This window comes from Miscanthus floridulus, chromosome 4 (genome assembly GCF_019320115.1).
Source record: "Miscanthus floridulus cultivar M001 chromosome 4, ASM1932011v1, whole genome shotgun sequence".
Lineage (NCBI taxonomy): Eukaryota > Viridiplantae > Streptophyta > Magnoliopsida > Poales > Poaceae > Miscanthus > Miscanthus floridulus.
This window is the reverse complement of record NC_089583.1, coordinates 14,369,547-14,441,635: the sequence shown is the minus strand read 5'-3', so window position 1 is coordinate 14,441,635 and position 72,089 is coordinate 14,369,547. Positions and strand designations below refer to the sequence as shown.

General features: G+C 45.7%; 2 protein-coding genes, 1 long non-coding RNA gene and 2 pseudogenes across 5 annotated transcripts; 3 read left to right on the top strand and 2 right to left on the bottom strand.

Moving 5' to 3' along the window:
• The first annotated feature begins 23,276 nt into the window (after positions 1–23,276).
• Positions 23,277–25,631, top strand: LOC136550994 (uncharacterized). 3 transcript variants are annotated; one of them, XR_010782418.1, is made up of 6 exons: positions 23,277–23,612; positions 23,829–23,935; positions 24,205–24,334; positions 24,420–24,510; positions 24,992–25,125; positions 25,394–25,631. It is a non-coding gene; the product is annotated as an uncharacterized lncRNA (long non-coding RNA). The 3 variants fall into 3 exon arrangements; XR_010782417.1 differs by having other exon boundaries at positions 23,277–23,723; XR_010782416.1 differs by having other exon boundaries at positions 23,277–23,728.
• Positions 25,632–31,892: 6,261 nt separating this feature from the next.
• LOC136550993 (WAT1-related protein At5g64700-like) lies at positions 31,893–36,756 on the top strand. Its single transcript, XM_066542589.1, has 7 exons — positions 31,893–32,065; positions 32,145–32,207; positions 34,992–35,108; positions 35,252–35,504; positions 35,588–35,746; positions 36,317–36,465; positions 36,574–36,756. Exons 1-7 carry the CDS (start codon positions 31,893–31,895, stop codon positions 36,692–36,694), a joined length of 1,035 nt encoding a protein of 344 aa, XP_066398686.1. The 3' UTR covers positions 36,695–36,756.
• A 7,912-nt stretch (positions 36,757–44,668) lies between these two features.
• Positions 44,669–45,160, bottom strand: LOC136548087 (uncharacterized). Its single transcript, XM_066539730.1, has one exon. The coding sequence runs from the start codon at positions 45,158–45,160 to the stop codon at positions 44,669–44,671; it is 492 nt and encodes a 163-aa protein (XP_066395827.1).
• A 472-nt stretch (positions 45,161–45,632) lies between these two features.
• Positions 45,633–54,543, top strand: LOC136548086 (uncharacterized; annotated as a pseudogene).
• Positions 54,544–63,611: 9,068 nt separating this feature from the next.
• LOC136548085 (uncharacterized) lies at positions 63,612–64,731 on the bottom strand (annotated as a pseudogene).
• Positions 64,732–72,089: the final 7,358 nt, after the last annotated feature.

Here is a 72,089-nt window from a genome sequence, read left to right as displayed (position 1 = left end):
TTGGTACGGTAGAAGCTGGCGCCCACAACACTGTCGATGCCCAGAGACATGTGGGGGGGAGGGGGGCTCACTGTATGGGAGTTAATGGCGCCCACAATACTGTTGGGAGAAATGTCGGCGCCTACAACACTGTTTTAGGCTCTATCATGCCAGGGAGGTTGCAGAGTACTGTTTCCGCAGGTGCTCAGGGTACGGACCCTGGTATTGCGGTTTGACTTTGTGCCCTGCCTTGCTTTCTCCGTTCGTTCCCTGGTCCTTACCGAGCGGGCGTCCCTGGTCGGTGGGTTCCAGTCGGCTCTGAACATGCCAGTCGGAGAAGAGCAGTGAGTAGGGGTTCGGCGCACCCCCGGTGGGAGACGTGGGTTGGAGTCGGAAGTGGTGTTTGGCCAAGCCTTCCGGTCGGAGAGGCCGTCCGGAGGCGGGCTGGAGATCGAAGCGAGTGCTCCGGTCGGAGAGGCTGGTCAGAGTCGGAAGCGGGCGCAGTTCCTCCTCGGCTAGGCCTTCCGGTCGGTGACTGGATCGTCCTTCTAGCCTGTTGTTCAGGTACTTGGGTCGGCTCGTGAGTTTGCGCGGTGTCTGCTTGGGCCAAGCCTCTGTTGGGAAGCCGGTCCGCGAGGGACCCCGGGTTTATGAACCCGACAGTACTCTAAGTTAGAAATGAGGTCATCAAGTTTGGTGTCAATACAACCATGTTTGAAGCTACAATCACCGGCTTAAAGATGACCGGTTCAGAGCAACTAAATCTGGACATATTTGCTTCTCCTTCTCCTTCCTCTCTTCTCTCATATTATGGTGTTCTTGTGTTCTACTCTCTTCATCTCACTCTCAGCACCAGCAGCTAAAGCAATGTAGGCTAGGGTTTGTGATTTTTATTCCTTCCAAGGGTCAATCTCCACCGTTGATTCCAACCGAAATCAATAACTCACAAGAACTAAGGAGCTATATTTGGGCTGAATTTGCTAGGCTCAAAATCATCCTCCATGTGGAGGGACAGCCCAATATATTGTGTGTTACAGAGTAATCTAGACTTTAAGAGCAATTATGTGCTAAAGGCTAGACTTTTCCAAACATAGCTTAACAAAATCTCTCCCTGTTGCCTCCCAAACCTAAAGGTGTACATAGTATAAGAAATTTTCTTGCCAATGGCAAAACACAACATGATCTTTCAAAAACAATGCACCATGGCACCAGATCTTGGAATCCTTTTGTTTTCTTTAACTGCCTATCCATTTCTTCACCTTCCATACGTTTATATATCATCTCGTGAATCCGAGGATAAGAACCAACATGTTTTAAGGCTGTACTAACTCGTACACATTAATAGGTGAAGTGTAACTCAAGTTAAGACCTCTACGGTGCCGTTCGGCTGACCTTAAAAGTCAGCTTGTTCGACTTCTTTTTTCAGTCGGAACAGTGTTTTTCTATCACAACAATTTAGCCGGAACAGTGTTTTTCAGCCAAATTCAGCCAAGCGAACTCTTTTCTTTAGGTTAAAAGCAGGAAGTCAGATGGGTTGCATTGAAGATCTGGCAATCACATTTTGCATAGTACTAGTACTTTCGATGTTTGTGCAATTTCTGCAACTTGAGGATGCCATTAGCAGAGATATGATTGATCCTAGGTTCACAATCATTAGGAGCAGCCGTGATGGTAAAAGAGCTATGCGAATTTGTTTGAAATGTTTGCCTCATTCGCTGCATTTGACAAATTGTCTGACTGTTCTTTTTTTCTTTTGAGGTAAAATTGTCTGACTGTTCGACAAACCTGGTTAATCTTCCTTTTTGTTTTTTTTTTCCAGTTTCTACCAGCCCTTCTGCCTGTTGGTTTAGGCTTGCTCTTCCTGGAGATATGGAGGACCTGGAGGCTGGAGCCCACTGGATTGCTGTGTAAAAACCAATTGCTAGCTTCCTCTTGACTGCAGTGTAAAAACCGTGTCTAGTTAACCTGGTTTTTCTGTAAAATAGAAATGACTGAACATGTTTTTCTGCAGAACTATTTACAATCCATAGCTTTTAATGAATTGAACATTCACTTGTTTCCTTTTTCTTCCAAGCTGCTAGTACAAAATATGTAACTGATTAACTATTTTGATTGCGACTGTAGTCGCTGACCAATTAGTTCCATGATGTTTGTAAGAAGCTGTCAGGTGCAGATGCAGTAGGAGCATAACCAAGGACAAGTTTGTAGCATATTGTTGGGATGAAGACATGCAGATCCATTTGAAATTAGTGTGATGAGAACAGAAGGGTGGTAGAGTGTGATGTGCTCCAAGGATTAATACTTGTACTGAGCCGAAGAAACTATTTTTTTCCTTGTACTTTTGTCTTAGTGCTTTGCCTGGAGCTACTTGAAATGCTCCACTTTATTGTCCTCTTTTTAACTGAGATATTGACCTGAATAAAGAATATTTCAAGGTCATATCAAATGATAATGTCAATCTACAGCATTTAGATGTATTTGAGTGCAAGTTGAGGTGATGGCATATTTATTTGGGTGTTTTTTTTGTCATGCTCTTTTTTGAGGTGATGACATATTTATTTGACCTGTGGAATCAAGAGAAGCATTTCATCTATATTGAGTGCATGGATAATCATTTGATTTCATAAGTAACTCATTGAAACAAGAAAATGCAGTGGTGATAATCATTTGATTTTTCTTTGTTTGCTCTCTAATAAATTTACTTAGCAATTCTATTGCTGAGTTTTTGAAAAATAAAATATATAGGGTTCTTGCCTTGTTCTAATTAGTTCGTTCTTGAGCAGCCATGCAATATATGATGTCTTTTATTGAAGTGCATGAAGGGAATTCTTAAGACAGGATGACATTAGTATATACCAAGAATATTTAAGCAAGAAGATAACAACAAGAAGGAACAATGTTTAGCCAAATAGTGAACTTTAAATGTCTGTCCATTGGGCAGGATCAGAGAAGTCGAACACTAGAGATACATGCAAATGTGCTGTGTACTGTGTACTTGTGAGTATGCAGTGGGATTGTAGCACTCTTTATCTGTCCCATGATATCCTCAGCAACTAATTCATGACCGTCCCAGGGTCTCAACTTCAAACTGTACCGAATGGTCTGGATGATTTTCTCCTGTTGCCTCCCAAACCTAGCTAGATGTTGACACAAGCAATGCACTGCGGCACTGCGAGCAACACTTGTGGTCTTCTATCAATCTTTTTTTGTAAAAAAAAAGCCCTCTACATTTTCTATCACCCATCCAAGACGTTATATATGATCTTCATCAGCCTTGTGGTCTTATGGAGGATATAAGAACACAAATATTATTCTTACAGAAGAGTGAGAGTGTGACTCACTGACTCCTGAGCTTCAACTCATCAGAAGGATGAGTTATATTTTATTGAAGCTGACAGCAGGAAAAGAAACCAACAGTACTCTTTATGTACTTCCTATCAGAAAAGAGTTCTTATATATTAGTCCTAAAATTGTTGGGCTGTTCCAATGTTCCAATTGTTGGCCATCTGGAGCTGATGATCGACGTCGCCACCATCGAATGCTTGATCTGTTCAGTGAACACGAGCCATGCATGCATGGAGCCAGCAAGCCAGTTAGGGAACGAGGAGTGGCACAGCCCTTCTAAAATAATGCTTACATCCAAGAGGGAAATAATACAGAACACATGCTTCTTGTGATGATTGCTATTTTTTGCGAATATATATTTTTGTCATGTTTTCTCTAGGATTGGTACCAATACCAATAGCTATACTGTTATCTTGTATAAACACGTGCTGGAATAATGTTGCATACTTGCATCTGCTAAAGTTTTGGACATTTCTTTGTCAAGGATTCAACGAGAGGAATCGGAAGTCCACCACGTAATAATCTGAATAAGCTTTGTTACAGCAGCAGCAATCGGTAGATCTTGTCCAAACTAAACTAGCCAAGACTGAAATGAAGAGCAGCAGCACTGTGTGTAACAGCATACTCTTGAAATCAAGAGCAACTACCTGCTAAAGGCTAGTATTTTCCACGACATGGCTTAACGAAATCTCTCCCTGTTGCCTCCCAAACCTAAACCTGTATATAGTACAAGAACTTTTCTTGCGAATGTCAAAACACAACATAATAATCTTTCAAAAACAATGCACCATAGCACCACACCTTGGAATCCTTTTGTTTTCTTGTAATGTAACTTCCTATCCATTTCTTCACCTTACAAAACATTTATATATATCATCTCTTGGACCGGAAGATAAGAACCAACATGTTTTAAGGCAGTACTAACTCGTACACATTAATAGGTGAAGTGTATAACTCGAGTTAAGACCTCTACAAAATGCCTTCTTTAAGTAAATGCAGGAAACAATACTATGCAATTGATTTCTAGAGGTAGGTGAAAATCATTTCCAGATGCATTTTTTTTCACCTATCTGGAATGGAGTAGTTTCAGAGGTGGGTGGGCTATCTAAGTCGATCACCTCTAGAAAGCTTTTTATAGAAACTAAAAACAACGCAAAATAACATTTTTTTAAAAAAAAATCCTAGGGCAAGCCTACTAGCAAATCACCAGTCGCTTGTCGCATACGACAACTCATGTGTTTTTTTAACGTGGAATAGGTGTTTGAAGTCAAGACCTCCACCTTCCCACGGGTTTTCCTTGCCATCCCACTATATTCGTATTTGCTGTTGCAATAGGAGATCATTCCCTTTAGTAACTTCGATGGAAAAAAAAAAATCAGAGGTGGTTCTCTCAACAATCAAGAAGTTATTTTTGAAATAATTTTAAAGATGGACCTCTTTCTGCCTTTGGTAATAAAAAATCAAAATTCATTTTTAAATAGATGTGAGAGCTTGTAGCAAATATTTGGGCCTGCCTAAACGACCTCAAAAATAAACATTGTCAACTATAATAAAGTTGTTGATCTTGTCATGCTCTATAATTTTGATATTAGGTTTGTCTTCATCTAATTCCATATGAAAACATTATGGATTTATTTGTGCGTCAACTATTTTCAAAGGCAAAGGTCCACATCTAGAAATGATTTTCAGAGTTAATCTCTTGGGAGGTCTTCCTCTAAAAATTGATTTTCTAGAACAAAGTTCTTAAATTTGTATGTAGATTCTAAATCACATTGTTGGTAAGATCTTAGACACAATGTAACACCCCGTGTGTCCAAATCCAAAATATGCTTACGGCCTAGTTCCTCATGTGGAACGAAGCCAATGCGCATAACATCTCAGGCCCACATACGCGTAGCATCTGTCTTACACTTTTTTCCTCGCTCCGTGTAAAAGGGTTTACAAGGAGGTGCTACATTTGAAGCGACAAGGATTATAAGCTGGCTCTCACCTCCTAAATTTTGAGGTGGTACTACCATCAACCACGCAACCACGCATGGATCACGTAGGCCAACTTCACTATTATTTTAGGCTTCTAATGAGTTGGGGTGTTACACATAAAAATCATTGAAACGTAGAATTTATTGATCGGAATCGTAGAATTGAGAACCTTAATTAGTTGGATTCTAAAGATGTAAAATTGTATGGCAAAATTGTAGATTTTATCATGTCAGAGGTAGTTGTTTTTTTTGAACCGCCTTTAAAACAAAAATATTATGTGTCTGAAAATCGTTTCTTAGTAGTGAAAAGTAATCAACATAACTCTATGTAAGGAATCTTCTATCAGATTATTAGTACTATGAGAAAAGACTTTTTATCAGGCTCATATTGTTGGGCAATATAATTCCAGTTTTGCCGACGCAAAAGCAGGCAAAGGTGGCAATCTGCAATGCAGCTGACCGATGTCAGCTTTGGATGTTTGTTCTGTTCAGTGAACCGGGGGTGGCACATCCCTTCAGGTTGGATTTTTTTCCTCTCTAAAAGATGGTGCTTATATCCAAGAGGGACATTACAGGATTTCCACTGCCTTAGGAAGTGAGCTCAACTAGAACTTGAGACGGACACTTGTGGTGGGCCTCTGAAACAAAATTCTTTGGCGTATGTTGGCACGCACAACGGACACAGGGCCAAGAGGCACACGAGAACGAAAACTGTGGGTGCCAATGGACAAATGGGCGCTGAATTATATTATTTTCATGAGGGGGGTTATAGCAGCTTTCCAATGTTATATTTTCTAGTAGTAAAGGCTGCACCTTAACAAGTTATCCGATCCTTTCCAATGTTATATTTTCTAGTAGTAAAGGCTGCACCTTAACAAGTTATCCGATCCTTTTGGATATGATAAATAAGCCAACAAGAGGGATCAAACTAATCTATAAATTCGCTTCATCACTTGGATGGCCAGCAATATCATGTCATGTATTTGAACTTCAGATAAGTGTCAACCTATCCCAATTCCCAAGTGTGGCACATTCAGTACAGGAAGTGCCATGCCAATTTGTCTAAGCCTGCCTGTATGTTGTTCAGAAGCGCATGACTGTTCCCAAGGATAAGTATTCATCCGTGGTTGCATATGATTTTCTCATGTTACCTCCCAAGCCTAGACCGATGTGTTAGAGTGCACGGTTAGTTTTAGACCCAAACGGATCTATTAACCGATGAAAGCGGAAGCATAACCACCATAGAAGAAAATACACAAACGAGAACGACACCGAGGCACGATGTTTTTTTAACGAGGTTCGACGACGTGCCTAATCATCGGGGCAATGACTATGGACTCTCCTCCCCATATAACAGCAGCTACTCCGGCATCCAGGCGATCTCGCGGCCTTGTCGCCACACAAACCAGCCGCCAAGTCATCTCATGGTTACAACAGGAGTTGCCTCATATTTATGACCCCCTGGGACACAGAGTTCGACTCCAACTTTATCCTACCCCTAATACAACTCAAGTCCAATGTAATCAAAACTGTACACATATTCGACACATATCTAACAAACTCTACCTTGGCGAATATGCACGCCATCTTGAAGCCGTCCATGCGTGAACCTCCGTGTACCCGAACTGAGTTGTTGCCTTCGCAGCTCCACACGAGCTGCCCGACGAGTCTGATCGCAGACCCATCGCAAACAAGAAACTCCGCTATCCCTGCAACTCCATACTCCATGACTCCACCTGCAGCTGTGCACCCTTCTCTTTTATCACCACAATCTCATTGAGTAAAATTAGATTGGTCTCCAGCCCGAACATGTCTGACTCCATGAAGCACGTCTACTCCCTATTAGGCACCACACGAGCTAACTGAATCCAATGCCATACTCGACCTGCATGCATACGTGACACCGAGAACTTCACAGCCACTATCAAAAGTCACATATGGAAATTGCCATCCTGACCAACTAGATTACTCCAGTTGCAAGTATAGACATGCACCGTCTATATACTTCCTTCCAACTCAGCCCTACACCCTTCGATCCCGCATGCAACTAGTATCGATCCACGCACCTTGCTGTCCTCGAAGCACGCAAACTCGTCCAATGCAAAACCTGCATCCTGAGTTCACGCTACGTGTTGCCACGCCACAGCTAGAGAACGAAGAATTCCATCAGCTGCCACGCTCCTATGTCGTCATTGCTGATCCCGTCGTCGTTTCTGCCCCACGGTATGACTAGCATATCACCGCTAGCCTCTCCGCCACAGCTGCGCCGCTAGCAAGCACCATCGACTGTCCTGCCGCTTGCACAAGTGCACAGTGAAATCCGGCCCAACTCGCTATACCCATGAGCGAGCGCCCCTCGGGCCTAGGTCCACTGGAGCCCATAACATACTCAGGCATTGGGCCTAACTCAAACCAAAAGACTAATCTAATAGGTGAGGACTGCCCCTGCCTTATACGTTGTGCCCCCCACCATCAATTACTGACGTGAGACTAAACCTAACAATCTCCCCCGTCACACATTGGACCCAACTCTTCACATCACACAACCCCGTGTGATCTCCGGAAGGCGTTTTTCAAGCCCCGAGTCCAATGCTCCATATCACACACAACCCGTGTGACCTTCGAGACATTAACGGGCTCCCCCGTCACCATGTGACCCTTGAGATTTTCTAAGTTTTTTCGATCATGGGCTTTGATACCACTTGTTAGAGTGCACGGTTAGTTCCAGACCCAAATGGATCTATTAACCGATGAAAGCGGAAGCATAACCACCATAGAAGAAAATACGCAAACGAGAACGACACCGAGACATGATGTTTTTTTAACAAGGTTCGACGACGTGGCTAATTCTCGAGGCAATGACTATGGGTGTTCCTCCTCATAAAACAGTAGCTACACCAGCATCCGAGCGGTCCCGCGGCCTTGCCGCCACCCAAACCAGCCGCCAAGTCGTCTCATGATTACAACTGGGGTGGTATCATATTTATAACCCCCTAGGACACAGAGTTCGACTCCAACTCTATCATACCCCCTAATACAAATCAAGTCCAACGTAACCAAAATTATACACATATTCGACACATATCTAACACGATGTACAGTTACCACAATGTGGTTTCAAGCTAAGGCTCACGCAACATTGTACCCTTTTGTTTGTTCTTTTTGCTGTACAGATTATTCACCTTCCAATATATTTATATAGCCACCTGAGAATAGAAGAAAAAACGAGTCAATAACTCATACACATTCAATAACTCATTATTTGTCAAAGACGGTCTAGACATAGCGGGGACACACACACACAATATATATATATATATATATATATATATATATATATATATATATATATATGCGCGCTATTCTACACCCTAGGTGTAGAATACTATTCTACACCAAGCTATTATACTGAACAAAATTCGTACTGTTTAGTAGTCGCGTTTCAGTATTTTAAGATACTGGGTGTAGTACTGACTGATACTGAACGTGGTTGAGTACTACTCAGTATTATTCTACACCATAAGTCAAAACTGACCTGAAAAAATACTGAGTAGTACTGAACCGCGTTTAACAAATGTGAGCAGCATGCTAAGTCAAGGACTTGAACAAGAACCTAACCAACTAAGCGCTACAATCAGTTCACATAGAGTTAGTAACTCCAAAAGGAGTCTTTCATTAATGTTTATTAATTGTAGATATTAAAATTATTGAGACAAATAAAATGATGAGACAACACTAATATTTTCAAATACTAGGTACACATGTTTACTAGTTTGTCAGGACTTTGGTTTCCAACATTACTGCCCCTATGATCCTCATGACCATATTCCTAGATGATGTTCATGATACTAATGGAAGAAAGAGTAAATTATCCGAGATGGATAAATGAATGACTTGTGGTTTTGAAGATATTGTAGAATGAAACCCTCTTTTAAAGGGGCCAGTCGATGGGCTCTCAATTTGAGAATAGCTCCATGAACAGATCTCTGCATATAGTCGTGTCACTGTACAAATCTTTCTTGCCTTGCACTGAACAAAAGGTTTCCTCTAATTACGTTCACTCCTTTTCCTTCCTATCCAAACTAACTTCAAACTTTTGAATGAAGTATACCAAATCCTCATTCAATTAGGTGAAGTGTAACTCAAGTTAACGCCTCTACAAATGTCTTCTTTAAGTATGTAGGTAAAATCAGGAAGTCTGGGTTGCAATGTGAAACCTGGAAACGTAACTATGCAATTGATTTCTAGAGGTAGGTGAAAATCATTTCCAGATGCATTTTTCAACTATATGGAATGGAGTATTTTGCAGAGGTGGGCTTGTAGAAAGGCATTTCTCTGAAACTAAAAAACAATGCAAAACAACAATTTCTTTTTTTTTAAAAAAACTCTAGGACAAGCCAACTATCAAAGCGCTATAGTCGATTGTCATATATTACAAGTAATGTGTTTTTTAATGCGGAATAAGCGTGCGAACTCGAGACTCTAGTACCACCGCACGAGTTTTCCTTGCCATCCCATCATATGCTTATTGCTATTGCAATAGTAGATCTTCCCATTAGTAACTTTGATAAAAAAATTTCAGAGGAGGATCTCTTAATGAAAAATTTGTTTTTGTAAGGTTTGTTACGGTGCTTGGGAGGAACCCGTGGTTCCTTTCCGTGTAATTAAATGTAATTAAGGGTAATTTGGTCATTTTAGAGTTTGGCCGGCTTCTTCTTTATTCTCGATAAAGATATAGCTCAGGCATTCGACCCGTGACTGGAGTCCGGACGTGGCTTATGCTCATCCAGTTGCTCGCGTGACTTCCCGTCCAGACCATCCTCATCCACTCTCCCACGCAGGTCGCTCGCGCCGCTCTGTGCTATGTGCCCCGCTCGAGGTCGCAACGAGCCGCTCGCCGGCGTCGCCCTACCCGGGGCCGCTCGCCGACGCCCCCTCCCAAGCCGCTCACCGGCGCCACCCCCGAGCTGTGCGCCCCCTCTCGCGGTTTGCAACAAGCCGCTCGCCAGCGCCGCTCCTACCTGGGTCGCTCACCAGCGCCCCCTCCCGAGCCGCTCGCCGGCGATGCCCCCGCCCGAGCCACGCGCCCCCGCCCGGACTAGCACCTCCCGTCGCGGCTGTGCTCCATCCACCTGCCTTGTCACTGCCGAGGTCCGTGTCGCCGACGAGCTCCGCACCGGCGACCTCCGCGCCCTCCGTGGTATCGAGCTCCGCGCTAGTGTTGAGCTCCACAATGACGAGCTCCATTTGTCCAAGCAGCAATGCGATATTGCGCTTGCGCTAAAAGCACATGTTGCAAGAGTATGTTTCAATTATTTCAGATGTTTAAGAGGAATGTTACAAGTGTTTATACGGATGTTGCAAAAATATATCGGAATGTTGCATATGTTGTAATTGTTGTACACGTATGTTGCAAGCTCATGTTCTCAATGATTCATCTGTTTTTTCTGACGTATGTTGCAACTGTGTTTATCTGGATGTTGCATATGTTTTCACATGTACGATGCAAGTATTTTTATCTGGATGTTGTGTATGTTTACAATGGTTTCAAGTGTTTTTCAGATATTTTTACAAGTGTTTCAGATGCATATTTCAAATGTTTCATTTGGTTTTAGACGTATGTTGCAATTGTTACATCCGGATATTTCAAAACTAGATCAGGTGTTTCATCTTCCTCCTCGTCTTTCTGTTGTCTCGCCTCGATGTCAGGTGTGGGTGGAGGCAATCAGTGTCAGGCGCGGGTGGAGGCGGTCTCCACTGGTATGGGCAGGCCCCACATGCTTGCAGGCGGGCGCAGCAGGCCTGACAGGGCAGGTAGGTGCGGCCGTGCGGGACGGGTGGCAGCCCCACGGGCGTCCGGACGGACCTGGCGCTAGGCAGACCGCTTTCTTTTCCCTCTATCGGATGAACTATATGCTGCATGGATTTGGCGAGGGCCTCGCCGCCGCCTCAAGACTATAGGGGCTCACTGGTGCCGGCTGCCTGTCCGGAGATCACCGCTGGAATCTGCAGGACCTCTCCCCCACCACAAGGGATCACCGCCGGCCACATACACGAGGTCTGCACCAACCATCTGTTGCGGGCCTGCAGGTCGCCCGCTGGGAAGCCCTCCTCCTCCCATCGCCGATTTGCGGCTGACTCTGACCCATCGCCACTTCTTCGGCCTTCATGATTCATACATCTGCGGCAAGGTAGAGAACACAGCCTGTGTGTGGCGCCCATTTGATGTGCCGCATGTCCCTCAGAGGCACAAGTTCAGGTCGAGGCCGTCAAAGATGTCGCCTCCAACTGCATTGAAGATCTAGCAATCACATTTTGCATAGTACTAGTACCTTTGATGTTTGTGCAATTTCTGCAACTTGAGGAGGGCATTAGCAAATATGATTGATCCTAGTTTCACAATCGTTAGGAGCAGCCTTGGATGCTCGTCGGGGTGGCCAGTGCTCAGGAGCTGGACGACGCTTGGGGCGTCGGTGGTTGGCTCGATCATTAGCCTAGGCTGGGGCCGAGCTGGGGTCAGGCTCAGGCTCCCGTCAGTCGGGAGCTCGGGCTCCACCCAAGCTTGACCGGAGGGTACGCGCGAGCGTACTTGAGGGATCGGTCCGGGGGTCTGTCGGTTAGGAGTCTTTCTTCGGGAGACTTAACATACCTCTATGTGAGACCAAGACGACAAGAGCCAAATACGTACATTCTTAGTGTTCTAACATGTATACCTTTTTGAAAATCAGTTGATGAGTGTTTCTTAGATTTGATTCCAACAGTTGAGTAGATAAAACTAGTTCAACACCTTAGTCTAATTACAAAATAGATGCAACTGATAACCATTACATGGTACCTGCAATTTAATTTCATGGACAAAAAAAAAAACCACCAGCTTGGCAGTACAAGCACTACCAATCTACCACAATTCCAACACCATCACAGAAGACAAAAGTAATTCTAGACCAACATGGCAACAGCATATTATAGGGTGAAAATGTTCAGTATACTAAACTGAAAAAAAACTATGCTTCCATACTTCACAACTTCAGCAAATCAGCGGTCAGTCAGAACATATGGCAGCATTTGAACTACCTCATGTGCTGCTATTTGCTCTGTCAGATGGAAGAGCATTCTCATGTGCTTCTATTTGCTCATCAAATCGGCTAATCTGATTACTCAAACCAACAGCATCAGTACCTTCACCAATCAAGGTTGTCAAAAATCCCTGTCCATGCATATTCCTGATCAATTATTACAGTGTCAATTCACATATTTGTACCCTGTACGTACAATTTTTATCATTTGCAGCCTCTGAACCAAAGTGAAAATAAAATAACATAAAAGAGAAGAACAGCTAAATTAGTAATACTGCTCAAGGTCTGACAATGTGAACAAAGGCAGAAATAACAGTTAAATTCCATAGAACAGTAGCTAGTAGCTAGTTGTTCATGGTCTGAAAGAAAAAAAAAGACGCTGCAAGTTTGCTGAACATGTGGCCAGGAAACATTTTTTTTGTGATGTTTCTCTAAATTCCAACAAATAATAACTGTAGCTAAAGCTTTCAGAGGAGAATGAACATAGGCCATCCCAAAAAGACGCTGCAAGTTTGCTGAACATGTGGCCAGGAAACATTTTTTTGTGATGTTTCTCTAAATTCCAACAAATAATAACTGTAGCTAAAAGTTTCAGAGGAGAATGAACATAGGCCATCCCAATAACTCCCAATCCTTCCCAAACTATGGACGAGTAACTATGATCAATGGAACAGCTACATATGGACTGAAAAAAAAAATGATATGACCCGCAAGAGAAACTAACCATCTGATCAGCTAGCATAAGACTAACAGATCTTGAAAATGGCTAAACTCATTCTATCTCAAAAGGTAATAGTATATGTTCAAGCTAGAAGACCATTACATATAAAATAATATGTGAAATTTTACGGTGCTTGGAAAAAACTAGAGCCATCCATTTAGGTAGATCAGATGGCTATAAAATAAGAAGAACCAATGTAGAAGAACTTAAGTTGTGGGCCAGAACCTAAAATATGTCAGTCCAGAATAAAAAATATATGGGTCAGAAATTATTTTCAAAAAAAAAAAGGGTAAAATAGTACTTTCTGCCCTATCGTCCTGTGCGAGCTCTATCTCCTTCATGCGAGCTCTATCTCCTTCATATCTCCGCAACTCCCTCTCTCTCTCTCTCTCTCTCTCTCTCTCTCTCTCTCTCTCTCTCTCTCTCTCTCCAGCCCGGTGGGATGGCCCGCAACTCACTCCCTCTCCTAGTACACGGTAGCACGGCAACAACGCTTGCACTAGGGATTCTTGGTGCGGCGGCAGAGACAAGCAAATTTGAGTGGCGGTGGCAGCTGCTCCTGGCCTCCAGCTTGGGCGGCGGCGTGTGCGCATCCGAGGTGAGCGGTTAAGAGGTGGCGGCGAGCCCCTTCCCCAGATTCGTATCCTCTCTCGCAACTCCCTCTCTCTCGATGCGCGGGCGGCTTCTCTGGGTCATTCACTCCACCTTCTTTATCGTAATATCTGTAGACACGATTTAATGGAAAAATAATCAGTTTCGCTATAACAACAATCGGATGCAAAAATTAGTATCACAAGTAATAGATGATTATGCTTTTTGTTCTTTTCTCACATAGTCATAGATGATTACGATGATTACGCCGCCAAGTCTCAGATTAATGCTTGCTATGAGTTGATCGCTGCATTAGTACAAAAAAATAATGGTGTCAACGTAAACCAAATTGCATGAAAAATGATACTGGTGTTAGTGGGCCAACATAAACCAAATAACATAACTTCCTGATATATAGTGCGACTTCTGACCTTGCTTCTTTGTGTGCAACCTTCCTAATTTTTTCTCTTGCCTTGCCCTTGGCACCCTTCAATGCAGGATGATCATCTTGCCATGTTAGAGGTCCAGTGTGACTTGCCTCATTAATGACACCAGGGTCAAGGTATGTGCTCCTCACATCCAACTTGGTCGCATCCATGCACTCTTTGCTACACGAAAGTACGACACATGTGTGGTTAAAAGGACAGGACATGCACATATAACCAAATTTGAGGATGAGTTCTAGAAAACACTACTTACATGCACCACAGGGTAATCCGACTCACTTCAAGTCTCTTGTGGCGGAATAAGAATTGTGTGTCCTCAAAAGATATGGTTAATTTCAAAAATTTGAGACTGATGTTGAATATGTTGTGAGCTGGGTAACACACCGGCACTACTTGTAAGCTGAGTTGGGCCACACGCAAGTACCACTTTTGAAAGGCCCTCATGTGTGACAATCTTTTGTTGCCTTCTAGGGCAAAATCAGGTAGGAATTCCTTGCCTAATACGAAATCATAGGGGCAATCGGGATAGTCTTGACTCATCAGATCTTTAACAAAGTCAACGTTCACCACGGCTTTGCTCATTAGATCTTTTGTTGCAAATGCTTCCTTGGCCTTTGAAGCAGATGCGTCCCCCTTGCCCTTGATTGCACTTTTTTCCAAGTGATCAAAACATCATAGATACATCAGCATTGGGCAGGTTGGTACCCTTCTCAAATGCTCTCGCCATCTTAGGAACCATTTGTAGCTGCGATGGTGGTAGCGGTGGTGATGGAGCCATTTGTAGCTACGGTGGCGGTGAAGGTAGCGGTAGTGTAGCCATTTGTGGCGTGACAGTTTGTACCTATGGTAGCGGTGGCGGTGGTGGCAGAGCGTTGCCCCCTAACACTTTGTTGTGTTCCTGCCTGAGTCTGATCCTGATGTGCCTCTTCATTGCCACATGTGAGACTTGTAGTGCCTGGTGCCTCGAACCCATTAGGTACTTTCACCCTTCGGATGATCGCTAACATCTCTTCTTTAAAGGTGTCTAAGGACCCGGCGTCCTTCTAGGCTACTAGCTCCTCCATGAACGATGGCATCTGTTGATCATATGTCGGTGAATGCACACATGCTTTGCCCGTGGGTCCTATTTCTCCTTGTTCCTCTGCTTGAGTCAATTGTAGCTGAGAAGTAGAAGGTGGTCGACGGGTTGGTTAACACTACAATGTCTTGTAGTTGCCAAGCAATGGAATACCCTGCAAGCTTGCCCAAGACCATCTCACCATTACGAGCAGGGATGTAAACATCATAATCAGAATGCTTAGGAGAAATCGAGAGAACTTCAACCCTCACGTACTTGTCCAGAAGTATATCAGAGTGCATAGTGCATCCTGGATAAGCAGTTCCACTGGCTACCTGTATCGTCTTCCCCTTCCTATTGTAAGGAGTATGCAGAGCTGTAACACCCTGAATTTTGACCTAGTTTAGAAATCACTAAAAATTTGAACTTTTTAAAACTTTACATAAAACCAATATATATAATTCACCTAGGAATTTATTTAGCACAAATAGGTCCACTTAGAAATAAAATTATATGTGTGAAATTGTGTGAATGCTTGCTTGATTGATTATTGAACATATGTTGGTACTCTCTGCATTTTTACATATCAAATTTGAATTCAAAACCATTTCAAACAATGCATAACAAATATAGGAAATAGAAAAGGAGATGGAAAATGTCAAAAGCCTCATGGGCTCCTTCTCTCCCTCCCTCTCCCCCTTCGGCCCACCGCAGCAGCCTTCCTCCCTCCCTTCCCTTCCTTCTGCATTGGGCTAGCCCAGCCAACTACGTGCCACACCCACTCCCTCTCTCCCACTCGCTAGCATAAGGGGCCCACCTGCCATCATCGTCGTTGACCTCATGACGACACGAATACCGCGTCATGGCGTCGCCTTGGCCACGCTACTGGCACCGTGCCCCGCTCCACCCTAGCACCGAGAGGATAAAATCGATGGCACTCTCGCAAAGCTTCCTAGCCCCATAGACGCTCCTCCCCTCCTCTCTCCCTCTCACTATGGCACCTTCAACATGCGGTGTCATGGCTGCTCTTAGCTATACCGCCATGAGTAGACGTCAAGCTTTCTCGGCCGTGAATGAATAAGGTCGCACTGTGGCGAACCGCCTTAGGGATTCAAATGAACGCGCGTGAATGGATAAGCTCGTGGCGTGGAGAAATATCTCACCTCCAGAACCTCCATTGCAAGCCTATAAATAGGCTTCCAAACGGTGATGCTCTGGCCTCGTCCTCACCACCGATAGCTTCACTAAGGGCAGGAACACCCCATCTCCCCCTCCACTTCTCCTCTCCCCTTCTCCTCCCCGCCCTATTCCAGTTCTCCCCAAGTTGTGATCCACTGGTGCCAGTGAAGCCGCCATGCTATTTCCCCTTCTCTGCTACGCCATTGACTGATTGGAGTGGCAGGTGAGTTTCAGAGCCCCTCCTTTCCCTCCTCCGCTATTTAGTTTCTCCCCTAAGCCCATGTGCTGCCCTGCCACCATGCACCGCACTCCGTCGAGCTGCCATGGCCGACAACCACCGCCGGCTAGGCTCGGCTAAGCACCACACCACCCCCACTGCACTCACCACTCACCGGCACTCACGTTCACGTAGCTGGTTGAGTAGAATAAGGCCTCTTGAGCTAGTTCCACTGCACGGCGCAACCACATCCACTCTGGCGAGCCGCCACCATCACTACGGGCACCCATTGCCACCGGCGAACCTACCACCGGTTGTAGTGAGACCTTCTGCACATCGTCCACCACTCCATCATCACCACCGAGGGTCAACACCGCCGGTGAACCTCACTTCGGTGAGCCCGACGCCCTTTCCCCTGTCTCTGTCACCACACTGGTGACCCCATCCGTCGTTGTTCCCTCCCCTCCCTCTCTTCTCTCGCTGACATGCAGGACCTAGCAGTAACAATGTACCCATTACCGACGTCCCTGTCATCACTCCCTCACCCCCTCTCTCTGTTGCGTGGGCCCAACCACTGATGCTATTGCCTCCGCATGGACGTTAGGACTAGGTGCAGCCCACCCATCAGTGACAACCGCCGCTAACCCCTGGTCCCCACGCGTCATACACATGCACCCCACACACACAGCACTGGGTACGCATTAGAAAACACTAGGTGTCGACGCAAAAAGTGACCAACAAGTATATATTTGTAGTTTTACTGTGTGTTATGATCGGATGTGGCCTAGCACTCAATGACACATGATTTATACTGGTTCAGGCAACGTGCCCTATGTCCAGTTTTAGTCGGTCGATGACTTTATTCCTGAGCCCAGGTGCTCGAAGTTTGCTGTGGAGTTACAAACGAGTAGGAATAAGAAGGGGGTGTTAAAGGCCTGGTCAGACTCTGAACCGAAGGGCCGAGAGTGACGGGGGCTCTAACGTACGCTAAGTATTGAAGCGTATGCTCTGTGTAGCTATTGAGTTCTAGAGCTATGGAGTTGTTCGAATGCTCAGGTTGTCTAGAGCCAGATCAAGAGTGTCTCTATCCCTATTGGGAGAGAGCGCATCCCCTTTTATAGGTGAAGGGGATGGCCTTACAAGTCAGAGAGAAAGAGAGAGAGAGAGAGAGAGAGAGAGAGAGAGAGAGTGCGTACGTGTGCTACCTAGTCTTGTTGCTCACGCCATCGGGTATGAGACGGTTGTCGGTGCCCATAATACTATTTATTCCCAGACGCGTCTGGCAGGCTCTACTATGTTCGCTAGGCATGCCCCGATGGCACCGTCCTACAGGTGCGCAGGGCATGGCAGGGTATGGCAAACGACGATGCCCATAACACTGCTTAGGTTCTAACACACCTAGAGGTTACATAGCGCCTATCTGGTATGGCCTGGTGGCACCGTCCTACAGGTGCACAGGGGACGGTCCTCGATATTGCGGTTTGACTTGAGCGCCTTACCTTATCTGCTCCGCCTAATCCCCAGGCCCTTACCGAGCGGGTGTCCCCAGTCGGTTGTTCTTAGTCGGCCCCGATGGTGTCGGTTGGGGAAGAGCTGCAAGCAGAGGTTTGGCGTATCTCTGGTCGGAAAAGGAGGTCGGTGTCAGACTATGTCTCCTCCTTGGCCAGGTCCTCCGGTCACAGACCAAATCATTCTCCTGGCTTGTCATTAAGTATCTGGGCCGGCCCGAGAGGCACTCGTTGTCTCTACGCCATCTCCTAGGCTGAGTTTTTGCTAGAAAGCGGGTCCATTGGGGACCCCGGGTTTATGAACCCGACACTAGGTGCACCCGACCAGTGTACACAGAGGGTTATAAGTCTATTTTCCTTAACTAGAAAATTCCTAGAAAATTTGTAAATAAACTAGATGCACTTAGGAATTTATCCATGTAGTTTGCACATATTTTCATACACCAAAAAATACATATAAAATTCCATCTAATTTTCCAACTATAGATTAAACTTTTAAAATGCATATCTCCCTCATCCTAACTCCGTTTCACATGAAATCACTTCTAAATTTCATCTAAAATCTAGCTCTACTTATTTTACCTAGTACCACCATATTGTTCTATGTTTGCTTTTGCTCTTTTATTTTATTTTTGGTGGTAGTCTTATATGATAGCTACACCGACAAACGATGGTGACTACCAGGAGAACGAGGACACGGACTACGTGTATTTGGATCTCGGCATACTATACGGTTCCGACAGTCAAAATAGGGACAATATATATTCTTTGTCTGCTTAATCAAAGCATGCCTTTTAGCTGCTTCAATAAAACCATTCACATCTTGTATGTAGGAAGCTTCATGCATTCGTTTCGTGTACATTCATGACTTATCCATATGTGCCCTTGAAAAATAAAAGGTATATTTGCATGAAGGTATTATTCGCAAATAAATATTGAAGCAATTGATGTCTATTTTTCTATACAAATATTATATTATTCTAGACTTGAAGCTTATAAAATGATAAAGTAAATATAGAAATTAACTAGAGTTCATGTGAGCCAAAGTAATTTGGGTAAAAATTAGTCTAAATTGCTTGGAAAAATAAAAAAAATCTAACATCGTGCATGTCTCTCTCTAGATCTCTAAGTGAAAGAAATGTACATGTGAAGTTTGAAAAGAGTTTAGGGATGCGACTATCTCACCTCTCAAACCCAACTCCTTCAAAGCTTCAAAGGGCAAAACCTCCCCCATCTATTTTTGCTTTTTCTCACCCTCCAAGTGAGCTAATGGTGCTCAGCATGCATGTTGTCCCGTGCAGGAAGAAGGGGTATTTAGGGGAGGGCATTGATGAGGACATCGCCACGCTAGACACACTGACGCTATGGTCTTCCCCCAAGTTGCAATTCGTTCCCAACTCAGCTGCCACGTCGCCCTCGGATTCAGCAGACACATCGTCACTGTTTCGGTCATAACTTTCTCATACGACATCGAAACGGGCCATTCTTGGATGCGTTGGAAAGGGGACGACGACGCCATCATTTTGGATCTGGTCCCAGCTCCAGAAGGTCTGTGAATCATTCTGTGTGACCACAGCAAGGTGCTGTGTTACCTATTTGGGCCAACTTGGCCATGTATCGTGTCGGGCCTTAAGCCCAAGTTGTGGGCGCCCAACCCCTGGCTGTCCCCAACCCTAGGTCGAGTCTTAGACTATAAACACAGCCGCCGCCGCTGCTACACAATTGGGTTTTTGTTTAGAGTTTAGTTTTCCATCAAGAAACTGAATCGTTTATTGTAACTGTGGTGACAAATCCTTTTACAGTGATCTAGGGCCCCCATTCTTGATCTCCTCCACTGTGTCGATTAGTCCTTTGGAACCGAGTTCTTGAATCCTCTATTGATATTCGCGTCATTCATATTTGCAATTTCAGATTGCGTGTTTTACCTTCTTGCTTGTGCTTGGAGGAAAAGCCTTCTTGGCGAGGTTAATCAAGTTGTGCTTGGTTGGTAACCAACGGAGCAGTGGTGTAACGGTTGCAGGGTTCGAATCGCGTCTGATTTGAAGCCGGATCGCCAACGTCGAGATCTCCACAAATCGAACTTACCGGCTACCTCTCGGAAGATCGGGCCTGTACTCATCAGGCATTTTTAGGGGTTGTTGACTAAAGAGAACCGCCTCTATTAATTCATCTGTAGGAGCGGTTCTCTTAAGGAACTGTCTTTGAAAATAGGTCACTTTTAGAGACGGTTTTATAAAGAGGACCACATCTGAAGATCCATTTTTAGGAGAGGTTCTCTTAAAGCAACTATCCCTAAAAATGGACGTCTATCAGAGGTGGTTTTCTTAATAGAACCGCCCCTGAACGTGGATCTTCAGAGGCAGTCACAGAGCTACAGTGCTCACTGGCGTGGTTATAGGCGGTGTGCTAGTTGAACCGCCTCTGATAGAAAAGGGTGGTGTCACTAAAAATATTTTTTGTACTAGTGAGGTCCACAAGGCTTGCCATGTCATCTTCAAATAGTACATGGGATAATTCTTCTTCATGGAGTCTCTGAGCTAGAAGTATGCGCCGCCGTGTGTTGTCATAGTTCCACCTTGGATATTGGGATAGAGCTGAGCCGGAAGGAGACAACAATGATGGCAAGTACTATCTCCCCCACCCTTCTACCACCTTGCTTTACTTACTACTAAAATACATGAACTTGGTTATTGCATTATTATCCTAGAATATGAGCTCGATGGTTATAATGCGATTAATGATGAATTGCGATAAATGGTTATTTTGCTATGCAATGAGCTCCTTGATATAAACGAACTTATGGATAATAATTGTGAGACTTAAAATTGATAAACCTGAATACTCCTTCAGGGGACGAGTGGAGGTAATTTATGTGGGATAGATTACCTTGGCAAGATCGCGTAGTGAGGGTTCCTGTGGGAGATACTCGCCTCAGTCATATAAGGATCGGTTCGTAGTCCCTCTCGCCTAGTGAGATATTACGTACAACCACATGTCTAATATGGGTAGACTTGATCTCACACCCCGTTAGATAGAAGTATAATTTCTACTAGGAGGCCGGTGTTAGCAGCAGAATATCAGGAGAAGACAAGGATGCTATGTGATCTTTCATGGTCCAGTTGGCGTGGATGCTATGTGATCCTCCACGTTAAGCCCCTTGAGTTTTTGGCGGCGTTCGAGCCCATATTCACTACAAGAAATCTTTCTTTCTATGACAAAAATCCCCATGATGGGGTAAATTTTTGTCATATAATGTATCATAATATGACGCAAAAGTCTGTAGCGTCATAAAATCAGGACAACCGGAATTATTTATGATGACACTATTTTTTTGTCACATATAGGTTCCAAGTGTCGTCACAAAATGTAAGTCGCCAGGAAAAGGTTGACGGTGGCATTTTTATGATGATATGTGCTGTTTTTATGTGATGGTTGTAGAGCGTCACTGTTTGTTATTTCAAACATGATGGTGCCCAACGTCAATATACCCAGTAAGAGCTGGAACCCTTGACCCACGTCTGTTGGGCTCGGAGTTGGGCATCGGCCCAGGTGAAAAGGAAGAGGGGGTGCAGGTGGAGGGAGACGTTTTTTTCTTTTTTCTTTCTTTTTTATTTTTAATTTGTAAATCCATTTTGAGTTCAAATTCAAGAGCTTTAAATTGTTCAAACAAATTCGGATGAAGAAATGACTAAGACCAAAGTTGTAGATCTCAATGAGTTGTACAACTTTTTTGTTCCTCACCTTTTCATTTGCATTTTACTATGTCAAAATTCTATTCGAATTTATCAAATTTTGAAACTCAAATTTAAAATTACCGAAACGAATTCGGACGAAGAAATGACCAAAATAAAAGTTGTAGATCTTGATGACTTATATGACTTTTACATTCATGACTTTTTCTGCTGAAATCATTTCGGGTCTCAAAATCTAGTTTGAAGTGGTAATTTTTTGAAATTCAAAATTTAAAAATTTTGTCACATAGAAAGATGAACAAAATAAAATAATAGATTATGATTTTAGAAAATTTTGGAAAAAAAGCATCACATTTAGAGTTAGTATTTGACAAAAAGACTAGTTACAAGTTTTAGCCAAAGATTAAAAAGAGAAATCACTCTATCATGAACAAGAGTAATTTCTCTTTTTAATCTTTGGTTAAAACTTGTAACTAGTATTTCTCCCGCATACTGACTCCAAATATGATGTTTTTTTCTAATTTTTTCTAAAATCATGATATATCAAGTTATTGTGTTCTTACAGCTATTATTTTTTGTCATTTTTTCACGTGACTTTGTTCTATCAATTCAAAATTTGGATTTCAAAAAATGACAACTTCAAACAATATTTTGAAGTAGTAAATGATTTCAGCTGAAAAAGTTATGAACATAAAAGTTGTAGAACTAATCAAGATCTATAACTTTTATTTTGATCATTTGTTCATCCGACGAAGTGATAGTAACATTATCCACATATTTTACATATGTCTTATAGTTTATGAAATTGTAAGAGAGATATATAAAATCTGTGGACAATGTTACTATCACTTTGTCGGATGAATAAATGACCAAAATAAAAGTTGTAGATCTCGATGAGTTCTACAACTTTGTTGTTGACAACTTTTTCATTTGAAATTACTTAGTACCCTAAAATTCTATTTGAAGTTCTTATATTTTGAAATTCAAAATTTGAACTGTCCAAACAAAGTCATATGGAAAAATGACCAAAACAAAAGTGGTAGATCTCAATGCGTTATAGAACTTTGTTGTTGAGATTTTTTTCCATTTGAAATCATTTATTACCCCAAAAATCTATTTGAATTCCTTATATTTTGAAATTTAAATTTTAAATAGTTCAATCAAACTCGGATGGGGAATTGACCAAAACAAAAGTTGTAGATCTTAGTGAGTTATATAACTTTGTTGTTGATAACTTTTCTATTTGAAAGACCATGTGTGTCATGCTAAATTCTGTTCATTTTAAAAAAATATACTTAAATGTTAAAATAAAAAAACTTAACGCAGTATATTAGACCTAAACCCTAATTGAATTCGGCCCACCACAGCCCAAATCAAAGGCATGTCTCGTCCTAGACGGTAGATCGAAAAATGGACGGTAAAGATGCTCGCCTCACTGCTTCCGTTGAACCCTAACTTCGTTCTTTAGCTTTCCTCCCTTCTCCCATTCCACAAGCAGCGGCGCGCGGAGGACTCCCTCGTGCACCTGCTGCTGCAGCTCGGGAGTGGGATGGGCGACGCCGACTAGAGCCAGCGGGGGCGGCGGTGGGAGGCGGCGGTGGGAGGCGCAAGGGCTCTAGGGCTCTAGGACCCCCGGGCGTCGCGTGGTGGAGGTCCTGCGTGGGTACCTAGAGGACGTGGGCCACCTCACGTGCCTCGACCTGCGCGATGCCTGGCTGCCCGTCACCGAGAGCCGCGGCGGCTACGCTGCCTTTCACTCCCTCAACGCCGGCCTCAGCTTCTAGGTGCTCCTCCTCCCGCTCGCCTTCCCGGGCCTCAGATGGTGAGCAAGCGGTCACTGCTCCTGCCCACCTCCATTCTTCACCAATGTGTTGCCAACCATCCGTTGCTTCCACTTGCGCCTCCCATGGATTGATGCGTGGAGATTACTCTGGTTAGGTGACGAATTGAAGAAAGCAACAATACTCTGCATGTCAGTGTTTGATGCAAACAAATTTTGGTTTTCCAATATGGCTGATCTTGTTTCGTTCTGATGCAGACAATGTTTCCTTTTTGCTATTTGGTGCCCCTGGTGGATATATGGTGGCGGCAGCAGCGGGCGGTTCCATGGGCTACCTGCTCGATCCCCACGAACTGAATGCCAAGGTGAGCTCTCTGTTCCTTCAAGACGTCCGTCTCCATATTTGAACGCACAGCAGCACGAAAGCCATGAGCAAGCCTGCAGGTCTCCAATCTTGGGGTGCCATTAGTATGTTAGTTGATTGCTGAGTTCATTTGCTTCTAAAAGATTTTGTGTCCAGACTATGAAATCAAGTAGGAAATCCAACAACATTGCTTTCCCCAATGCTCTTATGTGCTGAAATAATATTCATCCACTAGATTTTCATTTAATTTGTTACATGCTCTGGCGCTAGATGTTTTTTCTTCCAGATTGAGGAAATTGACAAAGCAAGGGGCAAAAACTCAATGCTAAAGGAGATTTCATCATCTCAATTCTGGTACTAAATTAAAGAACATCACGGAATAAATGGTGCCTCTGATCATGTGAGTGTCCTTCATGGTCTACTAAATTAAAGTAACGTTACATCCAAGCTATTTATGGTGGTTTCCCATGCCAATAATTTTGCAGGAGCAAATTCAGTTGAGGTGAAGCAGGAATTTCTCTACCAAGGAAATTTTTTGTGCTTCAATTGCCGCTCTGGATTGTCAAACAACTTCAGGTCAGGCTCAATAGGTCCAGTCTTTTGATTGAAAAGTTTTGTGACTGCTTAACCCTCTCCTTCCTATATTTATATTCATGAGGATGCTCTGTTTGCTAGTATGTGTGAAGGTGTCAGGAGAGACAATTAGAAGTTTTCAAATCACAGTATAAATCTCATATGTTTATGGAATTTCGTCCTTCTGTTTTTCCTTCTCTAATTTGAAGTTTGTTGAATTGTTGTGAGCATAGCATGTGTAACTTAGAATAAATAAAGTGTGCAGTACTTGTAACTAATTGGTAAGGTTATACTTTCTTTATTGCAATTGAAAAAGAAAAAAAAATCTTGCATCATTTTTTTACCATTGGTTATGGCGTCCAGTTGGACTGGATTTCAATCTTCTCAGCCAATTTCCCTGAAGTATTCAATGTCCCTAAATTATTATAGCTAAAGTTTAGAACCATTTCTGACATATCACTGTTTTTGACTCTTTGGACTGCAGGAGCTGGGGGATAATTTCATTGACTATTGCTTATTTCTGGCAACTGTACACGCTCTGGATCCTAGTGAAGCTTCATGAGGCTGTCCCAGGCAGGAGGTACAACAGATATGTGGAGCTTGCACAAGCTGCATTTGGTGAGACATTCTCTCAACTATTTTTTGCCAGTTCATGACAATTACTTCTGATTCCTAGATTCATGAATGGCACTGACATGTCTGCAATATACAAATGGTTATAAGCACTGTATGTCGCCACTGTCCAATTATTATCTGTCATATGGGCTGGAAAGAATCTATTGATAGTGTCTTGCTGTTTCCAAATAAGAGGTGGAGCGTGACAATTTAATGTTAGCTCTATTTAAGTTTATTGCCAACTAATTTTCTTTTGTGTTGTTTTGTTTAGTTGAAAATTGCAGCAAGCAAGGAGGGAAGTGAGGGACATGGGAGCTATAGATTCTTGCAAGGTGCACATTCTTCTACTTTGTGGTGAGGGACATGGGAGCTAATGTATTGCCGGAACTACAAACTCTGTCTTGTCAGAAACTATATGAACTTATTTGCATATGTAAACCACAAACTTGTGTGATGTTTGAACCTATTTGCACTATGTAATGTATCATATGATCTGGGTACTATGTGAATGATGGTGCTAACTTTTATGTCTATGTTATATGACCTGTGCTAAGATTCATCACTGAATGAATATATAATGCATGACGGCTTCTTAACCATTGTTTACTACCCTATACAAGACGCTTCTTATTGTCATAATAGCAAGCATTAATTAGGGTACGCACTCAGCATTTGTGACGATCATGGTATTCAATGACCATTTGACTACTCTTTTTATGACATAATCAAGTGTTATAAAATGTGTACAATATATGACGACACAACAAAACTGTCACAAAAGGTCATCACATTTTGTGACGGTTTTCCATATTATAGTCACAAGGTACATTTTGTGATGGTCGTTATATGACGACCTTCATGACAGTGGTTTTTCGTCATACCATTCATTTTGTGACAAATTTTGTACTTTTCATGACACTTTTAGTTTGTTATAAAAGCCTAGATTTTTTGTAGTGATTATTATTTTTTAGATGATTTGGTATCGTCTACACTATTATGATGGGATGATTTCGTATCATCCGAGATTATGCGATGGGGTGATTTGGTATCCTCTCGAGATTAGTGTGTTTTCCAACCCCTGAGAAGCCGTGGTAGAGTTATATGGACATCTATGGTCGCGTACATTCGGGTACGGGGTCTCGTTAGGCCTATTCCGTCCACTGATCCTAAATGGGATTGCGTCTAATGTGCGGGGAACTTTGTACACCTTTGTAGAGTTTATTAAATCTATTCAAATAGCCATGTCCTTGGAATGGGCGGATGCTAGGATGGGATGCTATGATTAGATTTACTTTTATGTATAATGAAACTGTGCTAATGTGAATAATGAAACCTTAATACCAACCCGGTAACTACTGAGAATGGTAATACTCTGTTAGGACCCAACCTTTAATTATGATTACTCCACTCCACCTCCATTTTCCACCCTATGGTTAGGGCTTGCTAAGTACGTTGACCTCGAGGAGGACCATGACTACGATGAGGAGGCACACCGCGACAATTAGGAGTTACGCGAGGATTACGATCATAGGAAGGAGTCATCGAAGCTAGGGTTTTGATAGTGCTCGAGCTTGCCTGTGGAATAGGATATCGCTACGCTATAAAATACCATCGTATTAGAGAGACCACCATGTTGTAAGAAATGCCGCTTCATAGTAGTAGTCTTCCGCTTGATATGTAAATCATGTGGCTATGCCCTTCGGGCCACTATTGTAAGACTCTATTTTTATATATCAATAAAGCTCAGAACCTTTTTATTATACACCTGTGTGCCATTTCTGTTAATTTGTGCATACTTGTGCATGATCCTGGCGCAAGTACAGATACACCTTGGACTCTCAGAATGAGGGGCCGACATGAGCACATGGTGTAGGTGTGTCAATGGTGTCTACAGGAAAAGTATCAAATGTGATTGATGCAACACTACTTGGCACTGCAACTGTTGGCACCATTGTAAAGAAACCTTGTGAAGCTTTCAATTCTTTAAATTTTTGCTCAAAATATGCGTCGACCTTTTTCCAAAGGGTGTCCATCAGGTCATCCTTGTAGCATTGCCTTGTTTTGTAGCTATCCAACTCCTGTGGCCAACCATGCTTAAGGCCAAGCATGGAGGAGATGCCCCGGACATGGCTAGGGTGTTCCTTGTTGCCTAGGGCGACACTGAGTTCGTTCATCCACATCTCTTCTAGGTTTAGATTTATCGGTCATTCTCTTCTGAGCAAGTGCCATTATGTCTTTCACGACTTCTTCTATCAGGATCATCTCCCTTTTAAATGAGTACTTAGCTCAATAGTCTTATGTTGACTACTAGGTTGGATAATTCATTTAATTGGTCATCCTGGTACACCTCCCATATGATGTACTATCTCAATGTCCGACCTTCATCCAGGATCAAGCTAGAGAAAGAGAATACATCACAACCACAGATAGAACATACTACAAATCTAGGTACTTAGGTTTACAATACCAAGTTGTTTCACAGACTTAGTTCATCACATGACATAGTGCCTACATAACCGACATCAGAGATACTAGTGGAAGTATTTCATAAACATAGTTTTAAAAGATAACAATGTGTGGTTGTGCCACGTCCACACATTTATGAGTCTTGGCCTCTACACTACTCTTGGTCCTCCTAGGACTCAGGAGCATAAAAGAAGCCATGCACGAGAGCAGTATTACCTACAAAACTCAGGATTTTCACAAGGTGAGTACTCAATTGTACTCTGCAGGACTTACCCAATATAATAATCAAGAAGTATGCATTTGGACAGTAGCAAGGAATACAACTAGTTTTGCATAGACACATTTTATACAAGAATCATAAATGTGAACACTACACTTAAGCCTTTACGAGCATAGCATGGTTAATTGAAATGAGCATTAGCATTTGGATCTTGATCTTCCACGAGTCCTAGATTCAATTCAACTCAAGTTCATATCTAGAAGTACAAAACTTATAGCTTTCGAATGAAACACTCTGCAGAGGGGTACACATTAACTCCACCAAAGACAAATGATATCTCCCATGAGACCTGTCAGTACAAAAGGGAAATCTATGTCAACCTTTCCCTAATCTAGCCAAGAGTGCCCATGAACGGTTAGAGAGGTACCCAGGTAACGGCATCCCATCTACCTAGCATCACTTTCACGCCAGATCCACGGGTAGACTGGTTGTAATTAGGTACTTGGCTTGTCATCCTCATTCATGACAAGTGGTTTGTACAATCATGTTCATGGTTTGCTACCACAAATACATGGTCCTTAATCGGTTAGCGAGCTATGTCATCCAAGACCATCACCCGTCTTACCATGACCCAACCGCTCACCAACCATTCATCAACATTAACCTCATCGTTGGTTAAGTTTTAGATCATAACCCATTTGTGTTGCTTTAGTGGACAAATTAAACATGCCCTATATCGTGCGAGAGATGAGAAACCCATCATCAACTCGACTTTTACCGTCTAAGCCAACTAGACCTCCTTGACTTGACCCTAGAGGGGATCATCCACCTCTCCGTCGTCATCATGCTGTGCGAGGGCTTCCAGGGAATAATCCCTGCCCATTATGACATGTGCTGGTTTTTTCCAGATGGTTAGCTCAGTGCCCCAGGGGGTACATCGTCCTTGGATGGGGGTCGCCTTGATCTAAGTTCGTCCCGGATGAGAGGAGCGCTACCTGATTGCCTGCCACCCGGCCACGGACGTGGGGTGGCAGCAGAGGTGGCTCTACGTCCCTAATGTGTGGCCGCCGCTGCCATCTTATTCTCCGGACCGGCTGCATGGTGACACGCTGGAGTGGTGGCCGAGTCCGCCAACCCTATTGGAATCGCAGCATGTGCCCTTATTGCTAATGGTGATCAAGGACCTGAAGGACTGGGGCCTGACGGGACCGAGGGTGACCCGTACCTTCTTGGGCCGTTGGGTCCTCCCCTTGAAGATGAGGGACCGCCCCTATGAGAGTTCAAGGGTGCAAGGGATCCTTACAATCAAGTCGAGCGTCCTCATCCGCGAGGAGCAGCTAGACCAAATGGTGATGACAGCTCTGGGAGTGTACCCACATAATCCTAGCAAGGGGGAGGTCCGGAGGACTTGCACGCTGGCCATGCTCCACCGACAGACGGACCTCTCGTCGGCGTGGTCTCTCACCCGCTAGCTCCCCCTCGGAGGTGGATCATACTAGTACCGCTGTTCATGTATGTAACAAAACATATATCATTTGCAGAATATACCATTTTTCATGTATAATCAACAGGAGTGATGCTGATTCGTGTACTGTTGTATCCGAGAGTAAATGGGATATACACAATATGTGCATAATAATGAGCATCAATAGTAAGCCACGTGCCCACATCTATATAGCTGCTGAAGCAGTAGAGTAGTTAGTGAACGTGCAGTGAATATTAGTTTTTGGGACTCCATTTATCGAATATTGTTGGAGATACTCTTATAAAGCAATTGCACATATAAAACGATCATTGTGTTTGGTGGGTGAGGATCTCCCGATGTGCTTTCCCTAATTGTGACATCGATTTTGTACTTTTCTGTCACTATGGATGGCTATCATTGAAGCCATATAAAATCAGTGAGAACAGATTATTTCTCATCCATTCTTTCTAAAGCTTCTGACAAAGCATAAATAGCATCAGGTATTTCTTTAAAACGGTCATGTCCTAAAGCAGTATTTTTTAGACACTCAACACTCAAGGACCAGAAAGCTTATTATTGAACTCTAATCAGAAGGCTATCAAAATACAAAAATGTTACTAATTTGATTCTACAAAACAACATATGTGCCAAACAATTAACGACTACTATAAAAAAGACTTTGCCTAGACATCCACTCTGTTTTTCCACTGGTGGATTTACTTATGGACCTCATGTGGGAACCAGTGGCGGAGGGAAGGGGGCTGAGGGGGCCCAGCACTTCCAACATTTCTATGCCCCCCCCCCCCCCCCCCCCCCCCCCTCCCCCCCTCCCCAGCACAATACATCTACTTAATTAGCTATATTCAATATTCTAGTTAGCTAGTTAATGATATTGTTTGTACTTAAATTTTTCTCTAATAGCATCTTATATAATTAATAATTAATATTTTTATTATTTTCTCCATCTCTTTTGTTCCTTTTTTATTATTGTCTACCAATTATCTAGTTCAACCTCACAATGCACTCCCTAATTTTAGCTTGTTAAATTAGTTAGTGCTTTCTTGTTTGTTGTTCCTCCGAATTGATCTACAATAGCATTTATATTATTTGGGATTAGTCTTTCTGTTATCTTCCTTATATCCTTTGTTCCTATTATTACCGCGATTCTTTTTTTATGGCTTATGAGTTAAATTGGTCAGGTGAACGCTAGAGGTCCAAGGCTAATCAATTTTGTTCTCTTTTTTCTAAAATATTAAGTATTTTTAGTTTTCAGATTTCATTTGCATTGTGACACAAACATATATTTGTTTATTTATTGTGTATACTCGTGGCAGAACCACCGCCTGATGACCCCAGGCAGCCGCTCGAGCTCATCAACAAAGTGCAAAGGGATTTTTATTTGTATTAAAGAGAAACCCAATAGTTTTTAGATAAATATTTCTGCATAACAAGAATGGTTTGGGCTTCTAAATGTTTCTGGCTCTGCCACTATGTATACTCTGGCCATGGCAGTATATGTATTTCATCATGCATATTTTTTGTCGGTTTGTTTGCCCTCCCCCCTTATGTCCAAATCCTAGCACTGCCTCTAGTGGGAACTGTTAGGTCAAGGAGCGCTTGTGGAAATCCTTTAATTTTGTACAGGTGTTTTCTTAAGAAATTCGCCATGTAAATGTGTCGCATATCAATGGCAGATTTAGTAAACTGCTTATGAAAACTATTGTTCGGTAGACAGTTTACATAAGGAACCTCTGCCTAGCCTGTTATGTATTTCTAAAGGACGTATCGGCCTGGGAAAATCAACATAAAACTACATGCCTGTGATGTATTTCAGACAAGGTTCAAGCTCTAGATCATTACTGGCAGTCCAAAATTTGTTGGAGGGATTTGGTCTCTATGGCAGAACCTGGAAGATTATTAACCAGAAAACTTCTTTGTTATAAGTTTAGAAGGATATCACACTGTCAAACTGTAGTTTAGATTATTGATTATGCATAGGCTATGTTTGGTTCAGGTTCTGGAAAGTGCTTTTGCTGCCAAAAAGCAGAATATCAACCAAATTGGTATAGTCAGAAGCTTCTTTTCTAGAAGCAACTGGTTTTGTAATACAATTTTAGCAGCACCTTAGATCCTGCTTTTGGCTTTTAGCTTTGTGCTTCTACAAATGGGTGCAAATAGACATACGTCTTTCTTTTGAAAATCCTGAACATCACACTGTTGCTATTTGTTGGAACATACATAATTATATATATTGAAACCTAATAACGCTGTGTGTGGTGACATAGAAGCAGGAAGTCTCTTCCATTTTCTAAAAAAATATACACAAACCTAATAAGAGCTTCTAGAATAGTCTTTCACTGAAATTAATATGTTTAATCTATCATTAAGGCAAGTAACCTGCATGCCCTTAATAAATAACATATATATGCATCGCACAAGTTGTGAGGTTTAGTATGTAGAGTATCCTACTTGAATTTGTTCCATCCATTAAAAATTCTACCATGAAGTATGCTGATGCTAAAGCAAGGATGCTAAAAAATGCAAAATAATGCCAGAATCAGTTCTCTCTTTGACTATATAAACAACCTCGTTCAGAAGTTATGACATACCGTTGTGATGATGGGCACTAGAGTAGCTTTTGTGGTAGCATTGATCCTAAGGTTCATATACGGAGGCATGCATATAGTAGCCAAAGGTGCCTTTGATGAAGGGATGAGCACATCTGTCTTCGTTTTCTACAGACATGCAACTGCTATTTTGTTCATGGTGCCAGTTGCTTTTGTGCTTGAAAGGTATGTAAAACAAGTTTTCTAACTTCGTTTGTTGCAAGGCATCATATATGGATGATTGAAATGAAGTTTCTTCGTGCAGGAAAACAGCTCCAGCACTGTCATACAAGGTCTCTCTGAAACTGTTTGTGCATGCATTCTTCGGGTACGTTCGAGTGAGGTCATATTATGGACTTGTGTTGTCTTTCTTATGAAATGAATTAGTGTGTTGATCTGAGTGCTTGAAACATTTCAGGCCACCAATCTAAAAAGTTGCTTGAAACAAATCTGCATGAGTTCTCGGATTAAAATTTCGTGCATGTGTTTCACAATCCTCAGGACCCAAGATAGAAAGATCTGTATTTGAACTCGAACATATTTTCTATGCATGTACACTCTGTTAGTAATCCTTGTGTTCTACAGAATAGTAGGCTGTCTTTTTTTTTTGGCTTTCTATTTACGGTATGAGACAGATGTTAGCAAGGGACTTCTTTTAAGTTGTCTAGCAGCAATTGTTCGGAGTAGTTTTTTTCATTGTGTAACAAGGCATGACTAGCGCCCAAATGCCTAGATGCTAGCCCCATCCGGACGCCCAATGCTTCCCTGCCTACTGCACCTGCCCACGCCTGCTGCGCTTCCCGCCCCCCGCCCAGCGCCTGCTGCTGCGCCTACCCGACATTCCTGCGCTCGTCGGGTATGGTTTCCCCACTGAGCTCTTGAACTGGTGAGATGGAGGGAAGGGAGGGGAGGTAGAGGAAAGGAAAGGCTAAGGCACGCCGCATGAGGAAAGCACGAGGTAGGAGCCGAAGCCCTGAGGCAGGCCGTAGTCTGTCAGCCACCAGTGCCATTGCAACATGTGCAACATCATATCTACTTTCGAAACATCTAGATGAAACATTTGCAACATAAGTCTGAAACAGATGAAACACTTGAAATATTATGGGTGTTGCCATTGCAACATGTGTAACACCAAGATCTACTTTTGAAACATCCAGATAAAATATTTGTAACATACGTTAGAAATACTTGAAACACTTGAGACATGGGCTTGCAACATGTATATTTTGTCATTGGAACATATGCAACATTGCAAATATACTGATGCAACATCCAGATGAAACACTTGAAACAAAAGTCTGAAACGCCTAAAACGAATGAAACATAGCGTTCGCCTGCGAGACCACGGCCTATCTGGTGGGGAACTACGATAGATCGGCAAGGAGTACAGGGAGTGGATGGAAGCCACCCTGGCGGTGGGCGCTGGAGTGGCAACGGCGAGCCCCAGTTGATCAGGGAAGCTGAGTCAGGCCGCGGCCCAGAGGGGCCCCGCGAGGAGAGCCATCTCCTAGGCCGCCCCGACACCGTGGGCTGCTCCAACACCCTCGCCACCGCCAACAGCACGTACCCATCGGAGCCGGGCAGCGATGGCATCAGGAGATGTACGCGGCAGTGCGTGTGTGGTTGGGGGTGGGGTTGGGGAGGAGATGGGGCGCGTGGCAGAGCGCAGGATGGAGCGCAGCGTGGGAATGGGCAGGCGCGCTTTGCCGGCTGGCGTGTGCGTCACAGGCAGGAGCGAGCCGCTGGAAAGACAGCTGCAAAAGACCTCCCCTGTTTCGATCTAAAGGACTCCTCCATCTCCTGCTTCTTTGACACCAGTCCTACATAATACATGCACCTCCCCTACAATGCCTGCAAAAGATCCGGCTCCCCCTACACAGAATTCATCATGCCAAGGGATGACAATGACACGGCTGGATGCAATGCACAGTGACTCCCCGGTCCACTACCACACCATTTACAATCTAATCGCGGAGGAGATCCTGCTATCTGAATTTGCACAACATGATCTTGATGCCGAGTTGCTCCTGGCAAATATAGAGGACGTGTGCTCTTTTGCCAAAGCACAACATGATATGGTACGGCGCACAGCCATGCAAGAGCAGATCGAGACATCAAGTGGAACCGCACCTAGGAGCGCGTCAGTCTACCACAAGTCCACTGCTGCTATGGTAGCCTCGACTATGGTCTGCGTTATTGGTGGTTAGACTGGTGGTGCACGGCTGGTTATCTACTATGATGGCAACCTAGGCGGTGACATTGACACTAGGAAGAGCACGAGCAGCACGTTGTTCTTCCTTGGTTGGCAATCCATCAAGCAAAGGGTGGTGGCTTTATCTTCGTGCGAAGCAGAGTACGTCGCATATCAATTGCTGCAACTGAAACACTAGCTAAAGGTGGACAGCAAATCCACCTTGACGCTAGCTAGGAACCCTTTCTTTCATGAATGCAGAAAGCGCATATGTGCTATAACTTCAGTTTTGGTTTGTGTTTTGGACAGAGAGTTAACTGTATCTGTTCAGAAATTTTAGGAGACCCTTCTAGCGCATACAACCCCTTAAAAAATTATAGCTAAGATATTTTCATTTTTCTTTGGAAATTGTGAATCAGAGTCGAAAATTTTGAAATACAAAATTAATAAATTCTGATAACTGCCAATAGAAGTCAGCTACTGACCAATAGGGTGAACAGGTTCATTTGTTTACTTCTATAGGTTATATTTAGTAAGCATATATATGTTATATGTATACCCCTTCCTCATTACAAATAAATGTGACTTTACGTAGGATCCCTCTGGTTATATTCCTTTGGAATTTATAGTAAAAGTTTTACCATATAGATGATAGATCTTGCCACTGTCCTATATATGCTCCATATATGTTGAATCAGATAGAGGACTCTGAGATTTCTATTATAGTGGCAATCAACCATTAATCTATTACGAAGAAACAATTATTCAGTTTATGTTAAAAATGATATAGAATATCAGACTGATAATAGTATATGTGAAAAAATCAGGTAATAATTTATCTAGTGGGTTGTTGTTAATTGTGCCAAAACAAATCTATTTTCAGAGCAGTCATTAACCGTTTTATATATGTTTTACTTTAAGGATTTCTGGTTCTATAAACGTATACAGCATTGGGCTCAGTTATGCTTCAGCAACATCCTCATCTGCAATATCAAACGTTCTGCCAGTGGTAGCTTTCTTTTTTGCAGTTCTTTTGAGGTAAGGCTTTCTATTTTTCACACTTGTATTATTTCCCAGACTCCTACACATATCTCTATTAAACCAACATGCATATATTTTTATGAGAAAAAAGTTCAAGAACTAGTTTGATTAAATTTTCTCCCCCGTTCTATATCTTGTAGGATTGAATCTCTGAACGTGAAGACATTCCAAGGAACCGTGAAACTTACTGGTATAGTGCTTTGCCTTGCTGGTGTCATTGAACTTGCATTTTATCAGGGGCCTGAGCTGAAATCTTTCAACCACCACCGTCTTCTTCACCACATAAGTAACTCCCATGCTGAAGTGACTGCTCATACAGTAAGGAATTGGTTATTAGGAATTTTCCTAATGACTTTAGGCACTATATTTTGGGCTCTTTGGACAGTGCTACAGGTACTAATCTCATAACAGAAAATGCAATATTACTCTCGGGTCGTGCATTCTTTTTATATACACATTAATTACTTTGTTCTCAGGGGCCTATGTTGGACGCTTATCCGTCTAAGCTTCTCAACACAACTCTCCAGATGGTTTTTGCAACTACTCAGAGCTTCTTTATCGCCCTTGCGGTAGAGAGAGATTTTTCACGGTGGAAGCTAAAGCTGGATATAAGTCTTATTGCCGTGCTTTATTCTGTAAGCAAACTAAGTCTTCCTATTGTGTCGGCCTGTGTGTTGTTTGTGTCTGGCAACAATCAGTTGTTACCTGATATATGAAATGTCTAGATGAATTTTTCTGCTAGATGCATCTGATGGTGATGATAACTTGCACCTGTTTATCCTGACGTGCCAATCGGGTCGTATTGAATTTCAATTAGAACCAACTTTAGCTTTAAGTCACAGCAAATCTTTTAGGGCCGTCAGAACTTTACATTCATCAAATATATTGCTCCATCTTGGCAAATTAGAACATATATTGCACGGGATGGTTCAACTCTCGTGGGAAATAAATTCTTTCTATGTCAGAGTTTTTAAACCAATTTATCTTTGATTATTTCAAAGGAAACCTCAAGGCTGCATGCCTACTATTAGATCTTGAAAACTCAAAAAGGCCTTATCAGAATCTAACAATAAAAACATACAGTTCGACTTAGTGTTCATTTTCATATGTTTTCTTGTGTTTCCACTTGCCAAAGGGACCATTGGTATGAAGCAATAGGAATATATATGATGGTGACTTCTCTGAAACTTCTGAAAATGGTGCAGGGCATACTTGTTTCCGGAATTGGATATTACATGCAGGTATGGGTGATCGATAAGAGTGGACCAGTTTTCTTGGCGATGACAATGCCGATAACTCTGCTTGTCACAATAGTTCTGTCTTCATTTCTTGGCGAAGCAGTTACCCTTGGAAGGTGCCTTTGTTTCCTTATACTTCCCATTCTATTATTGTCTTCGATTTTCTGCTAACAATGATGAATGCTTCACAATTTTTAACCAGAAATTTATCATCAATTCTGTAGTGTCTTAGGTGGAACCACCATGGTTGGAGGTCTCTATTGCGTTCTTTGGGCAAAGAGAACTGAGCAAGTAGATGTCACAAAGGATGAAACGGCTGCTCCAGTCCAAGCAACACAAGTTTAAATCATGCTAACCTTTGTAGCTGTACACCAGAAGTCAAAAATTATTTTTTGGCCTGACTCTCAACAGTATGTTTTTTCACTATATATAATCTATGACGGTGGTGTGTTACTTTGATCGGAATTAGTTATTTTATTTTTGCATCTTTGATGTTGGGGCATTGTAATATTAGGTCTAAAACTATGAGTGTAAAGTATTTTAATTATGCTACTCAACAATAATGATATTTGTCTGTGTTCTAAAAAAATAAGCAACGATATTTGATTGTTCAAAATTAATAACTGAAACAAACCTTTTTTTCACAGAACAAGTGGCATATATCCTGTGCATTATGTGTAAAATGCATCTGCACAATTATCTTAAAAGTCGTGCTCACGGACAAGAAGAAGAAAAAGAAGAAGAAGTATAGGATGCTAGATTTTTTTTTTTATAATTTACCAAATACTAAGATCCTACTGTTAGATATATAGGATGTGTATGTATTTTCTCTCTACTTGGAGGACTTCTTTACATATTGTAAATCGTGTATCTACACCTTTGGGCCAGGCAATACAACCTGATTGGCCTCATTCCAGTCATTCTAATATAGTATCAAGCTAGGGTTCACTTCTCACCTTCTACTGAGCCATCAGCGACATGCCAACCCCACCGCCCTCGCGTGCCTCTGTCCGCGCCGGCCCCATGCGGTTCCCTTCGCTCACATTGCGGCCCCTCTACGCGGACCGCCGGCCGCACGCGCCGGTTCCAGCACCGGAAGCCAGCAACCGTTGTGCCTCCTGGATTCGCGGCCTCCAGCACCCGCGCCGGCCGCTCGCTCTTGTGAGTTGTGACTGACCGCCCGTGCCTGCACCAGCCACCCCAACCGTTGGCCCACGCGGCCCCACCTCTCGCACCCTCCTGCGCCCTCCCTAGATGCCCTCCCGCGTGGCCCCGTGCCGCGCCGCTCGCGCCGACCATCTATCCACGCCCAAGCAGCCTCGTATCGGCGCCCCGCGCGGCCTCCTACCAGTGCCCCGCACGACCTCTCGCCCCCGCTCACGTGACCACGCACGGCCTCCTCTGCTCTGTTCCCCCTCCTCTGTATTTTTAAAAAGAGAGAGAATTAGCAGCTACCTGCAGTTCTGGAGCCTCAGTTTCATCTTGGGGGGTGTGAGTTGTGCTTCACAGGCGACCTCTGTTCTGTCTGCCACCTCTCTCCCGACATTCTCTCCCAGGCTGCCTATATCATCCCTGTCCTCCCCGGTGATGACCGGGGAATCCCTTGTTGGTTGTTGTGGTGCCTACACTCTACGAGGTCCTTGCTCACTTTCTGTTGCGGAGCAGGAGATTCTTGCCCGTTCCGCCATCTCACTACCTGTCTGTCGCCTTTGGCATCCACTCCTGACCCAAGCTCCTCGAAGTAGTTCCTAGATTCTAGCACCTCTTTCCATATGACTCGTGATCCCACTCATTTGTCGTCATTATCGTCTCCCCATTTGTCTTCTGTTGTGCATATTGCCGATGGCACTCTCACCACCTCCTCTTTCCATGTTCCTACCGTTTCTCATGTTCCTTAGCTCACTATGTAGTTGATAGTCGCGGGAGAGATCACTGACCATGGTTGTCATATCATTCTTGAGGCGGATTCCTGTTGTGTTCAGCTGGTGGGCACTGGGCCCCGGAGTCATGATTCTCAGGGTCAATGGGAGCTTTCCTTTGCCATCTTCTGGCATCCAACTCTCCAGCCTATATGTCGATTGCGTCATCTGCCCCTACATTTGCTTGGTGGCATTGCCATCTAGGTCATCTATCAGGCTTTAGACTATCCACTTTGATTGGTAGCGGTGTCCTAGGTCCTGTTTCTGGTGAGAGTGCTCTCCATTGCATGGGTTGCAAGCTTGGCATACAGCTGCAACTCCCATATCCTTCCGGTGAATATGTGTCCTAGTGTCCTTTTGATCTTGTCCATTGTGACATATGGGGGCGTGCTCCCTTCACTTCTAAAGGGTGTCACTCCTATTATGTTATCTTTATTGATGATTATTCATGATTCATTTGAATTTATCTGATGTCTTCTTGTGGTCAGTTTATTCTTTCCATCTACCAGCAAGTCGCCACTATGGTTCGCACTCAGTATATGGTACTGTAATTCATGTTTTTCGTGCTGACTATGCTGGCGAGTACATTTCTGATGCGCATCGGCGTTATCTTGCTGACCAGGGTACTATTCTAAAATTCTCATGCCCGGGTTCTCTTGCTCAGAATGGTGTTGCCGAGCGTAAGCATCCTCATATTCTTGAGACAGCTCGTGCTCTTCTCCTCTCATCTTATTCCACACTTTTGGGCTGAGGCTCTCTTCCACCGTTGTTTTCCTCATTAGTCGATAGCCCTCCTCTGCTCAAAGGGCTCTGCTACGTTCTTCTTCTGCCTCGTGAGCGCACCAAGCTGACCTCCTAGTCGGTTGAGTGTGTCTTTCTGGGGTAGAGCACTGAACACAAGGGCTATCGCTGCTATGATCAGTCATTCTAACAACTACAACGAACAATATAATATAGTCAAACAAATAAAAGAAGAGAGGCATGTGGACTGTGAGTTAAGACTCTACATTTTACACTGTGTTCTTATTCCCTTTGTGTTGAGGTAAGTGATGGATTGGAAAATAAAATTTTCCACGTTGCAGTTGCAGGTAGTCATTGAACTAGAAACGAGTGGTGACTATATTACATTTCTGTCCAAAGCACGCACTGTGCTGATGATACCTTTGATCAAGAGAGTGGTGACCAATATAATAATAATGATGGAGTAAGGCATGAGTACTTTAAAAGGGAGGACTAGTATGACAAGGTAATTATTTTTTTTAACTGTACCTAGCTGGACGCTAACTGCATTAAACTGGTTTGTTGGATAAATGTAAGCACCCCTACTGTGTGAAGTCCCTCTTCTCTCTTTTTGTAGATTGAAGAGGAAGAGGTAAATATCGACGGGTTGTGTGATGCTAATAAGAAGGATAATAACAGAAGCAAGATAAAGTACAGATATAAATGTCTAATGATACTTAAGCCATGCACATGCATATATTTATAGAAGTGTCCATAAATTTATCATACACAATGGAATCACTGAAGTTCCTATTAGAAAGGACAAATATGTTACCGGAGGTGGATACGATTGTACAGGTCGAATAATGTGTTGTTTGATAAATATATAACACATGGTATTTATACCGTACCTAATTTTTAACACCTCAGTGTCGAGCCCCAAGCCAGTTCATTCTTTCTGCCAACTACAGCCACGTTTGGCACGGCTCACCTTTACTGGTGAAGTTTTTGCTTTTTTTTTTTGTTTTTAGCTTCACGAGTAGCTTTTTCAGTGAAGCTGAGCTATTTTTTTTACCACATTTGGCAAAACAGTTTCACATGGAAAACCAAATGAACAAAAAGACTCTAATGGCCTTCTTCAACCGTGCATTTCTTCTTTCATTCTGTTTCTTCTCTAGCCATGCGTTTCTTCCCTATCTCCTCCCGGCACCTCCGACGGGGGAGAGCGCGCAACTCCGATGGGGGCCAAGGCTCACGCCCAGCGGCGGCCGAGCTCACCCTCCCATGGGGCAAATTCGGTCTTTGCACACAGTGGGGTCCATAGGTACGGGATGAAGCTAGGATAGATAAGCTACCTTTTCTAGGTTCATCTCGACTCATCCCTTTCGTGAGAGCAGAAAAAAAGGAGCTTCTAGAATAAAGCTGTTTTCAAAAGATCCGTTTGGCAAAAACTAAATCACAAATATATCTCGTGAAGCTGTTGGTTGAAGGTGTTCCGAACAAGCCTACATGAATAATATGTTATGTATAATACAACTATTACTCCATTGTCATGATGCATATGAACCTATGATGTCACATGGTTAAAGTTATACACTAGTAACAATAGGGTACCATAAAAAAGGGCTGGGGGTTCATCATGTATACAATGTGATTCTAACGTGACATGCATGTTATATACTCAATTAAAAAATATATGGTTTGCATGCATAAAAAGACCGGAAACTAACACGTTAATCGAGCTGTGAACTTTGACGATCTAAAATATGTTACATGCTTACACGATAAATAATTGAGTGTGTATGTTTGCTATCTCGATTAAAACTATGTTACAATAATTGAGAGCGGCTTCTAAAACATGTGACACGTTAGTTGTAAAGGACAATGGGAAGCACTGGGGCCGTATCCCCGCACGCTTGCCGGCTAGGCCAGGCGGTGGCTGGGTGGCCGGGGCTACGGCTGGAAGCCCGTGCGTGCTCGATGGCTAGGCCAGGCGGCGACCGGGTGGCTGGGGCTACGCGGCCCGATCTGGCAGGTCAGAGTTCCACTCAGCCCCCGTTCTCTGATCCGGCGACACCGAGTTCTAGTCCCCCTCCGCTCCCCTCCCTGGTAGAGCTTATCTCATTGGCGTTTCCTTTGGTGACGGCATTGGAGGTGGTCGGGAATGCGGTGGGTAGCGGCGAGGCGTCGGTGATGGCGTCCCTTTGGGCAATGGTGGATGTGGCAGAGGACAGTGGCAACCTAAGCATGGATGGCCAGTCCTCGACGTGGAGAAGGCGGATCCAGCGGAGGTCGTTTCGTAGGCAGCTATGTCTAGGGGCAGCAGCGACCTGGGAGTCCCGGCGGAAGAGGTTATACTTGGCAGCAGTGACAGAGGAGTCTGGTAGAGGCAACAACCATGATCCCAATGATGGCGGTTGTCCTATGGGTGGCGGAGGCCTTGAAATCCAGCGAAGCGGAAGCGGATCCTGTTGACTCACGTCTAATCGGCTAGTTCTGACTGGACGACGATGGATGAAGGTGGGCTAATGGGTGACACGTGGCGTCAGCTCACTTGAAGCGGATGAAGGTGGCACCAACAGAGGTTCGCAACGATTGCGCACTAGGGGTAGCGGCGACTTAATGACTTCCACTCACCAAATCTGGACGTTTTAGGAGAGGATGTCAAGAAGCGGGGTGTGCCGAGGTCGTAGTATTTACTTTTTTGGTTGTGTGTTCTTCTCTTCATTGAGGTGTGAGGGTCTAACTGCTCCTGTAACATTTTGGCTGCATATATCTTTTGTGTATATAGAGGCCGGATTAATGAAAATGCATTATCTAAAATATATAGGCCCCGTTCGGCTTACTTTAATATTTTTCTTTCACAATATTTCAGCAAGAATAATGTTTTTCAGCTAATTTCAGTCAAGTTTCAGCAAGCCGAATGGGCCTATAGATGTCACGTACGTTGGGCATAAAAAAGTTACATGTTGGACACAAAAGTTACATACATGTCACGTACTCACGCGTACATTGGGCACGAAAAGTTATCTATTACCACCCAAAAATAGGAGACACTTTCGTCCAACCAAAGTTTGGTGCACACGCCCCTACCCTGACATCGTGTTATAGATGAGCAAACGGGCCGTCTGGCCTGGCGCGGCACTGGCCCGTGCCAGACATGGCCCGATAGGGCACGACACGGAAGGGCCCGTTGGGCCGCCAGGCCGTGCTGCACCAGTCCTCCATGCATGGCCGATGGCCGAGGCACGGCCCATGGGTCGTTTTTCGTGCTGGACCAGCCCAAAAAAGCACGGCCAATCTAGCAGGCGGGGCCGGCCCGTGGCCCGCACGGTCGCCACACAGGGACTCAGGGAGCAAGGAGGAAGAGGAGAAGGGCGCATCCACGTGGCCAGTTGACGGCGAGGTGGGCAGCTGGCGGAGGAGGGGATCCTGCTCGGGTGTCGGCCGAGAGGGAGGCACGCGTCACGCTCGGGCAGTAGGTGCTCCCACGTCGGGGGAAGGATTCCTGGATCTGACGCAAGGGGAGGGGAAGTTATGTTTGACCTGGAAGGGGAGCGGGGGAGGAGGCGCGCCTGGATCTGACGCGAGGGGAGGGGAAGCGGAGTCTCAGATAGCGGATGGGAGTTTTTAGAATGGCCGAGTTAATGTATAGGCCAAGTTAGGAGTTGGTGTTGGGCCATAGATATGCCGGGGCATCACCGTGCCTTTGACCATTTATCGGGCCGTGCCGTGCCACCCGGCGTGCCGGGGGTGGAGCCCAGGCATGGCCCAGAGAGTCAGGCCAGGCCGGCCTAGGCCCACACAACACCGGGTTGTGCTGTGCTTGGGCCGGGCCAGAAAACCGTGCTTCGAGCCGGGTAATTGGGGTGCGGGCTGTATGCTCATCTTTACATCATGTAAGTGCGCGTCTACGCGTGCGGCCGTGTACGTGCCTCCTCCGACTCAGGGCCTCTTTGGCACGGCTTATGCCGGCTTCGGCTTCGTCTATTTTGCGTAAATCGAGGTACTGTAGCGTGAAGCCGTTTTGTAAGCCGGGGTTAAAATGAACTAGAAGCCGAAAAAAGCCAGTTTTTCTGGCTTTACCGGCTTTGGCTTCACCAGTGAAACTGTTTTGGATGAGCCGTGCCAAAGGGGCTTCAGTTTCCCTGCTCATCACCCCAACACGCTTCGGGACTCCTCCGCCATGCGATTGTGTAACCGCCCGACTAGGCACGTCCAAACCCCAAACTGCTCACGATCCGATCTATACACGCTATATTATATCTATAATGCAGGGCGGCGATGGCGGTGGTGACCGAGACCTAGAGCGGCATGACGCATGAGCCAGGAAAGCACTGGCCAAACAATGCAAAAATCCGCAGCACTGCCGGCCAGATGGACGTGCACATGAGTGCATGCCATGCATCCCTCGGAAGCGGCACCTGGCTGTAGCTAGCTAGCTAGACGCCGTGACGACGTCCCCATTGGGCACAATTCACTCGCAGCTAGCTGGAGCTCGAGTGGTGGATCAGGATCACCGGCAAGGGTCACGCAGGAGGTAAAACTTGACGCCCTCCAGGTCCCGATAGTGCTCCTGCACGTGTGGCGCCTCGCCGTCGATGCTACTGCCACCGTCGATCGAACTGCGGAACTGGATATGGTGTCCCGGGTGCACGGGAACGCCGTCGGAGCCAACACTGTCGAACTGGACATGGTGTCTCGGGTGCACGCCACCGTCCATCTGATGGCTGGCCGTCGTCGGAAGAGATCGAACAGTTACCCCGCGGTGCCATCGCACTGGACATGGTGTCCTGGGTGTATGCCGCCGTCGACCGTCGGAGCGAACAAGTACGTGCCCGTGGCGCCGTCGCGTGGTGGTGCGTGGGCGGCGTGCCGAACGTGATGTTGACGCCGCCATCATGGTAGCCGTGGTGTTGTAGGCCAAGCGTGAGGGACGTGCACACGCCGCCGCCGAAGCTGGCCACGTGCGTCATACTTCAGCCCTGCTTTGCGTTCATACGTACGACCATGACTCCATGTAGTAGCTCGCGCCGGGTATGTCGACTTGGGTCCCGTTCGATTCGCTGAAAAAACAAGCCGAAACACTGTTCCGGCTAATTTATTGTGAGAGAAAAATATTGTTTCAGCTGAAAAACAAGTTGAAAAGTACATATTATAAGATAAACCAACACGGCCTCGGTGTGGTGGTGAGCTGAACGTTGCTGTTCTGCCCCAGCGCGTTGAAGAGGGTGTCCACAGTAAAGTGCTTGAAAACAGCACAAAGGAGATACCTTAATCAGTGACTTGAAATTAAATTGCATCACTAGTGTAAAATTAGTGACTCGGGTGAACGGAACACATCAGTGATTAGCTGTCCTCCAGGGCCAGAAGCCAAAACGTGAGACTCTTTTCCCACGTCACCAATAATAAAGAATGTAGTCAGCGACGCATTTTAATAAAACACGTCTGTAGCCTGAGCCATCGGACCCGAAAAAATTAGGGTTATTTGATCTATACCATTATAATTTTGCAAGATTAGAAATATGTCATTACAATTCGCCTATTTGGAGAACTGCCATTATAATTATGTCTCTCATTCATCCATACCATTTTATACGTCTTCCACCTATATAGGCCCACTGTCTGACATGCATAAATACAACAAACGTGTATAGACGTCTAAGTCCCGCGTACTCCGTCAAAACAAGACAGCCCGCAGCGGCCAACGCGCAAGGTGGAGGGCGGCGCTCGCCCCGGTAGCCTGCGCGCTAGGCGGAACGGCGGCGCTCGCCCGCGGCGGCCTACGCGCGAGGCAGAACGCTGGCTCACGCCCGCAGCTGCCTGCGCGCGAGCAGAACGGCGGCGAGGCGACGAGCGCCCGCGGTGGCCTGCCCGCGAGCGGCGCGGCGGCGAGGCGACGAGCGCCCGTGGTGGCCTGCGCGCGAGCGGCGCGGCAGCGAGCGCAGCGAGCGCACCGCAGTGGCCTGCGCGCGAGCGCCCGCGGTGGCCTGCCGCGCGAGCGGCGCGGCGGCGCGGCGACGAGCGCCCGTGGTGGCCTGCGCGCGAGCGGCGCGGCAGCGAGCGCGCGAGCGCCCGCGGTGGCCTGCGCAGAGGTCGTGCGAGTCCGGGAAGAAGCGCCCGCCGATGGACGCCGCTGTGGCTTTGGTGACGAGCGCACGCCGATGGGCATTCAGGGGCTGTCGCGGCGGAAGCGCTCGCTAGGCCCGAGCTCCGGACTGCGTCACTGAAGACGCTCCGCGAGGTCATGGGGGTGCTCACCGGTCAGTGCGCCGAACGTGCGGCGACCGGTGCAATGATCTCATGGTTCATTGCCTCCGTGGTTCCGGTGGCTTAAGCTTTGGACTGGACATCATTTTTCTAGCGTCACTTTGTTTTTCTAGCCTAGCACTAGAAGTATTTTGTCCGTTTTCTGAACAGAAATTTTGATGCTTCGATCTGGTATGGGAAATTCTCTAGATTGTTGCGTTCCAATCCATCGCCGACCTAGGACGGTGTTGATCAGGGACGAGCGCCATGGGCATCAGGACTGGCGCGTGGCAAGCCAGACATAGCACATGGGCGAGCAGGATGAGCAACGGGTGTCGCCGAGCTCGTACACCTTGGGAAGGTAGAACACACGCGCCCAGAAAAAGACGGCGGCCATGGAGAGCGCGCACCCGGCGCCCATGGCGGCGGACACGTTGTGGGCGGCAGATGACGCACGGAGTGCCGGGATGCGGGGCAGGACGAGCACCGCGGCGAGATGGCCGCAGATGATGGTGGCCGCTCACGCGCAGGACACCGCGGGCGCTCGTCGCCTCGTCGCCGTTCCGCACGCGCGCCGGCCGCTGCTGCTGTGAGCCAGCGTTCTGCCTCGCGCGCAGGCCGCCGCGGGCGAGCGCCGCCGTTCCGCCTAGCGCGCAGGCTGTCGGGGCGAGCGCCGCCCTCCACCTTGCGCGCTGGCCGCTGCGGGCTGTCTTGTTTTGACGGAGTATGCGGGACTTGACGTCTATACACGTTTGCTATATTTATACATGTCTGACAGGTGGCCTATATAGGTGGAAGACGTATAAAACGGTATGGATGAATGAGAGACACAATTATAATGGCAGTTCTCCAAATAGACGAATTGTAATGGCATATTTCCAAACTTACAAAATTGTAATGGTATAGATCCAAATAACCCAAAAAATTATGAAGATGGGTTAAGTTCGGACTCAAGCCCGGAACCGGTCGTCCCGTCGCCTTGGTACTGCGTCCGATGTGCTCAACGCTCCTCTCCTCTCTCCCCCTCTCTTCTCCCATTTCAGCTCAGTCTCTTTGACCCCCTCCGCCGCCGGATCCCGCACCCACGCATCGCGCTCCCACCCTCCACCTTCGCTGCCCGCCTGGTCGCCACCGGTGCGCTCCACCGATGCTGATGCCGCTCGTCCACCTTATCGTCTGCATCTCTGTGTCGGCACTGATGGCCTCGACTATCATGGTAGAGTTGAGGAAATCTATGAACTCTTATTTCATGGAGACAAACCTCTTAAACCTATCATGTTCAAATGCCACTGGTTTAATCCTCGATCAATGAGACGAACCCCTCATCTTGGGCTAGTCGAGATTCGAGAAGATTCCATCTATCTTGGAAAAGATGTCTACATTGTGGCTCAACAGGGCGTGCAGGTGTATTATACTCGATACGCCAACCAAGACAAAGAGGATCTTAAGGGTTGGGCTATTGTGCACCAGGTATCTCCACACGGTAAACTACCTGCCTCAAACGATGATGATTACAACTTCAACGCAAACACATATGATGGACTGTTTTATCAAGAAGATGGGCTACCAGGCACGTTTGAGATATCTTACCCGAAGCAATCGAAATGGAAGTAGACAACGAAATGGTTGATGGCGAGGTCGATGGAGATGTGGTGGTAAATGCCAAGGACATAGCAATGCTTGAGCGATTACTTCTAGGCAATGACTATGATGACAACATAGAACCTTCGGATAGTGTTGCCCATTTGGACAATTTTGACAGTGATGATGAGACCTATGATCCCAATCATGAAGATTATTCCTAATACATGTAATACTATGTTTTTTTTAATTTGTGTTTTGTTTATATATTTTGAATCTATTTCTAATATATGTACTAATTAGTCTTGTTCACTCTTTGTGATTGCAGGTGATTGAACAAAGATGGCGAGCAGACGTCCACGCCGTGACACGCCCTCGGTTTACGGGAGAGACCGCCCTCTCCTTTGAGGTGAGGGGTCATTGTCCGGGGCAGCGTCCGGAGGAGGTGATGAGAGGACGACCAGGGGCAGTAGCCGCAGGAGGCAGCGGTCTCCTCCCTCACCACGTGACGAGGTGCTGGAGGAGGAGCACGTGACGGCCATGGCCACATCCTCGTCGGAGGATGAGAGGGGTCAGCAGATGGGCGAGGGAGGCGAGGCGCTCGAGGGTGAGGGAGGCGAGGGGCTCGAGGGCGACGGAGGGGGTACCGCTACCCAGACTCCCTATGAGTGAGGTCCCGCGAGCCTCCCTCCGGTTCCGCTTCCTCACAACCGCCCAGTGATTCGGCCTATGGCAAAGAGGTAAGTAACTATAGATGTTATCACAACTACTTCATAAGATATGTTGGAAATCATAAGAGAAACTGATAAATTTTCTTAATCACTTGTGCAGGGCCTGGTTGGTTTTGTCAGGTACTCCAGCACGCACCCCCGCGAGCATCCTTGGTGTTTTGTGCAGGAAATGGTACCCCGGCATTATGCAACTGTCCGAAGAGCCGGTGGTGCGGGAGCCGGCCTCCAACTGGGATAGGTACGCGCTGGTCATGGATGACACTTACCGCAACAAGCAGGAGCGGGGGAGCGGGTATTGGCGGAGTTTTGGGTAAGTTTCTCTCACACAACATTGCTTAATACATCTCATTCATTGGTTAAATATTTTATTGAAATAATGAATGGATACATCGGTTTTGTATGCAGAAATTTTTCAAGGCCGAAGAAGGACTTGAGGCCCAGGCGGATCGGGCGGCTGCCGCAGCTTGTAGGAAGTACGTCACCGAGATGCACCACCATGGGCGCGTCCAAGCCCACATAGACTACTACAGGTTGGTACTTAAGCAGTCCCTCCCCAAGCCTCAAGCAAGACTGATTACGCTGACCCGGGACCAGTACCTTGAGGTAGGCGAATAACATTCATAATGATTCGTTTTGATATTAAGTAGGTTCAATTTCATCTTCTTATATGTCAAATACTTGATGACTTGTAGGTGATTCCTTGGTGGTGCCGATCGTATCCCGAGTGCTGGGCCATGATTGTGGACAAGTGGTTATCATAGGACTTTGTTGGCACGCACGAGAGGCTGCGGGAACAGCGTCTGATGAGGCAAGGTCCAACTCACCATCAAGGCAGCCGCAGCCTCCCCGGATACAAACAAGCATACGTAAGTGATTTCTTTCATTTATTTTGATGCTCAATTCTGCTTGATTTCTCACCATCTTCCCATCTTTCTCGTAGGAGGCTGCGCACCCGGGCGAGGAGGTCTCGGAGTTCTCTGTGTGGGCTATGTCCTACATGGGCAGGGTGTCGTCCTCTGTCTCCTTCGACCCGGCTACCCCGCCCCAGGTGTACTCCGACCCGAACGTATACACTAAAGTCCAAGAGTATACGTCCTCGGTAAGGGATATCTATGGGGAAGATTACAATGTGCGCACTAAGCCCATTGATGCAGAGACGATCATGAGGCTCAGAGGAGGCAAGAAGCACGGGCGGCTGTGGATTGCAGACGGCGCCATCGACTCCACCACTGTTCCCTCCCTCGACGCTATCCAAGCACGGAGCACGAGCTTCAGCCAGCCCATACGCTCACGGCCTTCTCCAGCACTGCAGCAGGTCTAGGCACTCTAGGTAATTCCTATTTTACTCGTCGTACGTTGATATTTACACACCTAAATTAGATTTGCATTACTGATACATTGGAGTGAAATATTGCAGGCCGAGTTGCAAGAAAAAAAAGGCAAAGTCAAGAGTAGAACGCGGAACTGACCGCACAGCTGCAGGCCTAGCAGGTCGCGTTCAAGGCCGCGTACAAGCAGATGGCGGAGATGATGGTGATCATGCAAAGTCTTGGGCAAGTATCGGGTGTACCTGTGCAGTTTTCAGCTCCTCCACCTCCTACTCTTGCAGCTACTCCTGTAAGTATGAAAGTTCACTTTTCGCTTGTGCTTTGCATGTATGTCGGCCTTCGTGCCGTTGCGGATGTCAGCGTTCGTGCCGTTGTTCCTTGCAGGTTTTGGAAACCTCCCCGTGCAGGGGAGGTGCTGCCGAAATTTTCAATTGAGTCTAATCTTTTTGTATTCCTAGATTACTAGATACAATCTCTAAGTTCCAAAACTGTTTTCCCGAATTACTCACACATGCAATCTCTGCTCCTTTGTGCAGCCTCTGTCCGCGGGTTCCAATCAATTTGGTAGTGCGTCACCGGGTGATCCTGCCTTTCCTTCACCACCGTCTCATAGGCTATCTTGATAAGGACTAGTGCTAGGTGATGTGGTTGGACTTTATTGTAATATTTGTGGTTTATGGTTCTGACTTGTGCTTGGATTTCATGAACTTGTCGTAATAAACATGTGAATGATGATGAACATGTGACTTGTCATTGTAATATATTGTGATTTGTGGTTCACAATTATGGTTGTGATATATTGTGAGAAAATGGGTTCTGTGTGATATATCGTAATAAACATGTGAATGAAGATTTTTTTTAAAAAAAATAAAATTTCTGCAACATTTCTTTGGAGAGGGCCATGGTTAGAGGCCCTCGGCAAAGACTTTTTTTAAAAAAATAAAATTTCTTTGCCGAGGGCCTGGGTGGAAGCCATCGGCAAAGATTTTTCAAAAAAAAAGAATAATTCTTTGCCGAGGGCCGTCCCATTGCCCTCGGCAAAGATTTTTTGGAAAAATTCTGCACATTTCTTTGCCGAGGGCCATGGTTGGAGGCCCTCGGCAAAGATTTTTCAAAAAAAAGAATAATTCTTTGCCGAGGGCCCCCAGAGACAGCCCTCGGCAAAGACTCCGTCCCAGGCGCCGGCGCCGTGACGGCTGCTTTTCTTTGCCGAGTGCCGCTCCAGCCCTCGGCAAAGGCTTTGCCGAGTGCCCGATAAAGGGCCCTCGGCAAAGATCCTCTTCGCTGACTCAAAATTCCCCGAGAGCTCTTTGCCGACGTCCGCTCTCGGCAAAGCCTTTGCTGAGGGTTAATGGGCCTTTGCCGAGGGCCTCAGGCCCTTGGCAAAGAGGCCGTCTCCAGTAGTGAGGGACGGTGTGCTACTTCAAGATGCATTATGAGATCACTCAGTGAGGACCCAAAGCAGTTCCTCTGTGGTGCTGGCTATGCTGTAAGGTGCAAGCGAACAATAGCAGGGCACCAGGGCACTAGGACGGGCGCATTCTATTGTGGACAACGATGCCCAATAGAATCAACGCTGTTATTTGAGTAATATACAGGTATATTGTTTTTTGTCAGTTAGAACTGAATTTGTATGTGCTCCCCTTCTTAGAATAGAACATATGGGTACATTCTTATCAAATTTTATGGTTCTTTAATTAATTAATAATATCTCTGCACTTGTCTCAAATAACCATATCATGCATAGGAACAACTTACAATGAATTATTCTTCAAGAAAGCTAGTTGAAACATTGTTGATGTCTAGTAGTTCCAAAGTTGGTGTTAGCTGTTCAGGATACATGCCATCTTCATTTCAATGTGTCCTTGTTACAGATAGTTGAGATTTTATGGTACATTATTTTTAATGATCATACCTGGCACTATTTGTGACCAAAATGCTTTGATCATAAATAATTTAGACCATCAGAATCTGCCAATTAGAATAGGCATCATACACCTGGTTGTCATCCTTTCTTCGAATTCCTATGAGCCTTATGCAATCTTCTATCTCCGGCCTGACATCCTATCTTCTGTCTCAGGCATTTTGTTGTACTTAATACCATCTGTACAGGATCTAGTGGTCAGACCAAGCCTGTCTTCCAGAAGAATGTAATGCAGCATATTTATGTGATTGTACGATTGATCTATCAATCATTTTTGTTCATGACTTCGATGTTTGCAGCATAAAGCCATTGATACAGTGCTTGCAGAGGTGAAAGATTGGAGAGCCAAGTGGAGTGTGCAGAAGAGTTTCGATCTAAGTGCTGCTTCACAGGTAGGAATATTTCTAAATTTGTGATCTAAGTGACGCCTCTTGGGCATACAGGTCGCTGATGAGACCCACATCAGTGACGCGTTTTTTGGCTACACGCGTCGCCTATAGCCCACATCATTGACGCCTTTTTGGCTACACTCGTTGCTGATAACCCACATCACTGACGCGTTTTTGGCCACACGCGTCGCTGATAATCCAAATCCAAATCAGTGACGCGTAAATACGCGTCACTAAGGTGTTCACATAACATAAGCAATGTAAGTGACACGTGTTTTTCATGTCACTAATTACTGTTTAGACGCGTCACTAATCTGGTTTTCAGGCATAGTGGTAGAGTGCGTAGACGTCAACGACCATGACCATTTGGATGCAGAAGAAGAGCTCAATGTTGAATGCGGCGTTGATGAGCTAGAGCATGTACATTTTGCCGGGCTTCACCTTCAGTTTGAACGAATCTGATGTACATACAAAATTGGTGGTCACCATGCAACGCACGGACATATATTTAGTATGTATAAAAAAAGGTTGGTGTTGCAAAATAAAAAGATTTATCACATCCATCAGCTCATGCATGCGTCAATTAGATCTAGGAAAAAAAGAATTTTTATATCTAAACTTGTCCTTATTTATCTGTTTACTAAAGTTATATATATATATATATATATATATATATATATATATATATATATATATATATATATATATATATATATATATATATATATATATATCCTGTTACCTCGGAAGTAATAGAAGATCTTAACCATACAATTTAAGTAAAAGAATGGCTCAGTGTCATTTCAGAGTATCATGGCAGAACCCTGCAAAAATAGTTTGGATGGGTGCGATATAGTACTAGTGCAAAGTTGCATAGGAGAGATGAGAGAGAAACCAGTGACCAATAATGTGACGGAGGATGTTGGGTGGGAGAGAGGCAATGCAAGCTTCGTTTCTGCTACGGTAGACACGTTGCGTGGGAAGTGGGATATATAGGATAGCACAAAGTACCAAACACCGTGAGCATTCGACAAATACAACTTTCATTAGCGTTGTTCATTCCCTTAATTATTCTAGACCTAGCTAGCAAGGTGAACCAGCAAGGTGGTGAGATTGGCAAACCAACCTCGGTGATCGCCGGCAGAGCGGGATGAAACGGCACTGACCACAGGTGAGATTCTTCACAATCTATCATCCTCGATTCATTCCTGTGTTTTATCCTTTTTTGGCTCCTGTTTCTCCACACCTGTCAGTGGGATCACTCACCTATCGTGTTAATTCTTCCTCCTCAGAATCCATTCCACAAATGGTGAACATTGGGTGGGGCAAGGCTGCGTCCATTGAGGACTCCATACGCATGCTGGAGGCGGATGGCACCTTCCGTCCGGACGAGCTGCTGAAATGGCAAGCCCCCATCAAAGATGCGATCCAGACGATGCCCAACATGAAGGATGACGAGGATCAGTTCGTGGTGTTGTATCTGACGCACATATTGCACGGCCTAAGGGTGAACGCGAGCGAGTTCTTGGTCAGCGTGCTCTCGCACTACGGGATCGAGTGGTACCACCTCACGCCCAACTCCATCACCGTGCTGAGCATCTTTCGCCCACCTCAGCGAGGAGTTCATGGGCGTGGCACCCACGTTGGGGGTCTTCATGCACAGGCTCTATCCCAATATGCAAGGTGGAACGATGACGACATGCGGCGGCGCCTACTTCCAGCTCAGGGACTCCATGAAGAAGAATTATCCCATGTACTATTTGAAGACCACACAGCAAGCCATGTGGACGACTCAGTGGTTCCATGCCAAGTTGCCGCAGAGCTGCCGCTTGACCTTTAGAGCCAATGCGTTGAAGGAGGCAAACAGTTGGAAGGACCTACTAGCTCTTTCTCATGATCAGGAGGAGCAAGTTACCCAAATCATGGAGCTGAGCAACCGACGCTTGACTGGTGTAGACATCATCCGCGATTACCTCAAGCACAGGATTAGCCCTTTGCGCAGAAGGAGGCATTTGGAATGCAAGTATACTGTTCCAGCTGATCCTACTAGGGATTCATATAAAGGTACATTTACCAAATTTGCGATCAGTTATCATTACTTTAAAGATAAAAACAACTGCTCCAAGTTATATACCTGCAATGAAATTGCATTTTGGCTAGAATTATTGTATATATATAATAAGATTTCTGTGATGCACCTTATCTTCATTGCTGTCTGTCACACTTGCTGCGAATTTATGAATCTATTTCAGTCAGATTGTAGAAAAGAGACATTTCTGGATTCTGATAGAGAATCACTTCTTATTCTAGCATGACAATAATTTGTATGTGTTTTAACTGTTCCATCTTTAATTTTACTACTCTACATCATAGTTTCAGTTGCTTTTTTTGAAAACCAAATTCATAAGCTGAGCTACAGCCTACAATAGTCGAGAGATCTTTTGATCCAGCACCAAAATAGTTGACATCAACTTTACCTTTTTAGTCCAATTCATGATAGATTAAGTTGCTAGTGGTACATTTCTTTGGTTACCTTGTCTAAAATTAGCAGCTACAGCTTGGCTGAAAAAATTCGGCTCAGACCTGATTGAGCACACTGTTTTCTTCTAAACAAGACACCCGTGGGTGTTCTGGTCTTACTTCATACCAGATATTAGGGTTTCTTCTCCTTGTTCATTGACGTATGAATTTCTTGCTTTTGCAACGAGGCTAGTTGGAGCCATGTTTAATTATAGCACAATTTTTTTTAAAAAAAATTCTAGTGATATTTCTTCTGCCTTTTTTTATGTAGACTTCTCCGTGGAAGACATTGAAAGCCAGCTAAGCTACCTTCTAGATCTTAAGATGATGGGCATGTTGCCGCCTCCAAGTAGACCTAATGTTCCAACCAGCCTTATGGAAGCACCAGACGATGAGCGAGCCAATCGACCTCTGGTAAGTACAAAAGTAATCATCTGAAGGAAATTTGTTAATGTTGATCCTTACAATTGAACCAATTTGCAGGTCTTGTCTCCCAAAGGGAGAAAAAAAACAGCCAAAAGAAAGCCCTTGGCCTCCCCACCATCCAGTTATAAGAGAAAAGAAAAGTACTCATCACTTTCTGTTCTTACAAAGACCAGGTAGATCTTTCAACATATTCTGTTAAAAAACATTTCCTCAAAATCTGACGGAATCATTCCTGCAGCAATTCATCTTTGGACAGTGGCTCTGTATCAAATGTACTCCTTGACCAGCCTGTTAGAGATTCTCCTCCCAAAGAGGTTGATCCTGAGCAATCTGTCTTTGAGAGAGAGAAAGACCAGGAAGCCACTGAGGAACCGGCTCCCACTCCAGTGCATAGTACAGACTGTTAGATAATCTACTGCTTCCTTATAACGCACGGCAGGGGAAGACGGCGCTGAAAAGGTCCCCTGCTGTGGTACTGTAGCCGCTGTAGAGGCAAACGCCGAAAGGCTCACCTGCCGCACTGTAGCCACATGAAGGGGTAGGCGCAGAAGTCAATCCTACTGTGTTATCTAGTCACTGTTGCAGCAGGGCAGCTGTACTAGGACTAGATGGATAAAGTTGTATAAATAGCTTACCACGATAACTCAGTAAAGAGAGTTCAGATTTGCCATCTCCTATACAGGGCTCCGGCCAACGCTGGTGCTTGTACTGTGTGTGTATGCTCTGTTCTCTCTTCTTCCTCTACCTCTAGCCATAGAGTGTGTGGTCGGCACGGCTAGTGGCTGCTCGGCAGCACTAGCGGGTGCTTGGTAAGACTGGTGAGTGGTACACTCACCTGAGCCGGTGATCCTGTGGGCCAACAAGTGGTATCAGAGCCGTACAAGCGCCGTCGCCGGACTAACCGCTGGCGATGATGAACGGTTCGGAGATGAGCGACAGCAGTGGCACTTCTGTGGCTGCCCAACCATGACTGAAGGTCGTTGTTCGCACGGTGTGGGAGGTCAGCGGCACCAGTTGGCTGACGCTGACTCGCACCAACTATGGAGAGTGGTCGGTGACCATGAAGGTCAAGCTCAGAGCCCGACGACTCTGGAATGCTGTTGACAAGAGCACCGACAATGAGGAAGATGACATATCAGCGCTGGAGGCTATCCTCGCTGCTGTACCGGTGGAGTATTGAGAGTCGTTGGGGCGAAGAGCTCTGCTAAGGAGGCGTGGTAGGCTATTGCGGCGATGCGCGTCGGTTCCAACCGCGCAAAGACGGCGACGGCCCAGCTTCTGAAGTAGGAGTACGCCAACCTCAAGTTCAAGGATGGTGAAATGGTGGAAGACTTCTCCCTCCGCTAGCAGATGCTCATCAGCAAGCTGAAGAGCCACGGCGTCACCATCGACGAAGAGGAGACGGTCTCCAAATACCTCCACTCCATGCCGGCAAAGTACATCCAGATCGCTCTCTCCATAGAGGCGATGCTAGACTTGTCCACCCTCACCAATGAGGATGTGACAGGCCATCTGCGGGCGGTGGACGAGCGCCTGGAGCAGGCGACAGCAATGAAGGATAACGGCAAACTGCTACTGACAGAGGAGGAGTGGGCTGCTCGGAGGAACTCCTGGGTAGCCTCATCCAGTCACAGTGGCGATGGCAAGCGCCGTGGCAGGGCTTCTTCGGAGAAGAAGAAGCAGGCCGACCCCAACGCCTACCGGCGCTGTGGGAAGATAGGCCATTGGCCACGGGAGTGCCCAAATCGCAAGCAGGGGAAGAAGGCTGAAGCTCATCTAGCGTAGGCTGATGATGAGGATGAGGCCACTATCCTGATGGCGACATTCTGTGCACTGTACGACGTCGAGGTCGAGGAGAAGGAAGAGGTGATGGCGGTGGAAGGGTCTGCGAAGGCCCTAAAGGCTGTCAACCTCGATGAATCATACGCGGAGGGTACCAAGGCATACCGGCTCTACGACCCACGCGGAGACAAGGTACTTGTCTCGTGCGACGTCATATTCGATGAGAAGACGGCTTGGGACTGGATCAGTCCGAGCATGGGGGAAGCTGGCGGCTTCACCAACACCTTTGTCGTTGAGCACCTGGTCATCCACAGTGGTGGAGACGCTAGGGAAGAGGTGTCGAGCACTCCAGCGACAGAGCCAAGCACTCCTGGGGCAGTGCCGAGCACTTCGGGAGGGATGCCGAGCACTCCGGGGGAGTGCCGAGCACGCCAGGAGTGGTGCCGGGAGGTTTTGCAGTGGTGGCGACCACTCCAGAATGGGTGCCGAGTACTCCCATAGCGGAGCCAAAAGGTCTTGCAGTGGTGCTAACCACTCCAAGACTGAGGCAGAGCACTCCTGTAGTAGTGCCGAGCACTGCAGAAGTAGTGACGAGCGGTCCAGAAGTAGTGCCGAGCACTACAACCGGGGTGCCAAGCAATCTAGGTGCTCTACCGAGCACTCAGGCGGAACAGGGAACTCCATCGATGCCGATCGAGTTCGCCTCACCTCCAAGTGACATCACTGAGTTCGTGGATGCCTTCCACGAAGGTGAGGAGGTGCGGTTCCGTAGGCTGGATGACATCGTCGGCGGCACAGGGCCCTCAGGACTGGCTGGTCAGCTACTCAATGACCAAGAGCTGCTGCTCGTCAGTGTAGAGGAACCACCCACGTTCGCGCTGGTCGAGCACGATGGAAATTGGCGACGGGCGATGCTAGAGGAGATGAAGGCGATCGAGGAAAATGAGACTTGGTAGCTCATCGATCCACCTCTAGGATGTCGTCCGATCAACCTGATGTGGGTGTACAAGGTTAAACGGGACGAGCTCAGTGCCATTGTCAAGCACAAGGCGTGCCTCATCTCCTGAGGCTTTGTTCAGCGCGAGGGCATCGACTTTGAGGAAGTCTTTGCGCTAGTAGCGCGCATGAAGTCCGTTCGTTTGCTACTAGCCTTGGCAGCAGCAAAGGATTGGCACGTCCATCACTTGGACATTAAATTGGCCTTTCTCAACGGCGAGCTGGCGGAGACGGTCTTCGTCAGGCAAACTCTAGGCTTCACCATCAAGGGAGAGGAGCATAGGGTGCTCCGACTATGCAAGGTGCTCTACGAGCTGCGACAGGCCCCATGAGCATGGAACGCCAAGCTTGACACCACGCTGGGCAAGCTTGGGTTCCAACGGTGCCCAACCGAGCACGTGCTTTGCACGTGGCGACGGGAGAAGGAGGAGCTCATCGTCGGCATGTATGTGGATGACTTGATCGTCACCAGCGCGTACGAAGGACATCGATAGCTTCAAGCGTGAGATGGCAGCTCCTTTTTGAATGAGCGATCTCAGGGCGCTCTCCTACTTCCTCAGCATCGAGGTGAAATAGGGGAAGGAGGCACTCACGCTCGGTCAGAGCGCGTACGCCTCTAAGCTATTGGAGCGGAGCGGCATGGCTGAGTGCAAGCCATGCGTAACTCCAATGGAGGAGCGGCTCAAGCTGACGAAGGCCAGCACCGCGGCAAAGGTAGATGCAACACTCTACCGAAGCATCGTTAGTCCACACAAGGCCGGACATTGCGTTGTTGTGGGCTACGTCAGTCGTTTCATGGAGGATCCTCAAGAGGATCATTGGGCTGCGGTGAAGCGGCTACTACGCTACGTCAAGGGAACGGTGGATCAAGGGGTCATCTTTCCCAAGACCGGCGGGAGTAGGCTGCAGCTCACTGTGTTCAACGATGTAGATATGGCGGGGGACATCGACGGACGACGGAGCACCTCTGGCGTGCTAGTCTTCCTCGGGTCGGCTCCAATTTCATGGCTCTCACTGAAGCAGAAGGTGGTGGCGCTATCTACGTGCGAGACAGAGTACGTAGCAGCGGCGTGCCAAGTTGTGTGGCTACGCCGGCTGCTGGGCGAGCTGACCGGTGCAGAAGCTCACCCACTAGCACTGATGGTGGACAACCAGCCCGCCACCGCCCTCGCGAAGAATCCGGTTCTACACGATCGTAGCAAGCACATCGACATGAAGTTCCACTTCCTCAGGGACTGTGTCGATGAAGGGCAGATCATCATCGAGTTTGTCGAAACTGGTCGGCAACTCGTGGATGTCCTCACCAAGCCGCTCGGACGTCTTCGACTCACGGAGCTGAAGGAGATGATCGGCATGAAGGGGGTACAAGGGATAGCAAGGATTAGGGGAAGAATCGTTAGATAATCTACTACTTCCTTGTAACGCACGGCAGGAGAAGGCGGCGCCGAAAAGGCCCCCTGCTGTGGTACTGTAGCTGCTGTAGAGGCAGGCGCCGAAAGGCTCACCTGCCGCACCGTAGCCACATGCGGGGACAGGCGCAGAAGTCAGTCCTGCTGTGTTATCTAGTCACTGTTGCAGCAGGGCAACTGTGGTAGGACTAGATAGATAGAGTTGTATAAATAGCTTACCACGGCAACTCAGTAAAGAGAGTTCAGATTTGTCATCTCCTATATAGGGCTCCAGCCAACGCTGGTGCTTGTACTGTGTGTATGCTCTATTCTCCATTCTTCCTCTACCTCTAGTCATAGAGTGTGTGGTTGGACAACGTCTGTTCGTGGTCGGCACGGCAAGTGGCTGCTTGACAGCACTAGCGGGTGCTCGGCAAGACTGGTGAGTGGTACACTCACCTAAGCCGGTGATCCTGTGGGCCAACACAGATGAAACAAATAATGACATGCAAAGGGAGCAGATGCAGGAAGATCGTGAAGTAAGTAATTTCTCTCTTTACTGTTGCCTTATTAATACTCCCTCTGTTTTTTATATATATAATCGTTCCTAAATGCTGTATATTTAAAGGTGAATGGAGTACCTGCATTGACTGTTCATTGCCCATTTTTTTCTGCAGTGCCAGTCATACAAATAATTTACATTTTATTATGTTGAATATTTAGGATCACATGATCATTTCTTCATATGTTCCTTTCTTTGTAGGTAATGCCTTTGAGTGAGGTGGCATTTTTGGAACAAGCAAAAAAGTTGGTTCTTGAGAAAAAAACGCCTGAAGGATGAGCAGACAACGCTGGTGCAACAAGTAGAAGGTAATATCACATTTTTACCATGCTATATATCTCAAAGAAGGTTCATCAATATCACAGTTCATTATATATCTTTTTCTTATTTCTTGCCTTTCTGTTAGACCTCCAAGCAAACAGAAGGTTATTAGAGGAAAAGATGCAGGAAGCCGAGGAAGGGGCTTTGAAAAGGATAGAGGAAATTGCAATTCTAAATGTTAAGATGAAAGGTAGTTAGATCTTTTTGTCTTTTAAGTCAAATTTCCATTAGGATCGAGTTAATATGTGTATTTTTGTATACAGACCAGAAGCAAACGATCGACGACCAGAAGCAAATGATCGACGAGCTAAATAAGAAGAACAAATCAATCCAAGAGGCCTTGACCCAAAAATGCACAGATGTGGATATTCTTAAAGAGAAGACTACAGAGCTCATTAAAGACAGAGAAGTGATGCATTCGCGTGTGTCACATGCCAATGAGTGTCTCAAGCTAACGGCGAGTGCCTTGAGCCACTGTGACTCAGAGAAATAATGTTAATTACTGATGTGTGCAACTTCAGAAATGTTGATACCAATGATCTGATATAAACCTTCATGCTATGTGCATGTAGCCTTGGACTAAGTTTTATGGGCATGATTTGGAACATGTTAACTGATTTGCTTTCCATTTAATTTTCCACAGTTTTCATGTGACACTTGGTTAGACTAATATGATTTTCATTACTGCACAAAGACATTGCAATTTATGTATTTCCAGATCGATAGACAATAGAATTGGAGAGGAAAAAATTGTCATAGAAGAGTTACTTCATTTCATTACCTATGAATTTCCTAGATATACTTTCGTAGTCAGATCCAATTACATAGGATAGAAAATTTAGATCAAATGCATCTAGCAGCAGCAGCAGTCAGGAAAAAAATATGACTGATAGTTTTCAGTACTGAAACGCACATGTTCATGAATGTTTCTGTTGGAAATTTTAAAATCCTGATACACACAGGTTGAACTCCTTTGAACTTCATAATATGATAGAAAATCTGGTAACTATGGACAGACGTGATGTGGAACTTTAGAACCCACATCACTGACAGGAACCTCAACAACTCCGCTTCCTACGGCCGACAGCCACCGTTTGGACTAATGATCTTTCGGGGGAGTCATGGTGAAATAACAAAAATGCTTACACCTGGGCGTCCTCCGGACACCGTCATTCGCGGGCCACGACACTAGCCCAACGGCCCAACATCGTATCCTCTTGTCCACTCGTCCTCTCCAAAAGACTCCACCGCACTTCGCCATGCCGCCCGTGACCACGACGGTCGGTTCTGATACCATTTGTAAAGTCCCAGAGTCCAAACGGCTCAGATCCACTCTGCACGCTGAGTGAACCACACCTACCACCATCCCACTTACGCTTTCGTCCTTGCTTCGCGTGAAAGGATTAACCCGGGGATGATGGGATGGACTCTAGAAGCCTTATATATTGATCTAACCCACCTTTAACAACCAATGTGAAACTAAACCCTCCACAATAACTCATAACATGCACATGGTCCACTATGGACCAAATTACAAACTGAGCCGGATGTGATAGCTCCACACGCCAACGAGCCTCCATTCACAAGCATCAAGGAGATGTTGAGCTGAAAGTGCATGTTGTAAACATATATTTTAGGTGTTTCTAAAGGTATGTTGCAAGTGTTTCGTATCGGTGTTGCAAAAGTAGATCGGGATGTTGCAAAAGTAGATCGAGATTGTGCACGTGTTGCAATGGCTATAAACATATGTTTCAAGTGTACGTTATAAATGTTCCATCTATATCATACGTATGTTGTAAGTATTTTTCATCTGGATGTTGCATATACATGCATGTTGCAAGCGTATTTTTTAAGTGTTTTCAGGTGTTTCATACGTCTGTTGCAAGTGTTTTATCTGAATATTGCATACGTTTGTAATGGTTTTCAAGTGTTTTTTTTTGTGTTTTTGTAAGTATTTCAGACACATGTTTTAAGTGTTTTATCTGTCTTCTTTTGTATGTTGTAATTGTTACATCTGGATGTTTGAAAAGTATATTGGGGGTTACACATGGGATGCGTGTGGGAAGCGAACGGTGGCGTAGGCGACTTTCGGAGCGGCGCGGGCCTGCTGCTGGGGCGCTTGCTCGCAAGCCCGATGCACTGAGGTGCGCGCTCGCTCGCTGAACGGGTACCATCCAACGCTAGCGCCCTGGATCGAATGTCCGGACGCTAGCAAGTCCGTTGAAATAATCCTTGGCCGTCCTGGAGCTAGGGTAACTTAACTGCATGCATCGATAGAGGTAGTCATATATATTTGATTTGGTTTTGGTTTTACTATGAATGCTATGGTTGAGTACCAAGACAATGGGAGACCCAAGGTGAACATATTTAATTTGTACACAAGCATAACCAATAATTTCTCCAGGATTCGGGAGACTCCGGCTCATCAACATTTCACGGTACTGGCTCGGTGTCTGGCTCAATTGTAAAATTTCTCTGTATTGTGCTGTTTAATCGACTGACATGAAGCGTGGACCGTGGAGCTAGGCACCATGTATCATCACAATCCTCGCAGCTGTCGAGTTGTCAGTGGAGGCCTTCGCGACATCAGGAATTCACAACCCGTTTGCTCGTGTCTCAACTGAGTACACCTGGTGCCTCCATGCAAGGCGCGGAGTGTTGCCTTCACCGATCACCAGGTATTCCTCCCAACTCATGCCATGGACTGGAGACACGCTAGAGATACACGCAACACTGTGCTATGTGTTTGTAAGTATCCAGAGGGGGGCACTCTTTATCTGATGATACCAGCAGCAAATTAATGACCCTTCCAGTGTCTCAACTATATAATGACACGCAAGTTTTGAGTCCGGATGATTTTCTCCAATTGCCTCTGAAACCTTGACAATGACACAAGCAATGTGGTGCACTTCGAGGGTACACTTGTGCCCCCCCCCCCCCCCCCCCCCCCCCCCCTCCTCATCCTCTACGTTTTCTCTTCCATGATGTCTATAGATATTCACCCTTGTGGTCTTGTGGACGATAAGAACACAAATATTTAACTTGAGCAGAAGAGTGGAAGTGAGACTGAAGAGCCAGATTGAGAAGATATGATAATCGGTTATATTGAAGTCATCAGCTGGGCAATGTAAAAGGAGAAAAAGGAACCAATATTATAACTCTTTATGTGTAAGAGTACTTCCAATTAAATAATTCAGCTACTACACTAGTACTATTATAAAGTGTTTTTTTTCAATGTTTTAAATCGTCGGATATGCCTCTTAGCTGCTGGCCTTCTGAACAGCTAAGCGCAGCTATAGCGGGAGATAGCTGCAGCTATGCCATTTAGCTGTTTTTGCAAAAAAATAGAAAAAAAGACATGACCTTGGCATAACTTCATAACCATTACCAATTGATACATAACCAGTTCAAAGGAGTACATTACAGGTTCATAGGAGTACATTACATCACAGGCTAAGTGGAACAGAATACTGAAACATCAGTTTCACAAAAGTACAACATTCTGGAATAAAGACAACAAGAGTTCTGGTCTTCTGGATAGTGGATACTAAATTACTAATATGACTATGAGGCAATATTGCAATCTTCATTTCTTCTAGTCATCACTCATCAGACTCAGAGACATAGGGTGAGGGAGAGGGAGACTTATCAGAGTCAGTAGTCTGCATTGAAATACCATCATCACAATCTTCTGAGTCGGATGATGAAGCTTCAGGCTGCACTGGACCATTTCTCATCAAAGACTACAGGCTGACTTTCCTCTTCTTAGGGCGCACAGGCCTTTTCCTTTTAGCTTGTGTTTGTGCTTCTGCTTCTGCTTGTTGTGGTGTGTGTTGCTGTGATTCTTGTGCACATTGTTGTTCCATTTCACTTGGCAAGGCATAATACCAGTAATGAATTCATTATCACCATCAGCCACAACATCATCTACTTCCTTCTCCAAGGGATCTCTATCCTTCTTTTGTCTCTTATTCCTTAACTTAGAGTTAAATTTAACAAATACAAGATCTCTCGTCCTTTCATGAAGTAGCCTATTGTGCTTTTTTGTATGAACCTATGAGTCAAGTAGTGAACACAAGGCTGCAGGTCAGATTTAAATTCCATGAAGAAATATTATAATTCAAAAAAGATAGCATGCACACAAGGCTGCATGTCACAAATTTCTTTTTACCTATTCAAATACTGACCAGTTCCTCTCACAAGCTGAGGAGCTGCAGGTTAGACTCAGAATCCTTGCTGCCAATTTCCTAAGATTTGGTGTGCTTGTGCCATGGTTCTGCCACCATTTTGCTACATAAACATTAAACAAGTTACAACAAAAATATGATATTCAGCAATCAAATTAAGTTCATATGTTCAGTTGTTCACCTGGATTGAAATTCTTATTCTTTCGCTGTCTTGTGGCAATTTCAGATCCAAAATTATCTTACTGAATTTGATACATGTCAAGTTCTTCAAATATCTTGTCTTGAGTTTCTTCATCATCAGCCATCTTTGAAATACAAGAAATCACACCTGCTCTAAATGATACATCTTTCTCGATCTCTGACTTATTTGGGTAATAGTAGTGGGGGTTCAAATAGTAACCAGCCAGGTGTAGTGGAGTTTTGTGCTTGTTGTCCCATCTTTTATCAATGATTTCCCAAACCTCTTTGAAGCAGCTGTTATCATTGTCAAACCTCCTAGAAATTTCTTTCTTTGCCCCAAGCATTAATCCATGGAAGAATCCCATTGATGGTACATCGCTGTCCATTCTTCTCAACACGCTAGCCAATGGCTCAAAGAAATTAATTGCAGTGTCAATATTTTTCCAAAAGGTTTGAGACCTGACCACTTTGTTGGCTTTGTTCCCCTTGGCCTGCTTCAAGTAACCCAATTCTTCCATCTCATCTGATTTAAACAGTTGCATCAACTCTTTTTTGCTGTCCAGCAAGCTTTTGAGATTCAAATAAGCAGTGGCAAATCGTGTAACCCTGGAGCGAACCAAGTCTTTCTTAAGAAATTTTCTCATCAAATCCAACACCCTAGTATGAGCATACAAGAACACAGTCACTTGTCTTGCACTAGCAATTGTTTCCTCAACAGGTCTAAGCTTCCCAATATCCTCCAGCATGACATCCAAGCAATGAGCAGCACATCCATTCCAAAATATTGAAGGTCTTTTTTTTGTCAATAGACTTGCTGCAATTGTATTGACACTGACATTATCAGTCACCACTTGGACAACATGTTGTTCCCCTATCTCTTCTATGTATCTGCCCACAAGGTCAAAGATATAGTTGCCATCTTTCCTATCACCTGAGCAGTCCACTGAATCGAAGAAGAACCCCATGAGCACTATGCACAACTAAATTCATCACTCCCCTACCCTTCCTATCTGTCCATGCATCTGTCATGATTGAACAACCTGTGAGCTCCCATGCCTCCTTATGCTCCTTGAATCCGTCCAACACCTTTTCCTTCCTTTTCTACAAGAATGGTCCACTCATCTCATAGGGACTGGGCCCTCTTAGACCTCTACCAAATTGTCCAATGGCCTCTAACATATTAGCAAAGCTAGGAAGACTGACTGTGTTGTGTGGAATGCTAGCTTCATAGAACCACTGACATATGTACTCACAGGTTCTATCCCTCCTCTCTTCTCTTTTCTGGGTTGTCAATGTTGTTTGAACCTTGTTGCTTAGCTTGGTCTTAGCAAACTCCTCTATAGTAGGCGGCTTGTAGTACTTCTGAATAGAATCACTTTGTACTACAGATCTAGAGCTACTAGATCCTTTTGTTTCCTTTGGCTTCACCACAAGAACAACATTGCCATGTTCAGAATCTTCACTGCCACTTCCACAGTCTGAGTGATCTATGTCAACTTCAGCTCTTTCCCTTTCCTTTTCTTTGGCTTTCTCTTCCTTTTCACTAGTATTCTTTGTAATCAAAGCAAACAACTCTTGCTGCACTTGAGGTGGAACTTTCAAGCACTTAGTAGTATTGAATCCTTTAATCCCAGCAAGATGGTACTTTATCCTGGTAATTCCACCACTGCAGAGCTTGTCACAGTATTTGCACTTTAGATTTTGCTTCTTGGTTATGTCTGGGCAATAACAATGAGACCATGCAGGGTCGTCTGAGTTAATAGCACGTTGTGCACCTACTACTGTGGCAGAGGCGGTACTAGATGGATGACCTATGCAAAGAGCAGACACAAAAGGCAACAAAATTAATATAGTTGCTTAAGTACAAAGCTTGAGTTAATATGGCAAACTATGCAAGATTGAACTATGATGAGCACTTGCTTTGTCAGATTTATGAGCAGCAACACATTGAACTATGATTCCAGCACTAAATGGATTTATGACAATGATAACAGCCGCTACAACACATTGCTCATACAAGACTGCTCTAAATGGATTTGTCAGGAACTGAATTCAGAGAGTCCAGCACTTACTTTGTTGATCTGCCATGGTGAAGCCGAAGATGAAGCGGGCCGCTTGGGGCCCCCTCTCCGCCGCCGCTGCAGAAGCGCCGAAGCCGCTGCCGCCGCTTGGATCTGGAGGAACAGATGGCTCTCTGAAAGTCTGAATCACCGTTTCCTAATGGAGTCGATTGATGCAGGCCTGGTGGATGAACGACTTACCAAGCCGCGAGGAGAAGAGATGGCTTCGAGTCTGAGCGGAGACGGTAGCACGAGACTCCGGCCGCCGCGCCGCTTGGGGAACCCTCGCCGCCGCCGCCGCTGAAGCCTAGAAGAAGCAGCCGCCGCTGCCGCCGCCTCCTTTTGCGCGGTAGAGAGACCGAGAGGGATGGGACTTGGAGCTAGGGTTGCTGGTTGCTGCTTGCTGGGTCCTTACGGTAGGGGTGGGGGCTGCTGCTGGGCCGGCGAAAATCTTGGGCTCTCGCGCGGTAGAAGCTGCTGGGCTGCCGCTAAAATGTGCCCAGCTATAGTGGCTATCTCCGGATATCTCCGGCTATTAGCTGATTTGGTTTCATAGCGCTAAAAATTGCATATCTTAGCTTCTACCTTGTCCAGCAGCTATTTTCGGCTATAGCTTCAGCTATAGCCGGCTATTTAAAACTTTGGTTTTTTTAGACAAAATTTCTCGCGCTTTATTAACCAACAAAGCCTAAAGAGTACGTTTAATGGACTGACACGAGGCATGGAGCTAGGCACCTCTTATCATGACCATCACAATCCTCGCAGTTGTCGAGTTGTCAGTGGAGAGCTTCGCGAGATCAGGATTTCACAACCCGTTTGCTCATGTCTCAGACTGAGTACACCTGGTGCCTCCATGCGAGGCGCGGGGCGTTGCCTTCACTGATCGCCATGTGTTCCCGTGCCCGCTTTTTTAAGAACGCTCTTAGGCGTGTATTTCATTAAGGGAAGTTAGACTGAGTATAAACGAGGTGGGCAGATGGCGAGTAGCCAGCAGACCAAACCGGCGACGCACTCAACAAAAGGTAAAGAAAAACAAAGACACGGCTGATCGAAAGGCCTATTACATACGAAAAGTGGGTGACAGAGAAAGAGAAGATCAGCCGGTCCGAGCTAGAAGCAGCGCCAGCGCGTTGAACCCCGTGGCGATCCACGAGTCAGCCTCCTTGGCGATGGTCTCCAACAATGCTGTTGCCTGCGTCTGCGTTCGATTGAAGGGACGGCTGTTGCGCTCCTTCCATAGGTTCCAGGAGACCAGCAGCACAAGGGAGTCGAACGATCTGGAAAGACTCGGCGGCACCATGGAACGTGTCCGTAGCCACCAGTGCCGGAGTTCGTCGTCCGCTGCGGGCGCCAAGTGTTGCAGATGGACGTGATGGAGTGCCCGCCACCACACCTCGCGAGCTTAGACGCAAGAAAGGAGGAGGTGATATGTGGAGTGCCCGCTCATGATTGACAAGAGAAAGCACAGTCCAAGTCAAATGGCTGCGAGCAATATGGTACGTGCATGCCCAAATTAAGATCGAATCGGATGAGCAATGGAAGGGAAATAATGAACGGCTGAAGCATGGCTTGCTCGATTGTCTCTCCGCCATTGGCATGGCGACGGCAAGAGGGAGTGGATCAGAGCTGAGATGACCATACCATATGAAAGAGAGGAGAGGTAACAGTAGCCCGGCCTGTAGGGGCTGAGGGAAAGCTAAAACAAGCACAGAGAGGATTTTTAGAAAAAACCAACTGGCACGAGAAAGTGACAATTTTATTAAATAGTGAAGAGTTCAAAGCAGCGACCCAGGGGCCCAAAATCAAAAGCCTTATTACAATTAACGTGCCAGGTCTCCAAAAGCACCCGTGAGAGCACGAGTCATTGCTTCTTCCACGATCTCAGCAAGCAGTGTATTCAAGGACAGTTGTTGCTTGCGTTGGAAGATCATTTGCAGCGAGGGTAGTATGGTACTAGCTAATCAACTTTTTCCAAGCTGGCTCATGCCATGGACTGGAGACACGTTAGAGATACACGCAAATGTGCTGTGTACTTGTAAGTCTGCATCGGGAGCACTCTATGTCTCATGAGACCAGCAACAAATTGATGACCCTCCCAGGGGCTCAACTACATGCACTTTTGTCTCTGGATGATTTTCTCCAGTTGCCTCCCAAACCTAGACAATGTCACAAACAATGCAGTGCGATGCGAGGTACACTTGTGGCCTTTGACCAACACCCCCCCCCCCCCCCCCCCCCCCCCCCCCCCCCCCCCCCGCCCTTCTCATCCTCATCTGTATGTTTTCTCTTCCATGATGTGTATATATATTCACCCTCGTGGTCTTACGGTGGGAGTGTGACTGAAGAGCTAGTCTGAGAAGAGATGGTGAGTTATATTTAAGTCAGCTGGGCAATGTAAAACTAGGAAAAGGAACTAACATAATTACTCATTATGTGTAAGAGTACTTCTAGAACAATTTCAGCTACTACACAAGAACTATTAGAAAGTGTTTTTTAGACAAAATGTTTCCCCCACTTTATTAACCAACAAAGCAAGAGTACGTTTATCCATGACAGGCAAACACGTATTGAAGGTGTGCCTGCCAATTAGAAGAGTGCTTTTTTATTATTAGTGCTCAAATTGTTGGGCGGTCTGCAGTAGCTGATGGAAAGTCTTCACAGTCGAATGCTTGATCGATCTGTTCAGTGAACACGGGCCATGCAAAGAGCATGCTTCCTGTGATGACCACTATTGCCCATTGCATGGTGCCAGATCAATTCCTCAAATGGCAACATTCCTCATACAAGTCTAGTGGCTTGTATTGGCATAAGAATATTCCGAGAATGTACCATGGCCGGCAAGGGGTAGAATTGTAAAGAGTAGTCTTAGTAAAACACTGCCCTATAAAAGGGGGACTCAAACTCTGTACAAAAGGGAGGTGGTTGAATACATTTATGAAACCCTAATCAGGCTTGGGCCCACTTTTCACCATGCACACCTTCGCCCAGGACACTCGGCCGTGCGAGGTCCTCCGTTAGTCCTTCCTTGTCCCACCTGCTAGAAATCCCCTTTTCCAACATTGGCGCTCACCGCGTGTTGGCTGAGCAAAACCCAAGGTGGCAAGCAAGAGAGCAGCCTCCACTAGAATTCCCGCGGAGCCCTCGACGAGGGGATGACCTAGGCGTAGCATCCATAGCGCTTACTCTAGCGTCCTAGAAGACCAAGTTGAAGAAGAGCCCGCAGTCGAAGATTAGCCTCCGGCAGGCGAAGATCAGCCAGCCTCAGACCCCACCCCCGAGCAGGTGCTCCAACAACTACAAGCTCAACTGCAGAGCACACAACAGGAAAGAGATAGGTTGGCGGCAACCGTCGGTGCTAACTAGAGGGTAGCCTAGACATCATTACAGGCAGCGGAGATCAGGCAACAATTGGCAATCCTACAGGCGGAGATACAAAGCATGCAGGAAAGTCAGCCCCAACCTAACACATCCAGCTAGCTCCACTCAGCAAATCAAAGCCAGCTTAACCCTTCGCCAGGTATGGCTGCCCAACCAACCTTCGGCGCACCTTTCAACTTACCGCCAGTGCAAAGAACCATAGATTCAAGATCCCCACTGTCTGAGGGAATCTAAACTTCACCCTGGCCACCAAGCCCATTACCCTACTCAAATTCAACGGAAGGTCAGATCTGCGCCAGTTCATCATGAGCTTTGAGGCAGCCGTAGCCTCCGCAGGAGGAAATGACACTGTTTTGGCCAAGTCATTTGTCATTGCAACCGAAGGAGATGCATTGGCAAGGTACTTAATGTTGAGGCCAAGTTCAGTATACTCATGGGAGGACCTCCGAGACAAGATCATCACTAACTTCAAAGGGTTCACCATCGAATCTTTGACATCAATGGATTTGTTTCAGTGCAAACAGAATCAAGGTGAAGCACTAAGGGATTATTTTCATAGATTTGTGCAGCTTAAAGCGAAGGCACCAAATGTCCCAGAAGATGTAGCAATCGAGGCCGCAATTAAAGGCCTCCACATCGAAGCCTTCGTAGCTCATCTAGCTCGGGAGAAGCCAAACATCATAAAGAATTATATAGAGAGTTAGAGAAATACTGCAGGTCAGATAATGACCTCCAAAGAAGGCTGGAAGAACAAAATCAGAACAAGCAGTACCAAGGAAACGGTAGGAATGCTCAGAGGGGCAACAAAAGCCAAAGCTGGTCACAGCCCCAGCAAGCGCCTGATCAACAAGTTTTCAACATAGAGCAGCAAGGGAGTAGCCAGCAATGGCAACAGATGCCCGAGGCAGAACAAAACAAAGCATCGCAGAAGCAGTATGAAGGCAAAAAGTACAATCAAAAGAAGAGCTGGAACAAAAACCAGGAACCAAGGTAGTGAAGGCAGTATTGTTTCTTCCATGGAGAAAACAAAGGTCACATCACCAAAGATTGCCCAGATGCGAAAGAAACTCAGGAGAGAATAAAAAATAGGGCAAACCCTCAACCTCTGCCACAACAACCCTCCAGGGAGATCAACCATACCTTCGTTGTACCTCTGCAACAGCCATATTGCCCAATCTACCCAAGCCTTAACTCCAATCAAATTCACCCATCCACTTTGGCAACCGCATACTACCTAAACTTCCTACATGCATGGCGACCAAGGACCCAACAGCAGGGGCAACCAAGTAGCCAGCGAGCAGAAGCCAACCTCATCTACATAAACCCAAGGCCTCCGCACGTAACATTCATAGAGACAAGCCAGCCAACTCAAGTGCCTAATAGACAACTTGAAGCACTACCTCCGCCACCAACTCCACCATAGCTAAACGCTCCCAAAAACGAGCCTAACCCATAAAACTAGCTCAATCCACATACACTACTACCCACCATTGGCATGATACTGCCGATAACCGAAGGCTCCTCAATGGAATTTTAGACAAAGAAGCAGAAGAAAGATCACCTCAGGCTCATTAACAACATAGCAATGTAGGGTCCAGTGAACTGCACAAATTGGTCGAAGACACCCACCACATTCTCAAAACAAGACCTCCAGTTGGAGAGCTACCCCCATACTGATGCGATGGTGATCAAAGCCAATATAGTAGGCTGGGAAATCAACAGGGTTCTCATGGACTCCGAAAGCTCTATCGACATCATCTTTGTCAATGCCTTCGATTTGATGAAACTAAGCAGAAGCCAGCTGCAGCCTTCGAATTCACCACTGATAGGTTTTGGATGAAAAAGGATCAATGCATTGGGAAAAATATCCCTGCTAGTTTCTTTCGGAGGTCAGGAGAATGCCAGAATAGAATATGTGACCTTCGACGTAGTAGACCTCTACTACCCATACAATGCCAACTTCGGCAGGGGGTTTGCAAACAAGTTCAATATAGCCATTCACTTGGGCTACTTATGTATGCAAATACCATCTTTGCATGGCACCATCACAGTGCATGGAAGTCAGAAGGAGGCAAGAAACATAGAAAGAGCAATCTACAAATCACAGCGCAACTTCAATTCTGTCAAAGTAGCCAGAAGCAACTCACTGGAGCCTCCGGACATGCCGAAGGGCAAAACAGATCTCAAAGATCAAGAAGAAACAAAGTTTGTCCCATTGGAAGATGCAGTCCCAGATAGAAAAGTCATTATCAGAGGCAACTTGTCGAAAGAAGAAAAAGCAAAACTCATAGAAACCTTACCCAAGAACAAAGATGTCTTCGCCTGTGTTGTAGCACGGCTTCGGCGGGTGGCGAAGGCCTCCGACAGCGAGGTGTCGCCAAGGCGTCTTCGACCGTCTTGGGGTGGAGACCTAGCGCTGACTAAAGGAACTTTCCTGGCTATGCTCATAGGGCACTACAGGAGGCTTAGCGAGCTTGTCACGAATTCCGCCTAGGCCAGGCACAGACATCTTCGACCTATGCTCAGGCGGACGCTGCCCCGCTTCAGCTCATGGGTGTCTCCGGCGATGAGGGCGGAGGCCGCCTTACCTCTGAACTAATTAAACAAACAATCTTGCCTAAGTGTGTGCAGGTACTCAAGCGCAGGCGCCCATGGTCTTCAGCTCACGGGTGTCTCCGGCGATGAGGGCGGAGGCCGCCTTACCTCTAAACTAATTAAACAAACAATCTTGCCTAAGTGTGTGCAGGTACTCAAGCGCAGGCGCCCGTGGTCTACGCGAGCGCACCAGCATGGCCCCCGCACGGCTGGGCGGAGACCCAAGGTAGACGTCTCCGACTGGACTGGCGGAGACCCGCCAAGGCGACGGCGTGCCCCCGAAGACGTAGGCCAGCGTCGGGAACCACGGCCCCCGTGCGGCCGGGCGGAGACATATGGATGATGTCTCCGACCGGACCGGCGGAGACCCGCCAAGGCGACGGCACGCCCCCAAAGACAGAGGCCAGCATCGGGAACCCAGGCCTTTGGGCCAAAGATCGAGGCACGGTGGGCCAACCGCCTATGAAGGCCCATCACCTGGAAACGGTGTGGCAGGATTGCCTC

Excerpts from the sequence above, each read along its gene's own strand:
- LOC136550993 (XM_066542589.1), top strand. The coding sequence starts at position 31,893 with ATGGGCACTAGAGTAGCTTTTGTGGTAGCATTGATCCTAAGGTTCATA. Across the intron at positions 32,066-32,144 it reads GTTGCTTTTGTGCTTGAAAG|GAAAACAGCTCCAGCACTGT; the intron begins GTATGTAAAACA and ends TTCTTCGTGCAG. Across the intron at positions 35,505-35,587 it reads CTCTTTGGACAGTGCTACAG|GGGCCTATGTTGGACGCTTA; the intron begins GTACTAATCTCA and ends CTTTGTTCTCAG.
- LOC136548087 (XM_066539730.1), bottom strand. The coding sequence starts at position 45,160 with ATGCCCATCGGCGTGCGCTCGTCACCAAAGCCACAGCGGCGTCCATCG.